This window comes from Leuciscus leuciscus (genome assembly GCF_965113295.1).
Source record: "Leuciscus leuciscus genome assembly, chromosome: 17".
Taxonomy (NCBI): Eukaryota; Metazoa; Chordata; class Actinopteri; order Cypriniformes; family Leuciscidae; genus Leuciscus; species Leuciscus leuciscus.
In genome coordinates this window covers 36,677,231-36,749,319 of record NC_138741.1, presented here as the reverse complement: position 1 = coordinate 36,749,319, position 72,089 = coordinate 36,677,231, and the positions used below count along the sequence as shown (strand labels likewise).

At 39.6% G+C, this 72,089-nt stretch overlaps 1 protein-coding gene and 2 long non-coding RNA genes across 5 annotated transcripts; 2 read left to right on the top strand and 1 right to left on the bottom strand.

Annotated features, from left to right (window-relative positions):
- Nucleotides 1-13,234: 13,234 nt before the first annotated feature.
- On the bottom strand, nucleotides 13,235-19,848 carry LOC309478873. Of its 2 annotated transcripts, XR_014199116.1 has the most exons (5): nucleotides 18,007-19,848; nucleotides 17,465-17,704; nucleotides 17,205-17,240; nucleotides 16,612-16,750; nucleotides 13,235-15,579 (listed from the first exon to the last, which is right to left on the bottom strand). It is a non-coding gene; the product is annotated as an uncharacterized lncRNA (long non-coding RNA). The 2 variants fall into 2 exon arrangements; XR_014199117.1 differs by lacking the exon at nucleotides 17,205-17,240 and having other exon boundaries at nucleotides 16,612-16,739.
- Nucleotides 19,849-38,022: 18,174 nt separating this feature from the next.
- LOC309479406 (uncharacterized protein) lies at nucleotides 38,023-69,203 on the top strand. Of its 2 annotated transcripts, none has more exons than XM_082143533.1 (8): nucleotides 38,023-38,468; nucleotides 40,044-40,251; nucleotides 41,182-41,289; nucleotides 41,369-41,502; nucleotides 42,885-43,058; nucleotides 44,287-44,456; nucleotides 47,594-47,812; nucleotides 68,731-69,203. In XM_082143533.1, exons 2-8 carry the CDS (start codon nucleotides 40,219-40,221, stop codon nucleotides 69,012-69,014), a joined length of 1,122 nt encoding a protein of 373 aa, XP_081999659.1. In that variant the 5' UTR covers nucleotides 38,023-38,468; nucleotides 40,044-40,218; the 3' UTR covers nucleotides 69,015-69,203. The 2 variants fall into 2 exon arrangements, with proteins under 2 accessions (XP_081999659.1, XP_081999658.1); XM_082143532.1 differs by having other exon boundaries at nucleotides 38,023-39,419.
- On the top strand, nucleotides 52,553-53,738 carry LOC309479558. Its single transcript, XR_014199303.1, has 2 exons — nucleotides 52,553-52,921; nucleotides 53,394-53,738. It is a non-coding gene; the product is annotated as an uncharacterized lncRNA (long non-coding RNA).
- Nucleotides 69,204-72,089: the final 2,886 nt, after the last annotated feature.

Here is a 72,089-nt window from a genome sequence, read left to right as displayed (position 1 = left end):
CTTTCGTAAATCACATTCCACTGACACCTGTTTATTGTATCTAACTGACCACATTAGGAGGGAGGTAGATAAAGGTCATTTTTGTGGTATGGTCATGTTAGACGTACAGAGGGCCTTTGATACCGTTGACCATGGTATTTTGGTAAGTAAATTAAAAGCCATTGGTTTTAATGACTTAGCAGTCAAGTCAAGTCAAGTCAAGTTTATTTGTATAGCGCTTTTCACAATACAGATTGTATCAAAGCAGCTTCACAGTATTACATTTAAATAATACAACAAAGTTTGTTTCAAGAGGAATTTATTGATTGATAAAATTAAATTAATTATCCCCAAAATATCCCCAACTGAGCAAGCCAAAGGCAACAGTGGCAAGGAACCGAAAAACTCCATCAAGTGACCTAATGGTGTCCCAAAACTCCATCAGGTGACCTAATGGAGAAAAAAAAAACCTTGGGAGAACCCAGGCTCAGTCGGGGGCCAGTTCTCCTCTGGCATTTATGAGCTAGAGGCCGGATTGTAGTTTGAACTGTGGGATTATATGAATGCCTGGCTGAAAAGATGCGACTTTAATCTAGTTTTAAACTGGGAGAGCGAGTCTGAGCAACGAACAGTATCAGGAAGACTATTCCAGAGTTTTGGAGCCAAATGTGAAAATGCTCTCCCTCCTTTGGTGGTTCTGGATATCCTAGGTATGACCAAAAGCCTTGAATTTAGTGATCTTAAAGAGCGCGATGGATTATAGGGTGATAGAAGATCCGTTAAATAGACTGGAGCTAAGCCGTTTAGGGCTTTATAAGCAGTCAAATGGGTGAGATCTTATCTGAAGGATAGGAAGTAGGTGGTGGATATTGGAGGAACAATGTCTCATCCACAGTGTATAGAATGTGGGGTTCCTCAAGGGAGTGTTTTGGGCCCACTTTTTTTATATGCAGATGATTCTGCGTTATTGTTTTCACATAAAGATAAGAACATAGTTGAAAGAACTCTAAGTGTAGAACTATCGAATGTCAGCAGGTGGATGTCAGATAATAAGCTATCACTTCACTTAGGGAAAACAGAAGCCATACTGTTTGGTTCAAAAATAAAATTGAAAAGATCCCCTGGTTTTAAGGTTTTAGTTGGTGATAATGAGATTAATGTAAAGGACTCGGTTAGTTACCTCGGCTGTGTGCTGGACTGCCACTTGTCTGGAGTGGGCCAAGCACAAAAGGTACTTATGAAGGTAAATCAAAGAGTAAGTTTTTTGTCCAGAATCTCAAAGTTTTTGGACAAAAAAGCTATGTTAATTCTGGCAAATGCTCTAATTCAGCCTTATTTTGATTATGCATGTTGTTCTTGGTACAATGGTGTCTTAAAGCACCTGAAACTCAGGCTTCAGACTGCTCAAAATAGGGTTATAAGGCTTGTTTTGAACCTCCCCATGAGAACTCATCTTGATATTTCTCACTTTGAGACTATTGGGTGGTTAAAAGTAGAAGATCGAGTCTCTCAGATTCACCTGTGCATGGTACATAGGACGGTACATGGGGCTGTCCCGAAATATTTGAATAATTATTTTAATAGAGCGAGAGATGTTCACAGCTACTCTACCAGAGGCAGCTCTACTGATTTTGTACCTCCAAGAGTTAAGAGTAATTTAGGTAAAGAGTCCTTCTTGTTTGTAGCAACAAGTTTGTGGAACAGGTTGCCAGGAAATTTAAAGATGACCAGAAGTTTAGTAGGTTTTAAGCTGGCACTGAAAAAATGGCTCAGATGCCAATTGTAGTATGACAATATTTTATAGCTTTGATGGATTTTATTTGGTGTTTATATGGATGTGATGCTTGATTTATTGCCACTAGCTCTGTCCCCCCTTCCTCAGGACCTCAATGGAAATAAGCCCTAGGGCTTTATTGTGTTATCCTGACTTTGTTTTGTTTCTTTTAATGTATGATGCAAAGATGTATCGTATTTTTAACAAAATGGTCAAATAAATCAATACAATACAATAATTCTGAGCAACCTTGCACAAGAATGAGGAGATTTAAAAAAGAATGGCTTTTTGATTGTTTGGATTTATTTACAATACAACATAATCCAAAGATACACAACTAATGACAAAAAAGCACATTAGTGAAAACAATGATCCAAAGACAGAGACCTTTGTGCCATTCCTTAAAACATTGTGCATACTTTTCATTTCCAAGGTGTTTGATTTTCCACTTTACCACTTTACCATTTTCATGTACAGAGACTCATGTGAATGTTGAAGTCAGCAGGACTCATCAGTGGGTCATCTGGTCCCTGTAAAAAAAAAACTAAAAAATTTTGGGAATACATTTAGAATCTTCTGGTTAAAATTGCTTTTTAAAATTCACAGAATACACACGCAAATATTTCCAACAATTTATAATGAACACCAGGTTTGTTGTGCGTTGTAGGCATAGGCTACGCATAGTGCTGCATAAAATAATAATAACAACGGCCTATTACAGGCGGCCTATATATCGTTAAAAAGGAACACTTCAGTAACAACTACGCTAGAGAAAAATAAATTGATTATCATATGTCACGTCAATTGTTTCCATTCGTTATGATGTTATGAAATGAGATTGGAGTAAAAAACATGAAGCCTAATGTTTAGTGCGTTTTGCTTTTCAAACGCACAACGCGTTTTGAATATGAAACATTCAAACGCACAGCATGCTCCAAATTATGAAACATTATGTTTACCATATTATACATATCTACGTTTGAGCAGATATCCACAAACACATTATTTAACAGTAAACACGGGTCTAAATATTATCATATTCACCATATATCTAGCAACAGTTCAACTGCAATATGAAGTTCATGCAACAATAACATTAGGCTACTAATATAATTCAGAATACATTTCTTACCTTGCATCTTTTTTGTCTTCAAATCGCGCTCTTCTTCTTCTGAGGTAAATCCAATGTAAGCTCACGCTGTGTCTTCCAAACTCTACGAAAAGCAGAGACTGATGAAGTTTGGTGTTTTGTTTTTGAGGTAACGAGCGCGTTCGCGTTCCATGTGAAGATTTGCCATCGCTTTTGCGTGAGTGGGCGTGGTCAAATAAAAAATTATGAGCAAGGGTTTGAGAAACTGGACATCTTGTTGGTTTTATACAAATTACTTAAACAGAGAATAGTAGTTTTCATTTTGAATCCGATCATTTAAAAGTACACACTTAAATGTTTAAAGATATATGGCTCATAAATTCGTGGCAAGTATTCGCTGAGTTTTGTTTCAGTTTATAGATGTACTCAAGAAAAAAAAGTTCACCGTGACGGAGAGGCAGAAAGCACACCCTGTTTATTTTCTTTATTTTACAAAATCACAATGTTTTGATTTGATTGTAAGTGGACACATACAGAAGTAGACATATCACAGATTCTTTTTTCATATTTCTTTTTTCTGTATGACCATAAATTACGGAATAATTTAAGTCTATTGTGCTACTATGTGAAGAAAATCCAGCAAAACGCGCCGGCGTTTGCCGACCCCAGAGGGTTAAGGCACCTCCCTTCGAGCCACTCCAGTCGGCTGATCTGAAGACCCTCTCTCAACCGCTCTGCTGTTAGCACTAGTGTCAGTTAAAAGAGTTGGGGACTTACAAGCTCTCTCTACGAGTGCTTCCTGTCTTGAGTTCGGGCCTAATGACTCCAAGACATGGATATCTACCTAAAGTGCTCTCAACTCCATTCAGAGCCCAGGTAATCTCCCTATCGGCTCTTTTCTCATCAGAAGACAATAGTGACGCATACATGCTCTGCCCCGTTAGGGCTTTGAGAAATTATCTGGAGCGTTCTGCCTCATTCAGGCAGTCAGAACAGCTCTTTGTCTGTTTCGGGGGCCGCACCAAAGGGTTTCTGGTCACGAAACATATAGATGGATAGTGGATGATATCGGCGAATTGCACGGCGTTTTAAAATGGGTTCCCATAGCGTTTGAAACGCAATATGAGAGAACCGTTCTCGAAAGGGAATGTACTCGGTTACTTGTGTAACTTCGGTTCCCTGAGAGATAAGGGAACGAGTATTGCTTTGCTAGCCGTGTTATTTCACTTATGTCAGGTGCTTTGCTTCAGTCGATTTAACCTGGCCTATGGCGATATTTGCTGGATTTATACCCTTCAGCCACGCCCCTTTTGGCGTGCTCAAGGCTAGCAAGGCGACAAGCGCTCTGATTGGACCGCGCGTCCTTGCTGAATCGCCATAGGTTCGTGCAGTTGCCGCAGGCACAGCCAATCAGCACGTTTCAGCCAGCTATGATGTGCTCGCTGTGCAGCTGCACTGCGGTTTGACTTCAATATTCTCAAGAAAAGGAGTTTTCCCATAGCGTTTGCAACGCAATACTCGTTCCCTTATCTCTCAGGGAACCGAGGTTAGGTAAGTAACCGAGTATGATAATTTTATCTGACGTTACATGTAGAGTTTAAGACGAACCAATTTTGATCAAAATCAAATGAACAACCTAGGTTAACAATGTTTTAAATAAAAGCAATTGAGTTTAAAAAGTTTTAAAAGTCATAACCATGGTTTTTTTGGGGTTTTAACTGTATTAACCATGTTTTTTTTGTTTTTTGAGAATTGCGTATTTTAAGTATTGAGATTATGATATTGCAGTTTTTTTAACACTAGACAATCAGGAAAAGTTAAATCATACACTTACACAGACTGTATATGATGTATAAGATGAGTCATATTTACAAAAACAAATCATCACATCTTTCTGACTTTTATTTCAGAAGCATCATACAGGACTACATTTTCTTGAATAAATGATTAAATAAAAAATAAATATTTTAACATTCACTTGTCGCCACTTAGTGGCGAAACAATGTAATCAATAAATGCGTTATTTTAAGCGCCAAGTTTCTATCAAAAGCTGATTTGAATCGCTATCGTAGACATCAGTGTTCATATTTGAACTTTAAACTTTTATCCAAATACTTCTATGATCATTTTAACTATTGCATCACAGAAATTATGATACTATGAGGTTGGAAAGAGTGTTTGTGAAGCTGTTTCATTACGACTCTCAGGGTCAGCGCCAAAACAGACCTGAATGTTGCGATATGAATTTGTCAAAGTTTAATAGACAGATGAATAGCAAGATCGCATGGGTGTTTAAATGGAGATCATAGTCTTTTAAAGATGAAACGTGCTGCTCTATCGTCTTATCTCCCTCTCAGTATGAGCATCGCGAGGGCTTTTCAGAGCATTCAGTCTCACGTCTCTTCCATGCGTCCACTTGGGATATTACGTCACTCAACACTCTTAGATAACGACACAATTTATCCTCTGTTGGAACGAAAGTGTAGCCTGGATGCCAGCCGAACTTAGCCCCGCCCACAAAATGTTTAGGTCGGGAAGTTCGGTCTGTATGGAAGGCCAGAGGGGCCAAAACGTGTGAAACTGTCAGGTAAACACTAAGGGTGTCACGATTTTGATTTGAAATCGAAATCGGTCGAAATTAATGCTCAATCTCGATTATCGAATCAATAAATGGAATCGTCGATGCTGCCACGCCCCATATGTCACGTCAGCTCGGCTTGCCTGTAATAGGTAAAACTCCTTTTCTCGAGAATATTGAAGCCTTTATTTTAAAACGCATTGCAGCTGCACAGCGAGAGCATCATAGCTCGTCTGAGCGAGCTGATTGGCTGTGCTGCGGCAACTGCACGAACCTATGGCGAGTAGGAGCGCTTGGCGCCCTGCCAACCTCGAGCGCGCCAATTTGGACGCGGCTGAAGTGTATAAATTCAGAGAAAACTCGCCAAAGGACTTTAGGTTTAAATTGACTGAAGCGAAGTACCTGATATGAGCGAAATAGCACGGCAAGGCAACGCAGAACTCGTTCCCTTATCTCTAACGGAACTGAGGTTACACAAGTAACCAAGTACGTTCCCTTACGAGAGCGTTCTCTCAGTCAAACAAAGGTCAGATATTATTATATTGCATAAAAGTCTAAAAATGGCATAGCTTGTGCTTTAAAAAAAAACTGTTTTTTTAATCGAGAATCGAATTGAACCTTGACTTTAGAATCGAAAATGTAATCGAATCGAGGATTTGGAGAATCGTGACACCCTTAGTAAACACGCATGTACGTATGTACGTGTTAACGCGTCATTTATGCGTTAACACGTAAATACGTGTTAACACGTAAATTACGTGTTAACGCATAAATGGCGTGTTAACACGTAAATGACGTAAATTGCATGCTGTCACAATGGAAACCCTGGAACTTTACTGGCTCGTGTGGCTATCTTGCAAGAGCACAAAGGACAAACAAATCCTGTAAATTGCAGGATTTAATCTAAAATAAAAATTGAACAATGTCTTTAAAAATGGACAAAGAGCATAAATAAACAGCATATATAATTATTTTATTATTTTTTGAAAATGTTGAGAATCACTCTGATTAGAAATTTGACTTGGGCTCAAAATTTTGCCGCTGCATCACATAAATCATAACAACACATAAAAAATCATAACAACACACAACATTTAAACAAATGTTCTCTAGATCTCATGCTTCTCCTTATACAAGACACTAAGAAACAAAAAACTCAAATTCTGAATGAAAAAATATCTACCAACTTTAAAAATCAACAATTCTGTTACTGACACACAAAAATCAAGGGACGTCACACACCCTACATGAGAGAAAGATGACAAGGTTAAAAAATACTGGTACAATACATTCAGTATGGCCTGTCTTGGTTAAAAGCCCACTCACCACGCCAAGGTGCAGGCCATGAGTGAGAACATATAACACGGGACAAACATACGAGACAATACAAAACGACAGGTACAAGACATGGAACAAATAGAAAACATACCACTGGTACAACACTGGAAAAGCAATATATCATTTTGTTAAAACTGAGGGATAAGAACAACCTTAAATATTAACATTTTGTCCAACTGTAATAGAAAACAGCAATCAGGAAAAAAAAAAATCACATGAGAATCAATATAAATAAAAATGAGATTTAAAGCAATTTTTTTATAACATAACTTAAAATACTGTATTAATGTATTACTGTAACACTTCAATAACGCTATATAATATAAAACCAAACTAACCATGGATGTTAACTTTTTGAAGCTAACATTGACTTTGAGGTCAATTTGAGACAATACATGTATGTACGTACTTCTTTTAAAGCAGACATTGGGTCTCATTCATGAAACATTCGTAAATATACGAGTAAATATGTGAGTGATTTGCGCGTAAAGAGACCTTCCCGAAAACTCTTCTCCTGATTCACAAATACTTCGTAAACGTCAGATGTGATAGTGAAATGTGTGTGTGTTAATGAATTCCAATCAGTCGTAAATGGGACGCGCGTGCACGCTCATTCTCAATTACCATAAATCCCGCCCATTAAATCCGACTGACAACTACTGTATATATGGGCATCATATTATGACACCAAACGAAGGATTTCAACATGTCTTCTCAAAAGCGAATGAAAAAGAGAAATTTCTCAGATGCAGAAATTGAAGTTTTCTTATCAGAAGTTCATTCAAAACGCCACATTTTATTTTCAAGCGTACATACTGGCGTATCAGGTCCAAAAAAAAGGAAGCTTGGCAGCATAGATGCAGTTAATGGAGTTTCATCTGTTAATCGAACAGTCCCAGAAGTGAAAAAATGGTTCGACATGAAGCTTGACTGCAACACTTGAGACTTGTGGACTTGTGTTCCGTTTGCAGATGCGGCTACTGGCTCTCATAATAAAAGTAAAAAGAAAAACCGTATGTAATTACTAATATTTTTTTCAAAATGCCGTGTAAATATATACCCGATTAAGGTGAATTAAAATGCAGCCTTATTAATGAGCAAAACGTTCGGATGTTAAACGCACTATTTACGCGTGGCTGGGAGCAGGTGGAGATTTCTTTCGTACCAACTAATATTTGGAAAATAAATGTTTAAATTCATTAATTTAAAGGAGATTAATGGTCTGGTGTCGGTCAATGAAAATCGGCCAGCTCGAGGGGCGGCACCAAGCATGCATTTGAAAATCTCACAGCACGCAATTGGATAACACTACGACCAATCACAACAATAAACCCCATACGCTTAGCTACCAGCGGAGCTAACTGGTAGATTAGACTCTTCCGGTCGGCAAAACAGCAAAAACACCCTTGCAAAGGAACGATTCAAGCGCCGTCTTCTGTTCCTCTTTTGGGAAAAAGCCAAGTCTAATTCGTTCATTGTAGCGGCCAAAGCCGTTTCAAACAACTGCTATTCATCCATAGCCATCTTGCAATGTTTACTGATGACTTCGACGTCACAGCGCTGTCGTCATCTCGCCTCTGGCCCGCCTATATCAGATAACCCGATGTGATTGGTGCAGCTCAGATCGAGGGGCATATTTAATGAGCTCCATTGCTCGACACCAGAGTAACTCACTGAGCAAATTCAGCTTGTGCTCTCGCGAGAACTCTGGTTTACCAGGGTATGTGTAAAGTGGTTCTGGCGTAAATTTTCGGATTCATTAAAGGAGAACCGGATCGGTGCTTGCAACGCGGAGCTGTTACAGTTAATGCCCAGAGCTCCCATTCAGCTAAAACGGCAGTTTTTCAACATGAACAGGGCCCTTACATGACAACAAGATGCGTTTAGCAACTTAGCCATTGTTTAAACTCACCTAAATAGTGTTTTAGACGGCTAGCTGTAGTCTCGCGCTGAAGTCCCGTGGGAACTCAGTAGTAGCCGGAACACGACGCTCCTCCCACCTGCACTATGTGCGCGATTTTTTCCCCCAAACCACTTCAGCGGAAATCCCGCCCTGCAGCTGATTTAATTGGTTTAGGTTACAGTGACGATTGACATGACCAATGAAAACCTTAGAATCAGCTGCAGGGTGGGATTTCCGCTGAAGTGGTTTAAAAAAAAAAAAAAAAAAAAAAAAAAAAATTCACGCACACTTTTTCCGGCTACAACTGAGTTCCCACGGGACTTCAGCGCGAGACTACAGCTAGCCGTCTAAAACACTATTTAGGTGAGTTTAAACAATGGCTAAGTTGCTAAACGCATCTTGTTGTCATGTAAGGGCCCTGTTCATGTTGAAAAACTGCCGTTTTAGCTGAATGGGAGCTCTGGGCATTAACTGTAACAGCTCCGCGTTGCAAGCACCGATCCGGTTCGTTTTTTTTTCTATAGACAGTACTCACAAAGGTAAAACGATCAAGATTAACTTAAAAATTCACCGAAGTTCTCCTTTAATGAATCCGAAAATTTACGCCAGAACCACTTTACACATACCCTGGTAAACCAGAGTTCTCGCGAGAGCACAAGCTGAATTTGCTCAGTGAGTTACTCTGGTGTCGAGCAATGGAGCTCATTAAATATGCCCCTCGATCTGAGCTGCACCAATCACATCGGGTTATCTGATATAGGCGGGCCAGAGGCGAGATGACGACAGCGCTGTGACGTCGAAGTCATCAGTAAACATTGCAAGATGGCTATGGATGAATAGCAGTTGTTTGAAACGGCTTTGGCCATTACAATGAACGAGTTAGACTTGGCTTTTTCCCAAAAGAGGAACAGAAGACGGCGCTTGAAATGAAAATGTCGGTCAATGAAAATCGGCCAGCTCGAGGGGCGGCACCAAGCATGCATTTGAAAATCTCACAGCACGCAATTGGATAACACTACGACCAATCACAACAATAAACCCTATACGCTTAGCTACCAGCGGAGCTAACTGGTAGATTAGACTCTTCCGGTCGGCAAAACAGCAAAAACACCCTTCTTGCAAAGGAACGATTCAAGCGCCGTCTTCTGTTCCTCTTTTGGGAAAAAGCCAAGTCTAACTCGTTCATTGTAGCGGCCAAAGCCGTTTCAAACAACTGCTATTCATCCATAGCCATCTTGCAATGTTTACTGATGACTTCGACGTCACAGCGCTGTCGTCATCTCGCCTCTGGCCCGCCTATATCAGATAACCCGATGTGATTGGTGCAGCTCAGATCGAGGGGCATATTTAATGAGCTCCATTGCTCGACACCAGAGTAACTCACTGAGCAAATTCAGCTTGTGCTCTCGCGAGAACTCTGGTTTACCAGGGTATGTGTAAAGTGGTTCTGGCGTAAATTTTCGGATTCATTAAAGGAGAACCGGATCGGTGCTTGCAACGCGGAGCTGTTACAGTTAATGCCCAGAGCTCCCATTCAGCTAAAACGGCAGTTTTTCAACATGAACAGGGCCCTTACATGACAACAAGATGCGTTTAGCAACTTAGCCATTGTTTAAACTCACCTAAATAGTGTTTTAGACGGCTAGCTGTAGTCTCGCGCTGAAGTCCCGTGGGAACTCAGTAGTAGCCGGAACACGACGCTCCTCCCACCTGCACTATGTGCGCGATTTTTTCCCCCAAACCACTTCAGCGGAAATCCCGCCCTGCAGCTGATTTAATTGGTTTAGGTTACAGTGACGATTGACATGACCAATGAAAACCTTAGAATCAGCTGCACGGCGGGATTTCCGCTGAAGTGGTTTAAAAAAATAAATAAATCACGCGCACTTTTTCCGGCTACAACGGAGTTCCCACGGGACTTCAGCGCGAGACTACAGCTAGCCGTCTAAAACACTATTTAGGTGAGTTTAAACAATGGCTAAGTTGCTAAACGCATCTTGTTGTCATGTAAGGGCCCTGTTCATGTTGTACAGACATTTTAATTGCATTTTGTGTCTGTTAAGAGGCACAAAGACACTCTTTAGGTTTATGCCCCCATAACTGCCGTTTTAGCTGAATGGGAGCTCTGGGCATTAACTGTAACAGCTCCGCGTTGCAAGCACCGATCCGGTTCGTTTTTTTTTCTATAGACAGTACTCACAAAGGTAAAACGATCAAGATTAACTTAAAAATTCACCGAAGTTCTCCTTTAATGAATCCGAAAATTTACGCCAGAACCACTTTACACATACCCTGGTAAACCAGAGTTCTCGCGAGAGCACAAGCTGAATTTGCTCAGTGAGTTACTCTGGTGTCGAGCAATGGAGCTCATTAAATATGCCCCTCGATCTGAGCTGCACCAATCACATAGGGTTATCTGATATAGGCGGGCCAGAGGCGAGATGACGACAGCGCTGTGACGTCGAAGTCATCAGTAAACATTGCAAGATGGCTATGGATGAATAGCAGTTGTTTGAAACGGCTTTGGCCGCTACAATGAACGAGTTAGACTTGGCTTTTTCCCAAAAGAGGAACAGAAGACGGCGCTTGAATCGTTCCTTTGCAAGAAGGGTGTTTTTGCTGTTTTGCCGACCGGAAGAGTCTAATCTACCAGTTAGCTCCGCTGGTAGCTAAGCGTATAGGGTTTATTGTTGTGATTGGTCGTAGTGTTATCCAATTGCGTGCTGTGAGATTTTCAAATGCATGCTTGGTGCCGCCCCTCGAGCTGGCCGATTTTCATTGACCGACATTTTCATTTCAAGCGCCGTCTTCTGTTCCTCTTTTGGGAAAAAGCCAAGTCTAACTCGTTCATTGTAATGGCCAAAGCCGTTTCAAACAACTGCTATTCATCCATAGCCATCTTGCAATGTTTACTGATGACTTCGACGTCACAGCGCTGTCGTCATCTCGCCTCTGGCCCGCCTATATCAGATAACCCGATGTGATTGGTGCAGCTCAGATCGAGGGGCATATTTAATGAGCTCCATTGCTCGACACCAGAGTAACTCACTGAGCAAATTCAGCTTGTGCTCTCGCGAGAACTCTGGTTTACCAGGGTATGTGTAAAGTGGTTCTGGCGTAAATTTTCGGATTCATTAAAGGAGAACTTCGGTGAATTTTTAAGTTAATCTTGATCGTTTTACCTTTGTGAGTACTGTCTATAGAAAAAAAAACGAACCGGATCGGTGCTTGCAACGCGGAGCTGTTACAGTTAATGCCCAGAGCTCCCATTCAGCTAAAACGGCAGTTATGGGGGCATAAACCTAAAGAGTGTCTTTGTGCCTCTTAACAGACACAAAATGCAATTAAAATGTCTGTACAACATGAACAGGGCCCTTACATGACAACAAGATGCGTTTAGCAACTTAGCCATTGTTTAAACTCACCTAAATAGTGTTTTAGACGGCTAGCTGTAGTCTCGCGCTGAAGTCCCGTGGGAACTCCGTTGTAGCCGGAAAAAGTGCGCGTGATTTATTTATTTTTTTAAACCACTTCAGCGGAAATCCCGCCCTGCAGCTGATTCTAAGGTTTTCATTGGTCATGTCAATCGTCACTGTAACCTAAACCAATTAAATCAGCTGCAGGGCGGGATTTCCGCTGAAGTGGTTTGGGGGAAAAAAATCGCGCACATAGTGCAGGTGGGAGGAGCGTCGTGTTCCGGCTACTACTGAGTTCCCACGGGACTTCAGCGCGAGACTACAGCTAGCCGTCTAAAACACTATTTAGGTGAGTTTAAACAATGGCTAAGTTGCTAAACGCATCTTGTTGTCATGTAAGGGCCCTGTTCATGTTGAAAAACTGCCGTTTTAGCTGAATGGGAGCTCTGGGCATTAACTGTAACAGCTCCGCGTTGCAAGCACCGATCCGGTTCTCCTTTAATGAATCCGAAAATTTACGCCAGAACCACTTTACACATACCCTGGTAAACCAGAGTTCTCGCGAGAGCACAAGCTGAATTTGCTCAGTGAGTTACTCTGGTGTCGAGCAATGGAGCTCATTAAATATGCCCCTCGATCTGAGCTGCACCAATCACATCGGGTTATCTGATATAGGCGGGCCAGAGGCGAGATGACGACAGCGCTGTGACGTCGAAGTCATCAGTAAACATTGCAAGATGGCTATGGATGAATAGCAGTTGTTTGAAACGGCTTTGGCCGCTACAATGAACGAGTTAGACTTGGCTTTTTCCCAAAAGAGGAACAGAAGACGGCGCTTGAATCGTTCCTTTGCAAGAAGGGTGTTTTTGCTGTTTTGCCGACCGGAAGAGTCTAATCTACCAGTTAGCTCCGCTGGTAGCTAAGCGTATAGGGTTTATTGTTGTGATTGGTCGTAGTGTTATCCAATTGCGTGCTGTGAGATTTTCAAATGCATGCTTGGTGCCGCCCCTCGAGCTGGCCGATTTTCATTGACCGACATTTTCATTTCAAGCGCCGTCTTCTGTTCCTCTTTTGGGAAAAAGCCAAGTCTAACTCGTTCATTGTAATGGCCAAAGCCGTTTCAAACAACTGCTATTCATCCATAGCCATCTTGCAATGTTTACTGATGACTTCGACGTCACAGCGCTGTCGTCATCTCGCCTCTGGCCCGCCTATATCAGATAACCCGATGTGATTGGTGCAGCTCAGATCGAGGGGCATATTTAATGAGCTCCATTGCTCGACACCAGAGTAACTCACTGAGCAAATTCAGCTTGTGCTCTCGCGAGAACTCTGGTTTACCAGGGTATGTGTAAAGTGGTTCTGGCGTAAATTTTCGGATTCATTAAAGGAGAACTTCGGTGAATTTTTAAGTTAATCTTGATCGTTTTACCTTTGTGAGTACTGTCTATAGAAAAAAAAACGAACCGGATCGGTGCTTGCAACGCGGAGCTGTTACAGTTAATGCCCAGAGCTCCCATTCAGCTAAAACGGCAGTTATGGGGGCATAAACCTAAAGAGTGTCTTTGTGCCTCTTAACAGACACAAAATGCAATTAAAATGTCTGTACAACATGAACAGGGCCCTTACATGACAACAAGATGCGTTTAGCAACTTAGCCATTGTTTAAACTCACCTAAATAGTGTTTTAGACGGCTAGCTGTAGTCTCGCGCTGAAGTCCCGTGGGAACTCCGTTGTAGCCGGAAAAAGTGCGCGTGATTTATTTATTTTTTTAAACCACTTCAGCGGAAATCCCGCCCTGCAGCTGATTCTAAGGTTTTCATTGGTCATGTCAATCGTCACTGTAACCTAAACCAATTAAATCAGCTGCAGGGCGGGATTTCCGCTGAAGTGGTTTGGGGGAAAAAATCGCGCACATAGTGCAGGTGGGAGGAGCGTCGTGTTCCGGCTACTACTGAGTTCCCACGGGACTTCAGCGCGAGACTACAGCTAGCCGTCTAAAACACTATTTAGGTGAGTTTAAACAATGGCTAAGTTGCTAAACGCATCTTGTTGTCATGTAAGGGCCCTGTTCATGTTGAAAAACTGCCGTTTTAGCTGAATGGGAGCTCTGGGCATTAACTGTAACAGCTCCGCGTTGCAAGCACCGATCCGGTTCTCCTTTAATGAATCCGAAAATTTACGCCAGAACCACTTTACACATACCCTGGTAAACCAGAGTTCTCGCGAGAGCACAAGCTGAATTTGCTCAGTGAGTTACTCTGGTGTCGAGCAATGGAGCTCATTAAATATGCCCCTCGATCTGAGCTGCACCAATCACATCGGGTTATCTGATATAGGCGGGCCAGAGGCGAGATGACGACAGCGCTGTGACGTCGAAGTCATCAGTAAACATTGCAAGATGGCTATGGATGAATAGCAGTTGTTTGAAACGGCTTTGGCCGCTACAATGAACGAGTTAGACTTGGCTTTTTCCCAAAAGAGGAACAGAAGACGGCGCTTGAATCGTTCCTTTGCAAGAAGGGTGTTTTTGCTGTTTTGCCGACCGGAAGAGTCTAATCTACCAGTTAGCTCCGCTGGTAGCTAAGCGTATAGGGTTTATTGTTGTGATTGGTCGTAGTGTTATCCAATTGCGTGCTGTGAGATTTTCAAATGCATGCTTGGTGCCGCCCCTCGAGCTGGCCGATTTTCATTGACCGACACCAGACCATTAATCTTTTAGATTTAGGTGTGGATTTCCAGGCTACTTTACACACGATTTACACAAAAGTTAGTTCTGCTCGTGTTTCATGAATGAGACCCATTGAACATTACTTAGTTCATGCAGGCTCCAAGTAACATTTACAATGTTGTCCAAAGAGAGATAGGCTCAGCACCATTTTCCATGTTCTATGTCTGATAACTACAAAGTAAGTTTTAATTAGCCACATTCTGACATACACATAGAAAAACATGCTATACAGCAACCACACACACACACACACACACACACACACACACATACGACCAACCACCTTTCCCTTAATCTCCATAAAAATTGATTAATTTTGAACGTTTTTTGTGGACTACCTTGCCTTCTTTCATTTTATCTGTCGTCCGTCTTGCTATATGATTTAATCTAACTTTGCAGTACCACGCAGAAGCCATCTTCACCAGAACATGGACATGGTTAGCTTCAACACACATGTCAAACATGTGAGTGTGCAGCTGTGGGAAGAGATTCTTCTCAGAACAATCAGAAAGAACCTGAGTGACAATGGCTGCTGTTGTTCCTCTTCCCTGTGGAGCCCTTCCCTCATTGGTTTTTAGCAGCCGCTGAAAGCATCTTTCTGTAGCTTGGCAAACTGCAGTGATGCCTGGAGATGGTTTCTGTAGGCCATAGAGATGCCACTTACCACCTCATCAATACTTACCAAGCGTGTTATTTTTGGCTGTTGTTCTTTGCCCTTGGAGAAAGAGAAAATGGTTGGCACAGCAGTGTCCTTCAGACATGTCCTTCCCTAATAAAAATGACAGGAAGCATACAAAATATAACATTATTGGTCATATTGGCTGTAAATGGCTGTTATTCATAACAGAGATGTATGCGTTTGTTTCATTATTCGGTCTAACACTAGTATGAATGTACAGATTACATTTAAAAATTATTATTGCTATTAAACGAATATGTAACTGTTCGCAATAACTGTCACAACGGAATCATTCTGTGTCCCACTGTCTCGCTTGGAGAATCATTTTTCAAACATGAATTTCACAGAGAATTTTTTTATTTTATCGTATTTGCATAAAAGGTAAGGCTGCACAATATATCGAAATTATCGAAATATCGCAAATGTATATATCGCGATATGCATACCACCACAGCTTGCAATAACTGGGGTCATGAAAAAAAGACAAAGAGAAAATAACTCTAAAAAATAAATGTTGTAGCTTTAACAAGAATCAGTGTATATCTAATTCATACAGTGAAAACTAAGCAGTGTTTTATTTTAACATTTGATTATTCCATTTCTGTTGTTAAATAAACCTAATGTAGGATAACCTAAAACTCTAAACCCAGTGGTTTACACTGATGTTAAAATAACACTTCTTATGCTACAGTAAAACACTGATGTTCACTTTCAGAAGTTGTAGGGATGTTTTCTTGTCAAAAAAAGAATGTGAAACGCAAGTAGGTTATATAATTTTAAATATATTTTAAAGATAATTGAAATTAGTTTTACACACTTTAAGCATTATCGTATCGCATATAGAATATCACATTATGTAATGAGTTATCGCATTTTTCTTCAATATCATGCAGCCCTAAAAGCACTGAAATGTAAAGGTTAGCAAAAAGTGGTCATGTTGCTTGATTTTTGCATCGGTGAAAACCCTAAATTTAACTGGTGTGTCACTAATTTCACCTTAACAGTGACCTAATCAAATATTTAGTAATGTAATGTAAATGAATGTATGATGGTCAATATTTCGCCAATTTCAACCAATATGTTGCTTGAATCTTTGTAAGGTATGAAACGAGGTGTCTGTACCCTGGAGTCAGTAGTGAAGTGATGACTCTCGAAATGTTCACTGTACAGACGAGAATACTTGTTAGGAGTCCAATTCTGTCGTTTCACATTGAGCATCCACTGGTCCAGCCTGAGATGTTCTGGATCACCTAGAGGAAAACTTTACATAAACAAATAGATAGTTACCTCCTTCACAGACTACTGTCAATTAATAGAACTTAAATTACTACAGTGTCCAAAAGGTTGTAACGTTAATAAATGTATTTTAGCTTAAGAATTTGTGGCGGACATCACAGCTAGTCCTCATTTTGTTTCGTTGTACTGTCTATTGAGTAATTACAGGCTAATTTCCTACACATATCTTTGAGAACATGTCAAAAAATACTTCCAATATAGTCAGTGTTAGTAAATGTTACGCTAAATTATGAAATGCAGGCGTAACATTATATGACAACGTTTCAGACGTTTTATACGTTACGTCCATGGTTTCAGCCTACAGCTAATCACAGTCTGTTGAATCTTGGAGTGTAATAAAGTTTTAAATGCAATTATAAATAATAAATAAATTTTCGAAATAAAATGAATAAATGAAATTATATTAGAATTTCACTCACCGGAAAAAATGTAGTCCAGGCTTCTTCTGGGACGATCTGTTAATATAATTAACCCCACAGCAAGTCATTATGACAGTGAAATAATCCCGACACGGCAAACACGGCAGAAATGCTAATCTGTAGTAGTTGTAGTAATAGTTGAAAATAAAGTGTTACCGTTACTTTAGTTGGTTCAACTTTTTATTTTCAATGACAAATCAGCCATTGAAAATAGAAATAGAAACTAAGCCATTACTTCTTTATTAAAAGCCTATTCTGACCTCTGCGAGAGTGTTCAGATGAAGTGGACGGACGTCCATCATCTGGGTTCTGCTTCGCCCTCGTCCCGTGAGCCTGACCTGTGGACACAGAAAACTCAGAAGACAGAGATGTTAAAGATCCGGGAAGATCCTGGCTCTATGTCTGGGTCGGGTGCGGATCCTGATCACGGTCATCAGACCTGGGTCTCGAAACCTCCACCGTCCTCTTAGAGAAAGCAGCTCTCCTGGTTCTGGAGCGGTCTGAGGATGGAAAATTTCACACATTGAATAACAATAGCTTTAAAAGCATGTTAGTGGGCAGTAGCATACATTATTTGTCAAGCAGATAACAGATTCTTAAACATGAGAATGAGGATAAATGTTGAAATGAATGATCCACACAACAAAATGGAAATGCAGAATGTTTCTGCTTATTGTTGACAATACACAATCACATATTCCAAACAGATTATTATAGCATTACAGATTGATTTCAGCAACTTGTTTCTTTCTTGAATTAATCAATGTTTTTGACACTAATCAGTTCATTTAGTGCATTTTACCCGAGACCCTAATTGTCTCCACACTCAGATGGGAGATCGAATTGAAGGTCTTGTCTGCCTTAGAAGGGGTAACACCTCCGCCCGATTGCCCACCGAATCGTTTGTTTGTGCCAGAGGAGTATCCTGCATCTGTTCCTTTACTTAATAAAGCATTTTACTTGCATTTGCATCCAGCCTCGTGATTGTCACAGTCTTGAGCTCAGAGCTCTCAGCAAGTATGTTATTTCCTATCCAATACAAAGATGATATGAACAAGTCACTCATGAATGATTTTTTAGAGCTAGAACAGAATTGAATTCTGCTTGGTTCACTGATTCTGTTATTCTCCTGTTTACTACAGTGAAGCCGCTTTAAAACAATCTGTATAGTATCAAGCGCTATATAAATGAAGGTGACTTGACTATAACAAGAACATTACAATGAACACACATTTGAAAATCTCACTACAAATAATCCAGAATTTAAAGCCACATTAAGTAGAAATTGTGTTTTTGTCAAACAGCGACCCCTAGAGTCGCTGTGGAATACTTGCACTGTTGTAAATATATTATAACGTTTTTACATGATTGCAGTTAAATCACAAGTAAATAGTCTATAGTCTAGGCCTACTGTATAATTTAATGTGTTGTTTTTATTGGAATGTAAACATTACAAAATGCCAGATAACATCAATTAAGTTAAATGTACGTCGCATTATTTCATAACATTGGCCGTTATGATGTCATTAGACATGATTATTGCAATTTATCATAATAGTTTGCAAATTGTGCTCGTTTACACTATTTACAACCTCTACGTTAGGCTTATTTATGTCCTGATAATTATGTGAGATATTGAAAGCTGTTCTCATGATAATCGCAGGAATCAACATCAAACGGCGTTGTCTGATATCCCTCAGGACTACGTGATAAATACACCTCACAACACCTGAGTTCAGCTGGCAAACTAATTCGTGAGGCATAGCTATCTGATTTATCAAAACGATTCCATTTACACCTGGTCACATAAATGTATTTTTGCGAAACGGATTTAAATTCGATCTTCAATTCTCGCGCTATATGCAGATTTAATGGAGTGCACGTCACCGTAATAAGAGAGAGCAGTAACAGCCCTGGTAAGATCATTTCATTTCTTTACTTTTAATGATGAAGATTGTGTGTTAAGCGTCTGCGACTTACTTTCACTTTGATTTGCGATAGTTTGCACGTTGGCTTGATGCAGTTGCTCATCTGCGGTGATGCGTGTTCCAGCGCGTCGTCATATCTGGATATAACATTTAGCTTATAACACACTCTCACACCTTTTTTTTTTTTAAGCATTTTTGGGAGGAGTACAATTTACATATGTGGTTTCAACAACCATATGCATTTACACTTGTCCAGTTTCGTCTGGAATGCGTCTCAGATCTCAGAAGTGGTTTGAGGGATCGGATTCAAATCCGTCTCAAATGCGTTTCGGAGGGCATTTAAACCTGGACTTTTCACGATCGGATAGCTATCCGATCTGAGAAAACGCATTAAGTGGCCAGGTGTAAACAGCCTCCATGACAAAAACATACGCACGAAAGCCGAAAACAAACGCTGGTTGGCCTCTCACGTCCAAATTTGACGAAGTGGTGGGGGAAGTGACGTATGCCGTAAAGCAGTCGAATTTTGTAGTTCTTTTTGTGCTCTGGTTACTACCCGAACCCCGAAGTTACATAGTGCCAGTAAAAGCGATACAGACCCTGTCAGGCTATGGCAGACGTGTCATTCAACCTATTGTAAGTCGATGTACCATCACAAGGATCTTGGAAATATATTATGAAGGTTGAAAAGTTACATAGTGTTGCTTTAAGACAACATATAATAATCCTACCTCTGTCTGTTACACTTCCTCACACCTGAAACTGATGGAGTGAATCTCCTGAACTTCTCCAATCTACTGTAGACCATTTCTAATCCATTGATGTTGTAACATGTGCTCTAACGTCGGGCGTTTAGTCGGATCCCTGGCTAGACACTGGCTAATCAGATCCCTGCATTCTGTACAATAAGGAGAGAGCTGGTTAGTCATGAGCATGTGACCTGGCATTTTTGAAAACAGCATCTAAAACATGATTAATATACTGTAAAATGTTCCTTATCGTTAGTTTAAAAGTGAAGTATGTCGTTTCTGCGAGACTAGTGGCAGCGAGTGGAATAAATGACAAAATAAAGCATATTTTCAAAAATATATTTTTTTTTTACATATATTACATATTTTCTTGCAAAGGCCCCTTCTTCCGTGCATCGCGTCTTCCCCGACTCAAACATCACAAACGCAGCTCTTACTGGTTCATGTGAAGGCATGTTTCAGGTCCAACATATTAGTAATAATTTCAGCTGTGTTGCGCTTGTCTTTATGAAAATGTGCCTTTGCGCATCACAATGCTCTGTTCACTTTGACGTGTTCATGAGCTGTTTAATCTTTGAAGGTATAAATGCAGTGAATTTTGGCTTTCACTTCTGTCACTAAAGCTGCATTTCTTTTCCCACGGCTCTCGCCCCAAACTCTCGCTATACGTTGAGCTATATATAAAACATCTTACATACTTCACCTTTAACTGTTTCTGTACATAGCCTTTGCTTTATGTGTGTGTTTATCAATGTTATCAATATTATTCACTCACCTTTGGATAATTTGAGGTTCTTAAATGTAACTCTGGCTCGTGTGATTTCCGTAAAATTGCGAAAAGGAGGACATCCGTTCACCATCTCGTAAAGCAACACTCCTAGAGACCAGACATTTGCTGGGACGGCGTGGAATCGAGGCTCTGTCAAGACTTCAGGTGGGCAGTAATCCGGAACTCCTGGAAGAAAGACATTTGCACATTGTTGAGCTTTTTTTTTAAAGCATCAAATAATTAGTAAGTCACTACATTCAGGTTTCCACACTCCCAGAATGCTCACCAATGTATATTTTGCTGTCGTAGCCATCGCTACTAAACAGCTGACCGCATCCAAAGTCTATCAGCTTGAGCTGTAGCGGGGGTTTCTTCAACAGAAAATTCTGCGCATGAATGTCATTATGAAAAACGCCACGATGGATGCAGTGTTGCACTGCCAGCACAGCCTGTCTCATGATGACCCGTGCTGTTGCTTCAGACAAATGATGAAAACGAGTGATGAGGTCCAGCAAGTTCTCGAAGGGTTTGGGATACTCCATAACCAGAGTGAAATCTCTAGGATCTTCAAACCACTCGTATAGCTGTATGATGAAGGGGCTTATGGGTTCTTGCTTCATCATCATCAGCAGCGCCACTTCAGTAACGAGAGGTTCGGGATTCCCAGGCTAGAGAGAAGTAGCAGATGGAAGGTTAGCTGGGTAAAAATCTGAAGAAAACATATCATTTTACATTGTAAATGTACTTTTCTTTGATCTTTTTAGAAGTGTTCAAAAGCTATTTTGGTGCCTCTAGGCTTATTTGTTGATCACATTTACACCTAATGCTTCCTACTGGGAAGTGCTGGGCTGGCAAGTTTCGATCCCATAGAAGCCTATGGATGAGTGAGCCAGCTCTCAGATTTCATCAAAAATATCTTAATTTGTGTTCCGAAGATGAATGAAAGTCTTACGGGGTTGGAACAACATGAGGGTGAGTGATTACTGACAGAATTTTCATTTTTGGGTGAACTAACCCTTTAATATGTAGTGGAAAAAACACCCAATCTGGCAACACCAGCCACCAGTGTCTACTGACTCTCTTGTTCGATCTCGTTCATCAAAATGAACAAATCTTTTTTCGAGTCATTTCATTCATTTAATGGGCTTTAAATGTTATACTATTAACTGGCAAATTCCCAGAACACATCCACCTACGCAATCTTGATCATATTCTGAATTAAGAAATCATTATAATGCAGTCAAAAATCGTTTACAGGGAACATAAATAATTACTTTACCTTCTGAGTCTTTCGTTCATTTGTCACGTGACAAACGCAATGAATGGATCGTTCATGAACGACTCATCACTTACGTTACAAATCAAAACGAAAATCAGCAAGGAGGCGTCGTATGATCATTTAAACAAGTTTTATGACAAGGTCGGTGAGGATGGGAAAAATCTGACGCATAGCTTCAGTGTTAAAACTGATAAAATAATTGTCTGTGGTTCTATATGGGCTGTGGCAATCATTTTGAAAAATTATATCTCGCAGCAACATGGAAAAAAAGAACTATGAACTAGTTCATTTTTGGAACTGTGAACTCAGAGTAAAATTTTGAGTATGAACTATGAACTGAACTAGTTCATTTTTAAATTTGTGAACTGAACTTTGAACTAGTTCATGTAGAAAGTGAACTTTCCCAACACTGCCTACGGGTGTATTAACTACAGTAATCTGCACTTAAACAACTCAATACACATTCAGATTTTGGCCAACTTACAATATTAAGAAAACGTTTGTTGTCTATCTTGCGCATCCGCTTGATGGCAACCTGCAAAACAAAAACCCAGTTTCAATAACAGTAACAGTATTCAAGCGCCTGACATTGCACTAAGTATTAAACCATCTGTACATTGTTTTAAATGTGTTTTGCAAGAGCAAAATGTTTGTACAATTAAGTAAGATTGACCTTTTTGCCATCAAATCTGCGTGTTCCCAGGTACACCTTGCCAAATCCTCCGGATCCAATCATCTTTCCCACATTATAGAGAGACTCAAAGGACTCTGAAAAACAAACAGAAAAATATGAGACAATTATTAGCTTGCTAGATCCATTGTTTGTTTTGTTTTTTTTAAATATCAGTGCTGGTCGAGAAAATAATATTATAATGGGGGAAATCATTTTAATATTCTCTAAAAACAAGCCTTACTTTGAGTGGAAAACAAGATAATACTGGTTAAAATAATAGAAGAATAAGAAATAATTATTTGAAAAGAATTGAAAAGAAAAAACAATTGAAAACAACTATTAGACACACACATGTCAAATTAAGCAATGATATAATGACATAACTTACATTTTACTGTTAAATTCTTATCTGTAATGTTACAAATCTAAAGTAATGGGATTTTTCACACTATCCCCCTGACTTCTGCTTAATGCCTGCATAAATGTCCCAACATCTTATTTCAATTCACAATTTTAATAATTATAGTCATTTTATTTCACAATTATCTCGATTACGAGGGCGGAGCCTGGTGATTCCGTGTCAACGATAAAGTTATTTTTCTTATTTTATCTGATCTTTTATTAAAAAGAAAACATACATTTCCAGGCTTCATTTGGCCAACTCTGGCACATGTGTGGCTCAGTTCTGGTAATGGCAAAGATCATATGGGCCATATCTTAAAATATATTTAAATTATATGAAGCATTGACTTTTATTAAATGCATAGCAATGTCTTATTTATGACATAATCGACTCTGTAATGCTCGGCACGACAGCCATTTTGACGATTTTGCGTGTATTTGACAATTCAAGAGAAATAAGTGGTGAAATTGAATTATTTTCTGGATCGTATGCTGTCTGAGAAGCGGCTTTCTGTGTGTGTGTTTCTGGTGTGTGTCAGACAGCGCAAGTGCCATCAAGTTCATGCCTTATTGAAAGCGTTTAGCTGACATTCCCATTAAATTAAGAAAACTTTATTTCTAAATGTTCCCTAAACATTCAAAACGTCCAGTTTTTTCAACGTTTCAAAAATGTTTTTTCTTGGTTAAAGGAACATTCTATTTTATAATTTTGCATTATGGGAACGTTACTTTTGAACGTGCTCGGTATGTTCTGAAAATTTTAGATGAACGTCCAATTAAAACATTTCTAAAAAAAAATAGGTTTCACTTTATTTTGATGGTCCCTTTAACACATTCTGTTGACTATAAGTGACACTGCACCTACAAGTCTACTAACTCTCATTAGAGTATTAGTAGAGTATTAGTAGACTGGTAGGGTTAGGGTTAGAATAAGTTGACATGTAGTTGTAAAGTTACTTGTTGTCAGTAGAGTGTCTGTTGGAGGAGCATCACAATAAAGAGTTTGCAGATATTAAGCAGAGAGTCTACTAATGCTCTAATGAGAGTTAGTTGACATGTAGTTGCAAAGTTACTTATAGTCGACAGAATGTTCAAAAGGGACCATCAAAATAAAGTGTTACTGTTACTTTAGTTGGTTCAACTTTCTATTTTCAATGACAAATCAGCCATTGAAAATAGAAATAGAAACTAAGCCATTACTTCTTTATTAAAAGCCTATTCTGACCTCTGCAAGATGAAGTGGACGGACGTCTATCATCTGGGTTCTGCTTCGCCCTCGTCCCGTGAGCCAGGTGCGGATCCTGATCACGGTCACGGTCATCCACCGTCCTCTTAGAGAAAGCAGCTCTCCTGGATCTGGAGTGGTCTGAGGATGGAAAATTTCACACATTGAATAACAATAGCTTTAAAAGCATGTTAGTGAGCAGTAGCATAAATTATTTGTCAAGCAGATAACAGATTCTTAAACATGAGAATGAGGATAAATGTTGAAATGAATGATCCACACTACAAAATGGAAATGCAGAATGTTTCTGCTTATTGTTGACAATACACAATCACATGTTCCAAACAGGAATGGCCTTAAATGAGAAATCTTTCAAGGATTATTTTGCATAGATGTTACATTTCAATCAAACACAAGTGCAATCTTTTTGTGTCCAGAGGCAAATGAGCAATTTATATATTAGCATTAAAGATTGGTTTCAGCAACTTGTTTCTTTCTTGAATTAATCAATGTTTTGGCACTAATCAGTTCAATTAAATTTCAATAGTTCACTCATAAAGACAGTCACTTGTCGCCACCTACTGGCTTAATGATACAAGTTGCGCAAACACAGACAAGCGGAGTGATACAAACAGTGAAAAGGCTGATACTGGTGAAATATTCCAACACATTCGAGGACCATACAAATATATATATTTATACATTTTAGAAATATATATTTATACTAAATATACCATCTGAAGTCTCTGTTGGCTCGACAGGAACTTGACCCAGCAGCGGAGGACACAGAAACCCTTTGAGGTTGTTGGACCTGGACAAACCTAAGGATGACGTGAAGCCCAGAGAAGAATCTGTGGAACCAGTTCTCCAGGATCCTGAGGATGGAACATTTCACACATCAAAAACTGTTTTTGTTTTATATATTTTTTATAATATTAATAATCAGTCAGTGGTCACATCCAATTGTTACTTTGGTTTCACTTTATTTTGGTCCCTTTAAGATATTCGGTTGTCTATAAGTAACATTGCACCTACAAGTCTACTAACTCTCATTAGAGTATTAGTAGAGTATTAGTAGACTGGTAGGGTTAGGGTTAGAATAAGTTGACATGTAGTTGCAAAGTTACTTATAGTCGACAGAATGTTCAAAAGGGACCATCAAAATAAAGTGTTACCGTTACTTTAGTTGGTTCAACTTTCTATTTTCAATGACAAATCAGCCATTGAAAATAGAAATAGAAACAAAGCCATTACTTCTTTATTAAAAGCCTTTTCTGACCTGTGAGAGAGTGTTCAGATGAAGTGGACGGACGTCTATCATCTGGGTTCTGCTTCGCCCTCGTCCCGTGAGCCTGACCTGTGGACACAGAAAACTCAGAAAACAGAGATGTTAATGATCCGGGAAGATCCTGGCTCTGTGTCTGGGTCGGGTGCGGATTGAGGTTGTTGAACCTGGACAAACCCTGTTGGTTTGGGCTCTCCAATCCATCGACGCTGTTCGAGTCTCGGCTGCTCAGACTCAACGAATCTCTACATCTCCTCTTGACATGGACCTCAGAGAGGAACGAACCTGAGGATGACGTGATGCCAGGAGAAGAATGACTGGTGAAATACTCCAACACATTCGAGGACCATACAAATATATATATATTTATACATTTTTGAAATATATATTTATACTAAATATACCATCTGAAGTCTCTGTTGGCTCGACAGGAACTTGACCCGGCAGCGGAGGACACAGAAACCCTTCGAGGTTGTCAGACCTGGACAAACCCTGTTGGTTTGGGCTCTCCAATCCATCAACGCTGTTCGAGTCTCGGCTGCTCAGACTCAACGAATCTCTACATCTCCTCTTGACATGGACCTCAGAGAGGAACAAACCTGAGGATGACGTGATGCCAGGAGAAGAATGACTGGTGAAATACTCCAACACATTCGAGGACCATACAAATATATATATATATACACATTTTAAAAATATATATTTATACTAAAGAATTTTGCTTATAGTTTCTGTAATTAGCAAAGAACATCTGTGTTATATAGGGATAAATTGTAATAATGTTAATCAAGCTGACTAAATTACACGACTGTGCAGCAGTTCACACTCACAATAAAAATATAAGATAATTGAAAACAAAGACAAGCTCATTATACAAAGGAAATAATATTACAGATCTAGACAAATTGAGTTGCTTATAGTTAAAAGAATCTCATGAACGATCATTTAGGCTACATGTATTTTTCACATTTTTGGTCACAAAATTATTATTTTTATGACATGAGTCAGTTTTGATGACTTTTCAATATTGATAAAATGTTAGAATATTAATAATGAAAAATGAGAAGGGCTACGCCAAAATGTGTAACATTTATGTAGTCTACAAATGAATACAAAAGCCCCGACATAGAGTTTTGACGCAGCTTTAATCTCCCTTTTGGTTATCTCAATACTTAATTGACGGCAGAACACGACGTTACATGCTCGTAGTTTCTTTTGCGTGATACAGGGTGCGCCACATTTGCGTGTGAAATTGAAGAGTGCGCGCCGCAAGCACACGGCTGACACGACAAGAAGTTCGTTTTTCTGAGTTTTACTGACATATAGCCTGACAACATCTCTTCTGACAGAGGACTGTGCGGCGGTGCTGACTGCGTTATTTATTTAAAAAAATGTTTTGCTGTGAGACTGTTTGCTTTTACGCGCAAATCCTGGAGATATTCTAAGACAGGCTGAAATCACTCACGAGGTGCGTCTCTGTGTGAGACAGATTTCAACAATCACCAGTCAGAGACAGCAGCAAAGCCGAAGCACGATGAAATATGGCAACTTATGATTTCGGGGGTTTACATAGGCTATTGTCCGGTTTCATATTTGTCAGTCAACTTTTCAAAACACATTCAGGGCTGAAGCCCCGGCAAAATCGGCTGACGCCGTGTCTGGGGGGGGGGGGGGGGGGGGGGGTTATGGTGTGGGGTTGTTTTACAGGGGTTGGGCTTGGCCCCTTAGTTCCAGTGGAAGGAACTCCTAATACTTCATTATAAGAAAACATTTTGGACAATAAGTGTCAAACAATGAAGTTAAATCTTTCTCATGCTATTATTAAGAGATTTTTTTTTTCCATCATTTTTGTTATGTCACACCATAAGACACATTTACAGTACAGTTCAGTAAAAATGTAACAAAAAGAAAAACAGAAAGAATTCTCAACCACTACATAAATATATGGGTTTTTAAAATGGTGTTTAACAAAACAAACAAACAAAACATTTAAATGCATATTTGAGGAGCCAACAGGAGTAGAGAAGGAAAAATGAAGACTAACACCAGAAACATCAGGCTGAAATGGCCATGAATCAGGGTGGTAATAACTGGAGACTCACCATCTGTCGGCTCGGACTCGAGCGCATCTGTGCCGGCTAGCGGCTCTACGCTGGGTGTGTATAGATGAGCCCGTGATTTGAGGGTTTGGAAGGAACGTTTCACAGCCTTACATCCTCTCCAGAGGAAGTTCTTCCCTTTTGTCTTTTTTTCTGCAAACAACAAATATTGATTAGAAACATCTGTTTTATTAGCACAGATTACAGCTCAATGATTCACTAGTTCATGTTCCAAGAACACTAGAGAAATGGGCTCGTTGCAAATGGGCGCCATGTTGGATTTCTGATCTAGCGAGTTTGTGCAGATGCAAAAAATCTGCGAACTTGCCCTTAAAAAATGTTGAAGGACAGCTTAATTTTGTCTATTTAACTGAACATGACTTTAAAGTCCTGACTTGTATTATCGCTATTTCCATATGGACATTTCTTTGTTGTGTCACAGTCACTTCTGGCAGATTAAAGGATATTTTATGATTGTAACCTTAAAGTGGCTTTGAAACTATATGTATTGTGAAAAGTACTAGATCTATGGTATTACTATGGTAAAACTGTATCCATGTTGTTATTTTTTTTGTTCAAACCATGGTTCAACTTAGTTTTATATTGCAGTAAACCTAAAGTAAAAGTATGGTAATCATAACTATAGTAATCATAAGTTTTTAACCCATGGTTAAATTTGTAGTTACGGTTTTATTACAACAATCATAGATAAACCTAACATAATTGTTGTAGTAAAACCATGGTTCATTGTGTTAGTTTCTATGGTTTTACAGCAAATACTGTGGTAAAAAGATGGCTAACCAGCGCCGCTGGTCGTATGCTGCTGGGACAATATAACAATGATGTTTTCTAGAGCACCATCTTCTCTATATTGTAAAAAACATTCTTCATCTCTAGCAAAGTTTCAAATATAAGCATCCTGTGCACCGAGAGCCCATTACAAGCCCAGTAATGCTGATATGCTGTGCTACATATAAGTCCTACCATTTGAGTCATTCCACGAAACCGGTATGATTTGAGTCCCTCTGACCTTTTTAAGTGTATTTTACCTATTGGGTCACCAAAATATATTCTTAAAAGCTTTTTGTATCAATTGAAATGTCTCCTTTAATAAAGTTTAAAAAATAATGACATACATATTATCTTTATATTAGAAATTATCTTGTTTTTTCAGTTGACACTGTTTTGTCATGTCCCTCATGGCCTTCTATGAAAGTGTACTTGGGATATGAATAATACAATTAGAAAAAAGTCCATACATTTTGCCATTCCCATGAATATCTATCTGTGCTTTTTTGCTGGTAATGTTTTTTCTCTAAGTAAATTGAAATTCATGATTATTCATTAAAATCACATTATTTAGTTCCGTCCCTCAGTAATTCCTCAACCCTGTTACACAAATCATTCTCCCCCATAAAACTAATGAACAGATCCTTATATGTGACATCAATAACAGGAATTAACATCATAGAAGTCTTCTGAACAACATTGTGTGTAGACACAGGCAAGTTACCACCTTCTTTTATAACTATAACTTATTTAGAATGTGATATTGTGGTTGTCAAGCTCAACGACTCAACCCTGTTACATCAAATAAAGATAGAATTCCATTTCAGGCTTTAGTATAGCATAAGTGTAAAATTATATGTAAATTTTACATTTACAATTACTGAATTAGTGTGAGGGACATATGATTAATAGGAAAATGTTGATTTCATTACAAATATATTTTATAATCATATTCAGAGAGCTCCCATAGTGTCCATAACGGGGTTGAAGACTAATAGTGCCCATATCTTAAAATAATTACCAATAATAATAGGTATTTAATGCCTGAGGTGGGAAAATATGTTTTTCTGGAAGTTAAATATGTGATTAATGTTGTGGGATGTTCAGAAAAGTAATACATATAAGTAAAAAATCCAAAAATGTGTAAGTCCAAATCGTACCGGTTTCGTGGAATGACTCATTTAAGTCGGATTCATTATGTGTTAGTTCTGATGTGTATTTACTCGGTACCTTTTGTGTGGTTCTGCCAAGCGGCTGTCCGGTCCTTCGCCTCCACGGACAAGCTGTCCAGCTTCACTGAGAACTTTGAAGACATAATATTTATATATAACTTTACTGAACTACAGTTATGATCACCTGAGCTGAAGATTCCGTCAAAGTAACTCAATTTATATCGTAAATATATTAAATGACACCGTATTCTGTCAGATTCTGAATCTCAACGAGCTGTGTAGACACTATTTTACTGTTGTTTAAAGCGGTAGATTGCGTTTGTAACACTTTCATCTGTTAGTGAGTCTGAGTCTGATAATCCCTGCTGAACTGAACAACTCAGCCTGTGACGTCCTATGGAACTCGACTGTGACGTCACATCTGCTGCTCTGCAGCGGTCAAACACGCATATTTAACCCTTGTGCATTGTTCAAATTCACTACCCTTTCATTATGTTCGTGGCTGAAAACAGCCACTACTTTAAACTGCTGTAAAAATGTATCAGATAAATATATATATGCATAAATCTATTAATCAACCTCAGTCCTGATCAAAACTACTAAATGTTTTAAAAAAATCAGGATTTTAACTCTTTAATTGCCAAATTCATAAATGATGTCACTGATTTGGGGGGAAAAAACACACAAAATGACTTATTTTCAATATAAAATGTGATTGTGGACTGGATTTTTTTTAACCTTTTATCACAGTCTTGGACATGTCAAAGATTAGAAACAACATTGGTTTTGATGCATTGTTAGTTTTTGTGCAGCATTCGATTTTAACTCATTTACTGTTCATGGCTGTTTTTGCCCCATTGACTTCCATTATAACCACATTTTTTGATTGCAAAGCCATGACACCATATAATCATGCATTTTTGATTGTTGGTGGTTTTCCCTGTTGGGAAGAGGTAAAATTTGTCATTTTTACTGTTGATAACCAGGTGGCACTATTAACCCTTTAGATAGGTCTGTGCAAAAAAAAGCTTAGTTTCTGGCTTTTACATGGCATGTATTCTGAATTTCGTTTCTGCAATCTGAAGGTCCGTTCTCCCACGTTTCTCTCAGGACACCCAACACCCCATGGGGCTGACGTCCATAAAGAAGTTCGAAGGGGAGAACCCTGTGGGGGCTTGCGGTACCTCGTGCAGAGCAAACAAGAGGTGTTTTTTTGGCGTCTTCGTGAACGAACTTCCAAATCATGGTTTTTAATGTGCGATTAAATCGTTCCACCTGTTTGTTTTTCTGTTTGTGGGTGATAGACACTGGTGCGAATCATTTATACAGTTCGCGTAAGGTTCGTAACATAAATGCCTTGCCTTGGTCAGTGAGAATCTCCTTCGGGATTCCCACTCGGGAGATTAAACGAGACATGTGCCTCTGCTTTTTATGGAAATGCTGCGGAGAGCCACTGCCTTGGTGGTCAGCCTCTCAATAACGCTCTGTTCCCCTGGTTCAGGCTCCAGTGGTCCCGGTTCCACCTCTCCCACCTGTGCGACGGCCCGCTCCCATACATTCTCTTTCCACAAGAGACATCCGTACATAAATACCCCAATAATTTACTAAAAGCAGTCCAATTTGTTCCCAAAATTACTGGATGTCCCCCATGCACACACCGTACCTGAACCATGCGGCTCTCATCCAATGCCTCGGGCTGAGTCAGGCTTTGATGGATCAAGGCTTGGTTGCATCCTGAATCCACCAACACCTGATAAGTACAAGCCAGCTTGATCTGAGGCAGCTTGCGGGACGTCTGGGACCTGGATCACCTCCATCACTGGACACCTAACAATAAAATGTCCCAAAACCCTGCAGTGCCAACAGACCGCCCCACCCCCCTAGTGGCAGGAAGTGGGTCAAGGGATTGGCATGGAGAGAGCGTCGGAAAAGGAGCTGATGCGGGCGCAGCTGCTATGAGCTGAGGCCGACCCGCTGAAGAAGGGCTCGTTTTAGGTCCTCGTAGACCCTGAGGTTCTGGACCGGTAGTTGCTGTGCTGCTATTTGCGCCTCTCTCCTGAGGCATATCGGCCAGTGGGATTGGGGCCACTCACATGCTCCTACAGTCCTCTCGAAGAGGTCCAGGAGCGCCTCCAGTTCGTCCCGAGGACCCTTCTTCACGAGAGGCACGGGAGTGGGCAGGGCTGATGTAGAGGGATTCCCCACAGCCCGAACCTCCCGGTCCATCTAGCTCCGGAACAGCTCGCGGTCCTCCTACTGCGCGTGGACAAGGGCCTGGAAACGGCGTTCCTGATCCTCCCTCATGTCCACCAGCGCCTGATGTTGCTCTTGATGGGGTCCCGCGAGCAAATGGATGACATCCGCAAATGGCGAACCTGACGGGGTTTGCATGACGGCATTCTTCTTCCTTCCCGGCTTCCGGCACCAGTGTAACAATGTACAGAGGAAGGAAGGAAGACAGGGTCGGCTTACTGAGACTCATCCTGATTATTTTAAACAAAAAGGAACATAACCAAACTCGTGCTCTCTGCGCTCTCAACAGCTTCTCAGTGACAGTCCTCAATAGTTTCCAGCTCTCATCGGCGGTCACAGTACAAGCTCTCAGATTGATCTCTCTCCTCTCGCTCACTGTTTCCCAGCAGTGTATTCATGGATTTCATCCGGTCCCTTTCCACAGGTGTATTAATCAAGCACAATGCAGTCTGCATTCATAATCTAGGTGCTTGATTTTATACACCTGTGGAAAGGGACCGGATGAAACCCATGAATATCTGGTCTCTCCACGCCAATTACTGCAACAAGACACAGGTGTTACTCATTTGCACTTGACCTACTTACTCACCGCTTGTTTCCCAACTCTCTCTCCCGTCGCAGACCTCGCTGAACCACACCCCCCACGCCACAACCATTTTCTCAAGACCGTGCAACAGTTAACCTGTTAAGCTGCAACGCCACTTTTGAAAAATCCCCAGAAATGACATACCCAAACTGAAACAGATACAGTTCATGAACCCTTTGCACTAAAAGCACAAGTATGATCTCATTTGAAAGCTGACACCTGGTAGTTTATTGTAAATGTAGAATTAATTATTGTCATAATGAAAAAAACATTTTTTAAATAGCTTCAAAGTTTTGTAAAGTTATTAGAAATTTATTTTTATTAAACATATTCATGAAAATAAAATTGAAGTGGGCCCTGGAGCAATCTAGAAATGCACTGCAGCTAAAGCCATATGTGTGACCATGTTATATTTAAAATCTGAAAATGATAAGTCTAAAACTCTGTATTTGGTTAAATGTTTTTCAAGATCATGTCAAATTACTTTATTTTGATTAGACTCTAAAAATGCTACTGATGTTTAGTCATCATCTAAGTCATCTATTCAGTCTATTGTCTCTATTGTTTTGTGGTGCAAACGAGCCCCATTCAGTCTCAGTCTCCCCAGTACACATTCACACACCTCTCCAGCCTGGTTATGGATCTAAATATGCATATCTTTTGTCTGCATTATAGTTACTAACGACTGGCTATTCACAGGCTATTCATAGGGTTTCAATCCCTAATTTATTTTATCAAAGTTCTCACTTATATTTGAAACTGTATCAAATGCACTAAAACATTTCAGAAAAGCATTACTATTTAGAAAAAAACCCCATAAAAGAATAACTTCTAGGTGACAGGTGCACCTGAGCTAGCTAGCATGTTAGCTTAGCACACCATCAATACACGACCATTTATGAGATTAAAACTATGTTTGTGCTTCAAACTTATTTTATAACGCAAGTCGATTGTTTTAAATAATCTTCTGTGATCTAATTTGGCTTCAGATAAAAAAAAAAATCAGAAAGAAAATATATTATTTATAGTATGCACGATGATAAAGTCTATATCGATTAGCATTACATTATAAATATAATCTATTATTATAAAAATACCTGGCATTGCTTGAAGAACAGTCAAATATCAAATATCATTTGCAATCATGTTTATTGTCTTCAAAACGTCTGTATCTGCATATTACAGCGATCTCTGTGTTAGCTTTGTGTGTAGCTGCTATCAGTGACGTCCTTGAAGGTCACATGATTATGGCTCTTCTTCATGTTCCATATATGGAGTATTATTGTGCATATAGCGCCCTCAGGCTATTGGTATGAATTGAAAACACAGAACATCTCAGTAAGAAGCGCTCATAATGATTACATCGACGCATTTGGGTATAAATTCAATAAATATTATTCCTGTCTATAGAAATATGATGTGAATCTATGAGAATATATCAATATTTCTCCAAGTCTGCACATTTTTGAGCTAAAAGCCCTGAGGGACGTTGTTTTGTGAATCGCTGTCATGACAACAGCACGGAGTTTTTTTTTCTGAATGGACCAGCTGACGCTCATAAATCATATTAAAGGTATCAACGCATTTTTCCATTTCATAACTCCTGACACAAAATAAGACATAACTGTCACTATAAGTTTCTCAGAATACAATAGTTGTCAAATACTGAAACTTGAGTCTTATATCTTTTTAATGATGTATAGTTTGTCAAGGTAAAACATTTAATCTGATAGTAACTTTGAACTAAATAAATAAAAAAACGCTTCAGTGCGCCGACGCACTGGTGAGGGTTAACAGGTTTTAACATCTTATAAATCTTGCAACTTTTATATATAAAAATGTAAGTACTTCAGTGTTCAGTTCATCTTTTTCCCTTAAAGGCTTGGCACTCATCTAGACAAACCGAATTGTAACATCTGTAATAAGCAGCATCTGATGGACAAGTGAGGATGAACAAACAAAAGACCCGGAAGGACTTACAGAACTATACTGAACTTTTATTCAAACATACAGACTAATAATACAAATAATAATGAAAAAGTAGGCCTATACTAATAGGGGAAAACCAACTATAAATTTTTTTAACAATGAGTACATTTTTTTATTAAAACATGAAAAACATTGTGATGAACAAAGTATAGCTAAATTTTTTTTCATAAATTTCATGTTTTGCAATAATATATCTTACTATATATTTAATAATTGCCTATATAAAGAAATACGGAAAATAAAGTTAAACAGAGTCACAATCTGTCTGCAATATTTAGGTGAACAAATAAATTGTAAAATATTGTTAAAATATATACAACAAAAAACTCAAGCTTTAAATGTATACTTTTTGTTCATTGTTGAACTACACACCTTTGTTCTGCACCAGCATCTCATTGTCTCATTAAATCACTGTATAGTGATAATTTACAGCAATCAAAACTCCTCTTTAAACGACAGTGATCTGTGGCTCGTTGTGTTGTGTTATGGGAGCCATACATTTCAGCATTAGCAAACTCACAAACGTTTTTGTCATTTAAAATCAGTACAACTGACCAACCATAACTCAAAATGATACAAAACTACTTAGTCAGACTAAATGGACATGCAAAATATATGAAAAAGAAATACTGACAAAGCCTTGTGATAAAGTATTTAATGCAACCATCAAACTATATACAATAAACACATAACAGAATAATGTGTACACTTGATTACCAATTTGTTGTAATTTGTCATTCAGTAGGATTTTTAAATGTCTCTCGGAATATTGTGAAATATTATTAGAATTTAAATAAACTGTTTTCTATGTGAATAATATAGTAAACTGTCATTTATATCCTGTGATCAAAGCTGAATTTTCAGATCCTGATCCTTCAGAAATCATTCTAATATGATGATTTGAGTATTATCAATGTTGAACACAGTTATGCTGCTTCATATTTCCGTGGAAACTGTGATACTTTTTCCAGGATTCTTTGATGAATAGAAAGTTCAGTGAACAGCCTTTATTTGCATTTATTAAATGTATGTACTTTTGTAACATTATAAATGTCTTTACTGTCCATTTTGATCAATTTAATGCGTCCTCCTTGATGAATTAAAGTCTTAATGATTAATTTCTAATAATCTTACCACATATGTTTGAATGCATTGCATTATTTCTACAAATAAGCATCAAAAACTCTTTAAACATTGATTTTAAAAAAATCATAAATTTTTCTTGATCATTAAATCATCATATTAGAGTGATTTCTGAAGGATCATGTGACACACTGAAGACTGGAGTAATGATGCTGAAAATTCAGCTTTGATCATAGGAATAAATTACATTTTAATATATATTCACATAGAAAACAGTTTATTTTAAATTGTAATAATGTTTCACAATATATTCTTTGGTGAGCACAAAATAACATTAAAATACCCTACTGATCCAAAACAGCTTTTTTTTCTTTTCTTTTTTTTTCTTTTTTTTTCTTTTTATTTCTTTTTTAAAAAAAATTTTATTATTATTTTTTTTATTGAGGAAATATCAAAACAAACAATAGAAATACAGTACATTTCAAATGCTAGGGGGAGGTACAGTCAGCATTATAGGAATACCTTAAAGAGTGTACATGCTTGCAGAATTCTAATAGCTTTTTGTTTCTTCGAGGGCAATATTGACTCAATATAAAGCTTCACTTCATTTTTAAATGCAAAAAAACACGGCTTTTTCCCTGAAAATTTGCATTTAGGAATGTGGAATTTAGCCATTAAAATAAAAAAAATAAAAAAATAAGTGCGGGGTTGTTTATCTTTTGAGTTTACAATACCTAGTAGAACAACTTTCCACAGTAATGTAAAATTTTCATCAACATTTCCAACAATGAAATAAAGTACATTTTGCCAAAAAAAAAAGACACAAAAGGGCAGTGCCAAAATAAATGAACAGCTGTCTCTGGCTTCTTTTTGCAAAAACTACAACTTTCATCAATATCTTTTTTTAAATTTGGTTAAATAGTGTTTAGCAGGGTATATTCTGTGAAGGAGTTTAAAAGATACTTCTTTAACCTTGTTTGTTAAGAGATAGCGATTGGGAAGAAGCCAGACTTTTTTCCAGTCAACATCACTCACAAACTGATTCCAGTAAGCAATAACATTTGGTCTCGAAACAACATCTTTCTGGAAAAGGGCTCTTATTGACCTGTTATAAATATAAGGACATGAGAAACATATTTTACCTACAAGGGACTGATTTGGTGAGAGGGGTGGAAGTTGCTGGTAATCTAATCTTTTTTGTTGTTTAAATAACATACATATTTTAGAAGAAATTGCTCCAAAAACAGTTGCAAATTCCCTTGGTTGATCCAATACAGCTTAATGTTAGTAAGAGTGACACTTGTCTGGCCACGCCTTTGGTTCTTCTTATTGGCTCAGCTTCAGTGACATCACTACAGGTTAACTAAGCCCCGCCCACATTGGCACAACTGACAGAAATGCAAGAGGTGAGATCACAGGTTTACACATTCCGGAGCAGAAGGAGGCGGTAATGCACATACAAACTGGATGACAACTGATGGAAGAAGAAGAAGAAGAAGAAGAAGAAGAAGGAGGAAATATGGCTCTAAACGTGTTCTTTCGTCAACAAACTCTTCTCCTGCATAGAGACAGAGCGCATTTAGGCCACGCCCACACCCAGGGGGAAAACAAACGAACTGTCTCCATTGACTTTGCATTGCGAGAGGCTGCCTCCTTGTCATTCCTTGCTTCTAACAAAAGACAGACAAATGCCTAAAAGCTGCTGTGTGACAAGGTGTACAGCAAACAAGCTAAAAAACCCAGAAATAAGTTTTTATTAGCTCTCGACCCCAAAAACCGTAATCGACAACACAGGATAGTTTATCTTACAGAAATATAATATATAAAACTGACATTTGGATATTTGACTCACCAGTGACCAAATGTTTAACTTACTGCACACGTAGTGTATTTTTAGTGCATACTGAGTGTCAGGATCCCACAATTGACCCATTCGTTCCAGCCTGTATCCACTTTTATGACCTCAAACGCTCGTTTTTTGGGGTCGACAGCTTATGAAAACTTATTTCTGGGTTTCTTAGCTTGTTTGCTGTACACCTTGTCACACATCAGCTTTTAGGCATTATTCTGTCTTTTGTTAGAAACAAGAAATGACAAGGAGGCAGCCTCTCGCAATGCAAAGTCAATCTTCTTCTTCTTCTTCTCAAGTTTAATGGCAGTTGGCAAACCAAACTTAAATGGTGAATGCAAAGTCAATGGAGACAGTTTGTTTGTTTTCCCCCTTGGTGGGCGTGGTCTTCAGATTATGACGCGTTGCGCTCTGTCTCAATACTTGAGCGGCACATGAGGAGTTTCTGGGTGTTTCTCCCTCATTTCTGCTAGTGGTCGACCGATATTGTTTTTTTGATGGCCGATATCTTAGAGAGCAGGGTGGCCGATGTAAAGCCGGTATTTTTATATAGCCTATACTTTATATTTATTTTAATCAATATTTAATAAAATATAAATCAATTACAAAACAAATCCTTAAAATAAACCTGCTTATACTGTAGATGGCAACTTCTTGAATCTGCCATTACAGTCATCTATTACAGTATTTCACAAATAAAGTAATTGTTTAAAAATATATGAATATGTGAATAAAAAGGAAGTAAACACTGTAACATTGCACTCAGTAATCTGGTAATATTGTGCGCACTGGTAATCATATTTTTTCAAATAAAGACAAGGTAACACTAATATTACATACAGCACACAGTGAAAACGATATGAATATGACACAGTGGGCAACTGGATATAGCACAGCATATTTTAAAATGAAGGATTTAAATTTTTTCGATCGTGTCTCCTGTGAAGCTGATCTTCTGTTCACATTCACTCACTTCACACGGACCGACCGTCCCTAACACGTTTATGCACACTTCACAAGATATCACAGCTGGATTCCATTAAATCTGCAATGAAATTAAATGTTTATTAGATATTCAGAGATTTGATTAAATGATGTAGATGCACATTTGCTGAATGTTGACGGTAAATGAAAGTATTTTAGCCTGATTGTTTGCCTTTTCTGTTACAAATAATATAAAAGCAACGCTTTACTTTTTACCAGTTCTGTCTAACAAAGTATTAGATATGACTGACAGAGATCGTAAACTAATGAAGACGGAGAATGTGAGTGAGCGCTGTGTGAGCAGGCGCTGGTGTTCTCAGCGCCACCCGTCAAAATAAAAGTCCCGCTTCCAACACATCGGCCTTGGCGATATATCGGTTGACCACTAATTTCTGCTTCAATCTCTTGATAAACTGTGGCATTTCTTTGTTGTTTAGAATCCAGTATTCCTGTAATTCTTTTGTCTTTTATGAGTTTAATGAAGAAATCTGTCTCGTCTTCTGTCCAAACACACCGCATCATCTACGTCAGCTGACCTGTAAATGCGCAAAAACTGTTTCCATTGCAGTTTTACGAAATATTCCTTTTTCGAACTGCCTGAAAAACCACCTCATGCAAGCGTTAACCTTTTTTTTTATATATATGGGAGTTTTTTCGAAATTGACACGTTTCCATTGGGCGTATTTTCAATTCACAATTTCAGTTTGTGCGATTTGAAGGGTAATGGAAATGTGGCTTATGTTCCGTAGCTCTTCTTTCTTTTAATGATCTTAATGCTGACACTTCTTTCTCACGTCCTTCTTCACAGGTTGACAACGTGTCCCGTTTCCTCCGGTACGTGCAGCCCACGGCGAGTGAGCCGTCCCTGGACTTCTTGTCTAAGAGCACAGAGACCCGGGACTTTCTGACGGCCCTGCAGCGCACCGACATGGGCACAACCACCTTCTATAGTTACATCAGGAGCATTATACGGTTCCTGGAATACCTGATGACAAGGCTGGATCTGTGCAGAACCGACCCAGAGCTCCGGTCCAAATGCCAGAGTTACACTGACACGCTGAAGACTGTATCCAAGACACATGACAAGACCTGGGATACGAGGTTACATGTTCATTTTGCATTGAGCTTTTTTTTTTTTTTTACTAATGTTATAAATACATGCATGCGTATATACGTACATAGATAGATAGATAGATAGATAGATAGATAGATAGATACTTTATTAATCCTCAGGAAACTAGGTTTGTTACAATAGCAGTAACCACATTTAATCCTCGCACACAGACAACATCAATCTCTCTACCTTACTACATTCATAAAACAAAAACGTTCACTAAAGCATTCTATACCCTATAATATTATAATGTTTCTTCTATTCTATATCTATTTAAAAAAATAAACTGCGTTAGACTTAACTGGGAAGGGTCACAGCACTTGCATATTGTTGTCCTATTGTTAGTTTAACTGCTTCTATTGTTCTCCTCATTTGTAAGTCGCTTTGGATAAAAGCATCTGCTAAATGATTAAATGTAATTTAAATAATATATTAACTAAAACATGCTATATCCTGTAATGATAATACTAAATCTGATACACAAACAAAATGATCTAAAGCATACAACCCCTATTTTAATAATACTAAGAACATAGGTTATGGTTGCTTCCTCACATAATCACAAGGGTGGTGTCTTTAATAACCTGTCTTGTTTGTTATGTTTAATCCAGTCACAGAAGGTTCAGTGAGAGAGCTCCCAGCATTAAAGATTGCCAGAGGATTTTAACAGTTGCGAAGTCAGACTTTCTCAGGATCCACGGGGATCTGCTGACGGGCACAGCGGTCTCATGCCCCGACAAGACCCTGTACTGCTATTACCTCCAGGCGCTCTTGGTCTTCCGGCACATGCAGCGTCCAGGAACCGTGACAGGATTGACCGTAAGTTCATCTACTTTAACCCTTGTGCGTCAATTAAAAAAAGTTACACATAGGTCCATAGAGGACAAAAAACCATAGAGGTCCATAGTTTCTGTGTCAAAAAACTGTCATAAAAAATTTAAGCTTGGTTGCACACACTTAAGTTTGGCCTCATTTTAAAGAAGACCCTCGGCAGATTATTGTTAAAGTAAAAGTTTAAAAAGTGAAAAGTTATAGAGGTTTAAGTTTATGAGCAATATTTTATATAAAATATATATTTTATGAAACATGTTGAACTCAAAAATCAAAGCCATGAATCTAAACAAGTTGTGCTCCAAATTTGAGGTTGAGATCCCAAAAAAAGAGCTTTCAGTGAGATATTGTTTGGGCGCAGTAACACATTTTCTCCATTAGATGCAGCAAAACTCCACTGATACACACAGTGGTTGGATTTGTGATTTGCAGTATAGTTTCTTTCTCTCAAATATTAAAAGCACATAAACGCACACACACACATTTTTTTATTACACACATACAAACCACACTCTGACATCCATACCAACACACCCACACAATTATAGCTGAATAATTTATCCAGTTGGCTCTATAGTATGCCGAAGCAGAAAAACAGAATAAAGCGAGTATTTGTTTTATAAGCCAAACCTGAGAAATGGCACCATCTGGGAACATTTTTACGTTTGAAGCCTTGCTAACAGAATGAAAGATTAAAAATTGCAGTTTTAATAGGTTTAAATTTTTGTCCAAAAGGTCCTGAGGAACTATTTTGTGTACCTCGGGGAATAGTAAAATTTCAAAAAAAATACACACCTGTGCCAAAATGTATACAGTTGGCATTTGCACAGACAAAATTATCAATTTAATGAGTTTGTTAACTCAGGATATGCTGGACACGTATGCAATATTAAACTAAACCTTTTCGATGTTTCCCAGGATGAGGACTGGGTGGAGCGGATCGCTCACGGTGGCAGGGTGGTGATCGGCGTAAGGAAGGAGAAAACTGCAAGCATACAAATAGCCTTGACACAAGAGGAGGAAGCTGTAAGTTTGAGCGTGATACAAACAGCAGATTGCACAGCGCCTGTGTTTTACATTCAGTAACTGTGGTGTTTCTCCGCAGTGTTTTCAGCTGTACTACAAGCAGATCAGGCCTGGGAACATCAGGCTCGAAACATTCTGCCAGGGTTTTTTCGTGTCGTCGTCCGGCGAGGCTGTTTCCAATGTGTCACATGACGTGTTCCACCTCCATGAAATGTACGTACTGTACCTACACAGATCCATGTGTAAATGGAGACACTTTACTATATCCTGTCAGTCACGGTTAGAGTTGGGTATCGTTTGAATTTCAACTATTCCGATTCCAATTGATCCTTTGCAGGGAGTTTGATTGACAGGCGATCTGACCAATCATAATCCGCCATTTATGTCCGACAAATCAGTCAGGAGAGTTACTAGATTAATGTTGGAGGATTTGAACCTGAAAAACGGAGTATACTGACGTCTTTCCGCGGTTAAAACAACATTCCTTCTTATGTTCATTCATGTTTATTTGATGCTATAAATTAACTAGAAGGAAGAGATGATCGGTTCACGAGAAGCTTTAACTGAGGCGCCACAGCGATCTGTCACGACACATTAAAGAGCCACAAAACGGTATTTATTGTTTAAATTTCTTTACAAAATGACCAAATTTGAAAGTTGAGACTTTGTTTCATATCAAAAGTAACCTGGTCTGTCCTGTTTGTCAGTGTGTTGTCAGTGTCCTCTCTGCTCTGCAATCATGCGCGATGTATTTTTCACTGTGTGAGAACATGGTGGGGCGTGAGAGCGGCATGGTTTGTCGGACATAGCAACAGTAATGTTGCGATCTTGCGAACGGTCAATTCTGCTTATCGATTCCTAATTTTGAATCCAGTAAGGTAAAAAAAAAAAAAAACTGGGATATCATTCACATTTAGTCTTACTGCAAAACATTTAGTTGTAGTTGAATATCTTGAACAAAAATCAACAGGCTAAAAATACCATAGCAAAAACTTGCCTAACTAATATAAATTTCAAGCATTATTAAAGACTAGTAAACACACACAGTAATTAAAAAAGAACTAATAAAATACTAGCAATCGCAACAAATAGATACAACTGAACAAAGATACGATTGAAACGGTGTTTTAAGATTTTCAGGTATTCAGGTACAAAAACTGTAATCAAAAGTAAAATAGCACTGCACTTTATAAATAAAATATACATTAGAAATATAGTTACAAAAGTTATCCAGTCAAGAATGAGCGAGTTTTCTCTATCTTTTGTTGTTTGATTAGTGTTATTATAGATTGCTGTCACTTTAAGAGTTGCCTAATCTACAGTAGAGAAACAACGATCTCCTATATCTTGAATGTGGACTGCAGTACCTATTTCCACCACTAGCTGTCATTCTTACAGACTGCACCTTCAATGTTTTAAAGTCATATTGAAATGCTCTCAAAGGAATCGATAAGAGGAATCGAAATTTACATTTTATAACAAGTATCCGATTCCTGACCAAGTATTCGATTCCATTCTATTCCAATCGATTTTCGATTCCCAACCCTAGTCACAGTCATATCACAGTTAACATTTGATGTGATGTTTTCTTCCAGGTATAAACTGGCCTGTGTGAAGAGTCAGGACGTGCGGAGGGCTTTTAGATCGGCTCCACAAAGCCTCCCGGTGCACAAACAGAGGGCCGTAAACCTGTACCTGTCCAATAACACTGGAAATCCAACGCCTCAGGACATCGTGGACGCCGCTGAGCTCCTCGACTCCTTGTCCGGGTCAGTCTCCACTCAACACATCACCTGGGGCCGGTTGCATAAGACGATAAGACTAGTCTTACAAGTTAGACATACATTTTTTTTTCTTTAAAGGGATAGTTCACCCATAGATCAAATTTACCCCATGATTTACTCATCCTCATGTCATCCTAGATGTATATAACATTCTTCTTTCAGACGAATACAATCAGAGTTACATTAAAACATGTCCCGGCTTTTTCAAGCTTTATAATGGCAGTGAATGGCTGTTTCTGTTTTGAGGTCAATAAAAAAAGCATCTATCCATCATAAAAGTGTCCCACACGGCTCTACGGGGGTTAATAAAGACCTTCTGAAGTGAAGCCATGTGTCAGTGTAAGAAAAATATCAATATTTAAAACTTTATCGACTAAAATAACTAGTTTCCGGCAGACGGCCGTACGCAAGTCGACTTACGCCACAAGAGTAACACTTGACGATGTATGACGTATGATGTAGGAGTAGCGTAAGCTTTGACGCCTCGCGCGGTTCAAACAAACAGGGCTGGGCAACAAACTCAAGCTCCTCCCACATTTAAAAAACTAATAATGTCGTTTTAGATGTCTAATTCGTGACTGGTGTTTTGCTCTCTCCTCTGCGCTTCAGCGTTCGTCATTTCATCATGCGTCGGGTCAGAGGTCACTCTTCTACCGTAAATCGATGCGTACGGCTGTCTGTCAGAAACTAGTTATTTTAGTCGATAAAGTTTTAAATATGGATATTTTTCTTAACACTAACACATCGCTTCACTTCAGAAGGCCTTTATTAACCCCCGCAGAGTCGTGTGGAGTTCGTTTATGATGGATAAATGCTTTTTTTTATGTGCTTCAAAACATAAACAGCCATTCACTGCCATTATAAGGCTTGGAAGAGCCAGGACATTTTTAATATAACTCAGATTGTATTCGTCTGAAAGAAGAAAGTCATATACTCCTAGGATGACTTCATGGTGAGTAAATCATGGGCTAATTTTCATTTTGGGGTGAACTATCCCATTAAGACTGTTCATAGGTTTTTTTTTTTTTTTTTTGGTTACATCAAAACGTAGATTAGCCTAATTTGATACAGAAAATTAAAACGGACTGCCACTGACTAACTGCTAGTGGTCACACTAGAACTTAAGATAATGTCTTAACATAATGGCTATGTTTATACAACTGGTCCTTTTTATACAAGTGTTTTTTCTTATATTTATTCATCACTAATACAGTGCTTCCTCGGACGACGACACCTCATTGGCTGAACTGAGTTCTGCTGGATCCAGGATAGAGGAACACGCTTCACGAAAAGATTTCGTCGACTCGGGTTTTCCAGAAGACCGTGTGCTTTATGATAAGTGGCGAGCCTCCCAGTACAAACAGAGAGAGCAAGATCTGCTGTGTGAGTCTCAAAATACACCAATACAGCATTGACACGACACAAACTAGGCCATTAAAGGGATAGTTCACCCCAAAAAATGAAAATTACCCCATGATTTACTCACCCTCAAGTCATCCTAGGTATATGACTATCTTCTTTCAGACGAACACAATCAGAGTTATATAAAAAAATATCCTGGCTAATCCAAGATTTATAATGGCATCATTATAAAAATCATTAAATATCATTTATAATGAATGGGAGCCTAAAATTTGAAGCCCAAAAAAGCGCATCCATCCATTATAGAAGTAATCCATACGACTACGGGGGTTATTAAAGGCTTTCTGAAGCAAAGCCATGCGACTACGGGGGTTATTAAAGGCTTTCTGAAGCAAAGCCATGCGTATGTGTAAGGAAAATATCTAAGTCAGAGTCCAACGGGGACCAGAGAGAGTCGGAGCCCGCAAAGGGATATCTAGTGGTTTGGACCCTTCAGGGGCCGAGGCCTCTCAGATGGAAAGCACTCGTGCCTGCAGTGCTGGCACTTCCAAGTTATAATATCTTACAAAAGTGGATGGCGAAGACCAGCCGGCCGCTGCACAAATGTCTTCAGTTGGTCCAAGCCCATGAAGAGGCCATACCCCTTGTGGAATGAGCCCTGACGCCTATTGGGACATTGCATGCCCTTTGAGGCGTAGGCTAAAGAGGTAGCATCCACTATCCATCTTGATAATCTCTGTTTCGTGACTGGAAGCCCTTTGGTCCGGCCGCCGAAGCATACAAAGAGCTGTTCTGACTGTCTGAATGAGGCAGAACACTCCAGATAAAAGCTGAGAGCCCTAACAGGGCAGAGTAGACTCAATTCTATATCGTCTTCCAGTGAGGGAAGCGCCGATAGCGAAATGACCTGGGCTCTGAACGGGGCTGAGAGCACCTTAGGTACATAACCATGTCTTGGCCTGAGGACGACCTTGGAGTCGTTAGGCCCGAATTTGAGACCAGAAGCGTTCATAGAGAGCGCTTGCAAGTCGCCCACTCGCTTGACCGATGCTAGTGCTAGCAGGAGTGCAGTCTTAAGTGAGAGAGGCTTTAATTCAGCCAACTGAAGCGGCTCGAAAGGGGGTCCCTTAAGGGCCCTGAGAACCGTGGATAGGTCCCAGGCAGGTATAGAGGGGGGTCGAGGCGCGTTAAGCCTCCTGGTCCCTTTAAGGAAGCGCATGACCAGGTCGGTTCCTTCCCAAGGACTGGCCGGCCACAGGAGCATGGAAGGCTGCTATGGCCGCCACGTATACTTTGAGCATGGAGGGGGTCCGGCCCGTGTCCATCAGCTCTTGCAGAAAGGAAAGTACTGATGGTACATCACATGAATAAGGGTCAAGGTCCCGAGCTGCACACCAGCCGGAGAACGCTGACCATTTAAGAGCGTAGATAGTACTCGGTAGCCTCGGTGATAGTGTTTAGGACCTTTTCCGGGAGGTTCCCGGATACCGGTTGAGGGGCCATACATGAAGGGCCCACAAGTCGGGATGAGGGTGCCAAATTGTTCTGTTCGCCTGTGTGAGGAGATCCTGTGATATGACTGTGACTATGGTTGGGAATCGAAAAATCGATTCCAATTCTGGAATCGAATACTTGGTCAGGAATCGGATACTTGTTATAAAATTTAAATTTCGATTCCTCTTATCGATTCCTTTGTGAAACCATTCAAGTGCAAGATGACTTGCTTTTATGTGCTGCATGCATGTGTAACTATATTGGTCAACTGTGCATAGTGACAGCAGCTAATAACACTACTCAAACAACAAAGACAAAGAGAAAATTCACTTGTTTTTGACTGAATAACTTTTATTTGTAATGTATATTTTACTTCTAAAGTGCAGTGCTATTTTACATTTGATTACAGTCAGTGTTGCCAGATGTACGATAATTATCGTATTTGTACGATAATTTTGACCTCTGTACGATCAATAATGAAAAAAATCCCATAATGTACGATAATTTCAGAGTTTTCAGTCGTTCGTCCAAACACACATCCTACCGCTTCTCTCTCTGACCCCGAATCATTTCGCAGGCACGCCTGCCTGCACGCAAGCACGTATACACACACACACAGGCACCACACACACACACAGGCACCACACGGTGTCGCCCGCACGTCAACACTACAGTTTTGCCGAAGAACTGTCTATGGTTTAGATCAGTTTCACAAAACGAAGCAGTAAAGTGCTAAAAAAAAAATGAGTTCAGAAAGGGAAGGTGAGGACAGTGTATCAGTTTCTCTCTGTATCATAGTTTAATTATGGTCTAGTTCAAAATGTGGACTTTCGGCATATCTTTTGCACTTTGGCAAAAAAAAGTTAAGTAGCCAGACTTCCTCCAGTTAGTGTGAGCGTATACACAGCTTGTTTAAATTGGCTGTAAAATTATTTGGAAAATAAAATTGTTGGAAAATAGCTATATTTTATTCGTTTGGTTCGTGTACGATAATTTTGAGGTTTTGGTACGATACTTCGACATTTCTAATCTGGCAACACTGATTACAGTTTCTGTTCCTGAATACCTGAAAATCTTAAAACACTGTTTATTTCAATCGTATCTTTGTTCAGTTGTAACTTTTTTTTGCGATTTGCTCATTTTTTACTTGTTCTTTTTTTAATTACTGAGTGTTTACTTGCCTTTTAATAATGCTTACAATTTATATTAGTTAGGCTAGTTGTTTTTCTATGGTATTTTTAAACCACAGGCAAAATTCCTTGTGTAAGTGTTCTTTAGCCTGTTGATTTTTGTTCATGATATTCAGCTACAATTAAATGTTTTGCAATAAGACTAAACGTGAATTATATTAAAAAAAATGTTGTGTGTTTTTTTTACCTTATTGGAATCGAAATTGGGAAACGGAATCGTTAAAATTAAAACGATACCCAACCCTACGGATGGATGCACTTTTTTGGGGCTCCCATTCACTGCTATTATAAAGCTTGGAAGAGCCAGGATATTGTTTATATAACTCAGATTGTATTCGTCTGAAAGAAGAATGTCATATACACCTAGGATGACTAGATGGTGAATAAATCATGAGGTTATTACCACTTTTGGGTGAACTAACCCATTAATTCACCGTGACTCGAATGAGTTAAGTTATGTAACTCTTTCTTCAGCACACTTCACACACAGCAAGGCTTCAGCTGGAAAGGTGGCGAGGCTGATTGCGCAGGAGGGGTGGAAGACCAACTCCCCGAAGCCAGAAGAGGTCGAGAGGTTGTGGAAACCAGCTCCTCCAGACAGCATTGAGGCAAATCAGGTTATAATAAAGTGTGTGTCTGAGCAGACCTGGACCGGGCTGGCCGTCAAGAACTTCGGTGACGAGCACGGTCTAGGTAAGAAGAGCTTTCATTTTCCTTCTAAGGAGAGAAAATATACATTTTAGCAACTGTTACAGGGTGGCCACGGGTCCTTAATGGCCCCCGAAATCAAAATGTACGTTTTTCTTTTTTTTAGCTTTTATAAATGTTAGCCTTAAGGTTATGAATAAGCTGGTGTGTTCCAAAACAATGACAAAATTCGCATTTAGGAGATGAGTACAATTTATTCACACCTCTACTATTGAATCATCAGCGCTCGGATTCGCTGTCAAGTACAACTCGCAGTCTGTGAGGTCAACTAAACACTATTGGCTATTTGAAAAGGGGGAGGAGCCGTTCAATATGTCCCGCCATAACTTCCTGTTTCAGTGGAAATCACGTCAACGCATCAAACAAAGCTGCGCGATCTTAGGCACTTCAGTGGGCCTTTAAAAAGTTTAAAAAAAAATTTTATTGCAGTTGTAATTTTGCAGTACACAGTATTTTGTTTAATTGGTAACAGCTCTATAGTGCAAATGTAAGAATTTGACATGAAAGATACATTTAAAGGGGTCATATAATGGTACATGCACAAATTTACAAGTTGATTGCACTGAAATGTGTGTTGGCAGTGCCTGTACACAACCATCATAAAATGATAAAAATCCATCCAGTGTTTTTTTATTTTTATCTTCTTATATGTTTTCCCCTGTCTCATATCAAGCCGTTCGACCGTGTGACGTCACACGGTCGGACGCCCCTCCCACGATTGTTGATTGACAGCAGCGTTTCAAATCAGACCCGCCCTCGCTCGTGAGCGAGCTGTCAGTCATCATAGTCTGCGCGTCATTGTTGATACTCACTGGAGCACTGTCTATGAGCAGAATGGCATTTAAGCGATTGTGGTGTTCTGTTCTTGGGTGTAATAAGGAACACATCAGTCATTTTGATGTTCATAAATCCGAACCGCTGAAGACGCAGTGGCTGAGGCTGCGTTCGAAACCGCATACTCAATGAGAAGGTACTTAATTTCAATAAGTACTTACTTAACGAGCGCTAAAAGAGTATGTACTTTATAGCCAGATCTCGTTGAGTATGAATGCGAACCGGACATCTGCCATGTTGACGTTATCATGTGACCTACGACGCGTTATCACACGCGCAACAACTTAAAAGATTTGAACGACACGTTTAATTCATCTATCTGTAAATATCTTGATATTGATTCAACTTACTCATTTTGTGGTCTTTTTGAAGAAACTGCTGCCCATTTATTTTATGAATACATTTAGGGTTGATTTAAGTTCTTAACCCTACTAATGTGACCCACCGTTTTATCCCTAACGATATTATTTATTTTTATTACGAAATACCAAAATTGTCATCTCTTGAATATGTTGTTAATTTTTAAAAATTTTATATCCAAACATTTTCATCCACACGCAAAAGTGGCTGCTTTATGTTTTCCTCTTTTTCTTGTTGAATTTAACTCTCGTTTCATCCTTCAGGCCTAGGCCTATAAATAACAAAAAGATGGTTTTTAAAAAATTTATTATAATGAATTATTTAAGAAAATGTATATTAAGATATTCAACCTTGTAGGTTCTTTTTTCCTGTGTAAAAAATCTCATATTATGTATGCAAACCCATAATATATACCTCATAACATCAGTAACTCGACAGCCCTACCTATAATGGTTTTCCTCAGCTTTTGTAATGTCTGCACAGAGGGCAGCTGTGCGAAGATTCGCCTTTGGAGAAAACGGTTGATTTTGTACTCGAAAAATTTAAGTATCATTAATATTAAAATTAATATTACCTCAGAATGAATTGCATTGATATCCCACCCCAAAACATACAATAATAACAATGATAAATGCTGACCAATACTTAATTATATGACTTTTTACTGAAAATGATATAATTCAATAAAACAAACATAGCTATGCATGATTGAATACACTCTAGATGTGTATATAATGAACATATCTACATTTTCTTTCAAACAATTAAATAAAACATTAATTAAATAATTATATTTTATTTACTGACAACAATGAGAAATATTAATAAATTAGTAAAAGAATGAATGAAAGTCACCATCACACAATAAACAAATACATATACAAGTCAACACATGAAACAAAGCTTTATTCAAACTACAATCATGTATGTAGGCTACAGGCGCTGAACCCCAAATCCTTCTGCCATCTCAACACAGCGGTTCCCAGTGGAGTGATGGAGGGTCTCGTAAGGGCAGGTGGAGTGATGGAGGGTCTCGTAAGGACAGGTGGAGTGATGGAGGGTCTCGTAAGGACAGGTGGAGTGATGGAGGGACTCGTAAGGGCAGGTGGAGTGATGGAGGGTCTCGTAAGGGCAGGTGGAGTGATGGAGGGTCTCGTAAGGACAGGTGGAGTGATGGAGGGTCTCGTAAGGGCGGGTGGAGTGATGGAGGGTCTCGTAAGGGCGGGTGGAGTGATGGAGGGTCTCGTAAGGGCGGGTGGAGTGATGGAGGGACTCGTAAGGGCAGGTGGAGTGATGGAGGGTCTCGTAAGGACAGGTGGAGTGATGGAGGGTCTCGTAAGGACAGGTGGAGTGATGGAGGGTCTCGTAAGGAGTGATGGAGGGTCTCGTAAGGGCAGGTGGAGTGATGGAGGGACTCGTAAGGAGTGATGGAGGGTCTCGTAAGGGCAGGTGGAGTGATGGAGGGACTCGTAAGGGCAGGTGGAGTGATGGAGGGACTCGTAAGGAGTGATGGAGGGACTCGTAAGGGCAGGTGGAGTGATGGAGGGTCTCGTAAGGAGTGATGGAGGGTCTCGTAAGGGCAGGTGGAGTGATGGAGGGTCTCGTAAGGACAGGTGGAGTGATGGAGGGTCTCGTAAGGGCAGGTGGAGTGATGGAGGGTCTCGTAAGGGCAGGTGGAGTGATGGAGGGACTCGTAAGGAGTGATGGAGGGACTCGTAAGGGCAGGTGGAGTGATGGAGGGTCTCGTAAGGAGTGATGGAGGGTCTCGTAAGGAGTGATGGAGTGATGGAGGGTCTCGTAAGGACAGGTGGAGTGATGGAGGGTCTCGTAAGGGCAGGTGGAGTGATGGAGGGTCTCGTAAGGACAGGTGGAGTGATGGAGGGTCTCGTAAGGACAGGTGGAGTGATGGAGGGTCTCGTAAGGGCAGGTGGAGTGATGGAGGGTCTCGTAAGGAGTGATGGAGGGTCTCGTAAGGGCAGGTGGAGTGATGGAGGGTCTCGTAAGGAGTGATGGAGGGTCTCGTAAGGGCAGGTGGAGTGATGGAGGGTCTCGTAAGGAGTGATGGAGGGTCTCGTAAGGGCAGGTGGAGTGATGGAGGGTCTCGTAAGGAGTGATGGAGGGTCTCGTAAGGGCAGGTGGAGTGATGGAGGGTCTCGTAAGGACAGGTGGAGTGATGGAGGGTCTCGTAAGGGCAGGTGGAGTGATGGAGGGTCTCGTAAGGACAGGTGGAGTGATGGAGGGTCTCGTAAGGACAGGTGGAGTGATGGAGGGTCTCGTAAGGACAGGTGGAGTGATGGAGGGTCTCGTAAGGGCAGGTGGAGTGATGGAGGGACTCATCCATGGCACCATCTCCAGGATTCAGCTCTGGGCTCCTCATCCTCAGTGCTCACACCAGTCTGCTGACATTGCAGATCCTACAAAAAATGCACAAACATAACACAAAAGCAGTAATTCCAACCGCACAATGTCATTTGATTTCAGTATTATTTAGAAGACAAAAACGCTTTTTTTCACAAATGCCGCCATCATCTTTCCTTGTAGGTCCTGCTCCACCACAAAAGATCTGCAGCAAATGCACAGAAATAAAGAATCAGAAAAGTGCTGTAATAGCTCTGTTTGAAATTACAATAATTCAAATAAACTACAACTTAATATTTAAATAGTTGTTATTCATTTCTGTAGTATACTCAAAGCCTTTGATGGCAGCATTCAGCTTCATGAGCCACTCTCCACTGGATAAACACATCTGTTCATCCGACCCTGTAACATCCAGACAAGATTCACATTACCTCTGTGATTTATGAGCTCAACACTACATTTACATGTTGAGGTTGTTTTAACTTTTTATCCAACATAAATGTTCCTCAATTTATCAACTACTAATGGACAAATAAAATAGATAACTTATGTTTAGTTACTTTATAGATTTGTTCTACATAATAGCACACATTCATCACTCAGATGTCTATTTCATGTTGTGATATTTCAAGATTTTCCTGTAAGATGTAAATGGACATTTAAAATAATCGTCTTTAAGGTGTATGGTTTATGTAAATCCACTTTAGAGACCCAACTTACGTGTCCTTACTGGAGCTCCCCTGTTAGCTAACGTTATACATAATAAAACGTGTTTTTACAGCAAAATCACAACTATACTATACTGTGTAACGTCTTTACACCTTCAACAATTCAACAGTTTACTCTAAAGTAGTTCAACACATGCAATTTTAACACAAGCAACCGTGTTTACTCACATTTGAAAGCACCTGCGTCGCCGATCTCTGCGATGTTTGATAATGACACGTCCTCTCGCGTGGCCTCCTGGGATAGAAGAGTATCCATCGGTCGAGCACTCGAAAATCTGGCCGAAAGCAGTAAGCCATCCGGGAACTTCTTGCCTATGTAACCCAGGTTGCTAAAGATGTTTTTATTTTTGAAATAGGAAAGAAAGAGACTGACACTTATGTGAATGAACAGTTATTTTATTAAATATCTGTAAAGAAAAGAGAAAATAAGAATGCATAAATTAGACAAGAGTGATTTGATTTAATGAGACGATGATTGGTCCTAATAAACGAATCAGAGTTGGCCGCCTTAGTGGGTGGAGTCATCGGAGTCGAGAGATGATGCAATGATCATTTTTTCCGAGAGAAGCACCGAAAAAGAAGCATGAGCGGGATCTGAGAAGAGAAAGAATTAGACTGAGCAAGCTAGTAGTTTGTTTAGAGAGATTTAGAGATATAGAACATAACGATTTTGAGAAATAGAAACAGAACTTGATACTGTGATGATTGATTTTGAGTAAAAGTGAAACTAGCTTTTTGTACGTGCATTGAAGTACGGGCCTAAAGCTGAAAGAGCTGCCGCAGACTTTTTCTAATTGATATTAGAGTACTCTTGGTAAGTGAAGTTTTCGTTTTATTGTTATTACTAAGGTTCTTATGTATAAATATCCGATAAAATGTGTTCAAATGCCAGATGTGTGTTATATTTAGCTAAATGTATTTAAGAGTCAACCTTCTGAAAAAAGGGAAAAAATATAGAAGATTTCTTCATAAATGTGTTAAATAAGTGATATTATAAAGGGAGAAGTTATTTTTGATGATTTGTGAAATGTGAATTTATAGGTTTTGTCGAATAACTGAGTTTGAGCAAACGGATGAGTGTGACGCACGTGTAAATTGAGCAGATGAGACCTAGCGCGTCATTTGAAATCCTGTTTTATATATATATATAGAGAAGTTAATGTGTTAATATTATATGAAAAGTGAAGTTTGAAACGTTAATAGTTGAATATATTGATATTAAGTGTGGTAATATGTGTATTTTTGAGAAAAGGGCCTAATTGTACTTTTGGCCTTGTTTTTTCAAGGTTGGTTTATTTTTTTCCTTTACTTTTTTTAAATTTTTTGATCCTTTCGGGATTTTCTTTTGGTTTTGTCTGCCATTTTCTATTTGCTGAGTTTGGATGCTGCTTTCTGGAACGAGGATCGGGGAAGCTGCACGTGAGATGTCCCTGCTTTACTGCGAAAGTTCGAGAGTTGGTGCAAGCAGGAACTGGCGAGCCATGCCCAAATAAGGATCGAACTGAGAATCGCACTGTGAACTGTGTGGTAGGGTCGAGTACATGGTTTCTCCTCCTATCCTACTGAACCGTGAGTTAATTTGAGTTGCGGAAGAAGGATCTCGTGAAGGAACATTGAACTGGAGCTGAGAACTAGTACAATCTCATATCACATTGAGATTTCTGTGAACCCTGAGATAATTTGACTGTGATTTATTTTCCTTATTGTTGTTGTTTTGTTTCAATTTATATTGTGATTATTTCTTTTCAATTATTGATTAAGAGTTCATAATTTCTATTTTTGGGTAATAAGAGTGAACTGAAAGGTAATTTGAAAGGTTGAAGTTGAAAAGAGTTACATTTAAATCAGACCAAAAGAGAAAAGTATTCTTAATATAAATAAGCCAAATTAGGAATAACTAAAATAACTAAAGAAACCATATATCTTAATTATACCAAAATAAGTTAATTAGGTAAAATTAGATTTAAACTAAATGGACCGTATAAATTATAGTAGATAAAAAGAAAGACTAAAAAAGGGGTTATAATTAGGATATAAATAAGAGTTTATTTATTTCTGGTTTATTTTCTTTTGTTGACGTGTTGAGTTTAATTTTATTGTCTTTTTGAACATTTTCTTTCGTTTTAATTGCTTGTTATTCCTTTTAAATACAAATTGACTGTTTTTCCAACTTAAACAGTGTGTCCCTGTGCTTCTTTGCTGCTAACACAGTCTCTTGAGCGAATTCTGGTCTTCTGATCGCTGTTCCATAGATTGAAGCAGTGTCTTCTTTCACGCCCCTCTGTGTCTTTTACTGAGGAGGGTGAGGGTAACACACTTGCCACGACACGGGTTACAGAAAGTTGGCGAGCCAGCCAGGAGACTGTTGCTTAGCAACAAGGATAGTAGTAGGAAACAAGCTAAGTAGTAACCGAATTTTTCTCAGAAGCGTTGATCTTGCGTTGTGACAATGGAAATCATTGAGAGAGAGAGTGTGGACGTAGCAAATGCGCTTCTTGTCAAAGGTCTCACGTTGACCGAAACACAAGATGAGCTGATTGATAACTGACGATCAAACGTCTGAGTTCCATCAGCATGCCATTGTAGAATATGCTCACAGCTCTGCAATGCTGGACTTAGCGCCAATGTTACCCATAACTTTGGGAAGTCTTTCGAATCCAAGTGTCATGTTTCAAGTACGAGCTTTAGCTAGCGTCTGTAACCAGACGGCCAGTGAGAAACCTCTTTCAAATGTGTTTCAGGAGGAGTTGAATGAACTCCAGGAAGTTCACTCTACCAACTGTACTCCAGAGAGAGCGCGAAATGTGAGCTGTGATGATTCCAGTAAAGCAGAAACAGTAGGAATGCGAGATTTAGAATTCAAAAACCCAATCAAGAGACAGACGGGCCCTATGGCCTTTCCAGAAACCACCGTTGATGGTGTTACAGTGACTACTCGTTCTGGTTTCCCCATGAACGTTGTAGACCCACCAGGTATTCAGAAGATGGTTGTAGAGCACATAGTGAAGTCAGCTGATGCTGCGATGTTACAGCAAACTTCAGTCCGTCTTAGGAATTTCTCAGGGAGGTGCCCGCGTCCTCCAAATGAACCTGACTTTGACACTTGGCGAGTAAGTGTAGAACTCCTGCTAAGTGATCCGGCTATTTCCGATTTGCAAAGAGTACGTAGGATCCTAGATAGCCTGTTGTCTCCTGCCGCAGACGTAGTGAAGCACGTGCAACCTCCAGCTTTGCCTGCGGTGTACCTTGAGTTGCTAGAATCAGTGTATGGTTCCGTAGAGGATGGTGACGAACTGTTGGCCAAGTTTATGGGCACTTTATGGTCTCATTGACAGCCTTCAGTTAGGGAAGAGCGGAACCCAGCCACTCACTTTCTCTGAGTTGGTTGTGTTAATTCGAACAGAAGAGAATAAACGTACTTCCAAAGAAGAGAGAATGAAAAAGCACCTTGGGTTGCCAAAAACTCCTGTTGGTTACCCGAAACCTCGAGCTGCCACCCAGCAAGTGTCAGTGTATTCTCATGAAACATCAAATGCTAGTAGTTCTGAAACAGATTATCTAAGAAAGCAACTTGCAGAAGCTCAGGCTCAACTTGCTACTTTAGGTAGAAGTTCAGCTTAGAAACGCCAGAACGAATGTTCTGAGAAAACAGAATTTGATGCTTTGCGAAAAGTAGTGGAAGAGTTGCGCGCTCAGATAGCCGCTATGCGAGTTTCCATGACTCGTGAAAATTCAAATAGCTTAGGAGTCGCTAACCTACGTCGACAGGTAGCTGAACTGCAAGCTCAGAATGTTGCTCCGAGAAATTTTAGAGATCACTCCCGTGTGACTGCTGGTCCTCGAGTTTTTCCGCCTCAGAATTTGATAGAGACAGATACTGGTCGAGATGTTAGAAGGGCCCAACCAATGGCCAATCGGCCTCGCCCCGGATATTGTTTCCGATGCGGAGAGAACGGTCATTTGGCTGTTGCCTGTGATAGTCCAGCAAACCCCTTGAGAGTTGAAAAGCGTCGTAAGCTGAGAGAGCAGCAGGCTCAGTGGGACTCTCTGCACGGGAATTCTTCCTTGTCTTTAAACTAGGGGACGTCTCTGTAGCGGGGCATGCAGAGACGAGGTGTAACTTTAACCGCCCTAAGTGTTTTAGACAAGCGGCCGTCGCGAGTAATCAGAATAGATCACCCTTAAAGACAGTGGCGTATCCAGGACATTTTTACTGGGGTGGCCAAGATGGGACACAAAACTAGAGTGGGGTGGCCATATATACTATAAAGTAATGTTATGTAAACCTTTAAACTCTTATGAACAATAGAGGATTTTAATAATAGTAACAAAGTGCAAACTTTATTTTTAAATAATGGTACTATTTCATAAAATGTAAGATACAGTCACAGGCCTATTTAGGAAATGTGTTTACTATAGTCTGTTATTAATTGCCATAGTGGGGGATATGATTTACTCCATTAACTTGGCCATTAACTTGTCCGAAAATGCATTTGTGTTTATCTGCAAAAAGGTTCACATACACTAGATTGCAGCCTAGGCTACTGTTAATGTAAATATAATGTTAGTGGTTTGTTTTTAAAGTCTACATTAGAGACCTGCGCGGGACGGATTTCTCACTTAATTCCTAAAAAGCTGACATCTCAGTTCATCGCCATCTCACAAATCTCTGTTATTATCAATGAAACTGGCTGCATAATTAATCTTTCATATTATCTACACTTTGTTTGATATAATAGATGATTTGCCAGTATGCAGAATTCAGCACTGAACAAAAAGTCAATTTTGAGTGGTGAGGGGATTCTATCTTAAATGCATCTGATTGGCCATTGCGTTCAAGAAATCAACACACATGTCTGTGATTGGTTACATTGTTCAACGCTGCAAACATGTTATAAATAGAAACTCTGGCCTGTAAATCGTTTCTATTTTGTTTTAGTTGTTCTTGTTGCTTTTGTGCAACAGATGAATGACAATTTATTCGTTTTTATTTGTTCAATTTATAGATAATTCTATTTTGCGGGAGTCCCGACTCCCGCGAATCGACACACGAGTGCATTACTGCCCGCGCCCGCACTCGGCCATCAGATCTATATTCCCGTGCCGCACTCTGTTGCGTTGGGTCCCGACCATACCTCTCAATCGACTGATTCCAGCGTTTTTATCGTTGTTGTATTGTTGCAACTGTGTGACCATCCTCTTGTTTCACGGACCAGCAGCAGCAGGTGCACCGTGCAGCGCGCGTGCTCTTATCTCATGGGTCATCTGACCTGCATGGCCAAACGTCCGCTGAGCAGAAATCAGCTCTCACAGTCTCAGTACGACCGTTAGTGTGTTAGTTAAAAATGTGAAACTGGGGGGGGCGCTGTTGAGCTGACGATGGAGTGAGACGTGTTTGTTTGAGCTCCCGTCGAACTTCTTTTTCATTTTAAATTAATAAGCGCACAGTACATTAAAACATCGACTAATCTGCTCTAAAAGCATTTTCGAAGCCGAGAGAAAGTCTACATTTGAGTGAATGGCGACGAATCTGCGTAAATTTCAATATACTGGAGCAGCGAACACGAGGCCTAGCACTGCAGGAAGTCATACTGCTACTAACACAGCGGCAAGAGCATCTCCACCACAGCTACGATCAGCTAACGCTAAACCAGAGATGGACGTCAAGTCCCTGAAGTCGGAGATTCTTCTCTCGCTGAAAACTGAAATTTCGGCGGTGATAAAATCAGAAATGAAAAACGCACTTGCCGACGACTTCGACTTCCTTAAAAATGAGCTGCAGGCATTAAAAGCAGAAGTTAAAAATAGCACGGCGGCAATTCACTCTGAGATCGACCAAGTAAAAACCACAGTCCGAGACATGGAGACCGGATTGTCAGCATGGTCAGACGAGGTGGTGACCTTGCAGACCACGGTGAACACCCTGAAGACGGAGGTGGCGGAGCTCCGAGACAAATGAGAGGATCTGGAGGGAAGAGCGCGGCGGTGTAACATCAGAATACTGGGGGTGCCTGAGACGCCTGGTTCAAACTCCACGACATCGGTCTCAAAGTTGCTGCGAGAGGCGCTGCAGTTGGATAAGGATGTGCTCATCGATCGCTCACACAGAAGTCTGGCTCCGAGAAAACCCGGCGGGAAACCACGAGCGATAGTAGCCAAACTCCACTATTTCCAAGACTGTGTTGAGGTACTGAACCGGGCGCGCACCCGTGCTCCACTTCGGTACAACGGAGAGTCAATTGCTATCTTCCCCGATTATACTACAAGAGTCGCCAAAGCCAGAGCCGCGTTCACCGAGGTCAGAAAGCTGCTCCACAATCGCCAGAATGTCCGGTTTGGTATACTATTCCCAGCCCGTCTCCGTGTCACACACAATGGGGAAGAAAAAGAATTCACCGACGCAGAGAAAGCGATGACCTACGTGAGAAACCACATCATTCCCGCAGAGGAGCGTGAGTGGGACTGTTTTTGCGTTTTCAACTATTCTGACAGTACTTTATCCGTTTTCATCCGTGGAAAGGCAGCTAAATTAGCTGCACCCAGTGGACTTATGTCACTGTTGTTAGACTGTTACAGTTTCACCAGCTTATGCTGTTAACATTCTTCTCTCTTTCCTTTCTTTGCCAGTGCTGATTACCCTTATTTATAAGTTTACCGTAGCCTAATAGTTCTTTGTTTTTGTTCTTTCTTATAACTTAATGGTTGCCTTACAGTGAAAGGGTATGTCTGACTGAATATGTTTCTGTTGATTATATATGTTTATGTATACTACAATAACAATGCGCTGAATTGGTTTTTTTTCACGAACCGTTCGACGGGGGCCTGAATAGTTGGCTTTATAGAGTTCCCCAACATAAACACATATGTGTGGATTTGTTCTTGAGGGGTACCATGTTTGTCTTGTTTCTCTAGGCACTAAGGGGGGTGGGGGATGGTGGGATTATACCAGACTTGTTTATTTCTTGGATTTATTTTATGTACGTCTTTCTTCCTTTCTATTTGCTCAGCCAGATGTAAATTTCAAATGCACTAAATCTTTTAGTAGGTTATGACGGATCCTAAGTCTACTAGAGCGCTGGATGCACTCTCATCAGTGAACTTTGTGAGTTGGAACGTGAAGTCACTTAACCATCCAATTAAGAGAAAAAAGGTATTTACTCAGTTAAAACAACTTAAGACCGATATTGCGTTTCTTCAGGAGACACATTTGCGCACAACGGACCTGATCCGAATAAAAAGAGGATGGTCAGGACAAGTTTATCATTCCAATTTCCACACAAAGACTAGGGGGGCAGCCATCCTCATCGATAAAAATATCCCATTTACAATGACTAATGTTGATTCTGATTCAGCAGGGCGCTATATTATTGTGACAGGGCAACTTTTTTCACTTCCGGTCATTCTGGCCAATATTTATGCGCCAAACTGGGACAATCCAGAATTCTTTTCAAATTTTTTTTCTCGTCTACCAAACATGGCATCACACCATCTTGTCCTTGGTGGCGATATAAATTGTGTACTTTCCCCTACCTTAGATCGCAGCTCCTCCAAAAAGACGCTTTTGTCTAAATCGGCACACACAATCCAGCTTTTTCTTAAAACGTATGGTGTAGTGGATGTATGGCGATTTCGTAATCCTAATGCTAGAACATACTCCTTTTTCTCCCCAGTGCATAAGAGCTATTCACGCATAGATACTTTCTTCCTGGATAAAAGACTTTTATCTTCTGTAACTAAGTGTGATTATGATGCCATAGTCATTTCAGACCATGGTCCGCTAACCGCGAAAATCAGCATTCCTAACACACAAAATAGTTACCGCCCTTGGAGACTCAATCCACTTCTCTGATCAGAAGAATCTTTTACCAACTTTATTTAATCTGAAATACAATTTTTTCTTGACACTAATCAAACTCCAGGAATGTCATATTCAACTATATGGGAATCCTTAAAAGCCTATCTACGAGGCCAAATCATCTCTTATTGCGCAAATAAGAGGAAAAAAAATACAGTGCGTTTTAAAGAACTAACAGATCAAATACTGGAACTAGATATGTTATATAGCCATCAACCATCTCCTGACATAATGAAAAAACGTCTGTCTTTGCAGACCGAATTTGATATCCTATCAACGCAGCAGGCGGAATATCTCCTCTCTAAATCTAGACACGGATGCTATGAACATGGGGAAAAAATTGGACGCATTCTCGCACATCAGCTACGACAAAGAACTGCCAATCAGGCTATACCTGCAATCAATGATGAACAAGGTTCAAAGTGTACAGATAGCCTCAAAATTAACTTTTGTTTTCAAAATTTCTATCAAGTATTATACACATCAGAATGTCCAGCTGCACCCGCCGTGCTGGAGAATTTTTTAAGATCCCTACATGTTCCATCCGTAGACCCAAACATAGCTCATTCATTGGAGGACGACTTCTCGGCCCTGGAAATAGTATCTGCAATCGGATCTATGCAAAGCGGCAAGTCCCCAGGGCCGGACGGATATCCGACAGAGTTCTTCAAAAAATTTTCTGACCAACTTGCCCCTTTACTAATGTCAGTTTTTGAAGAATCACTTTCACTTAAGACCTTACCTTTGACCATGCGTCAAGCAGTCATCTCTGTAATTCTCAAAAAAGGAAAAAACCCTCTGGAGTGCAATTCATATCGCCCAATTTCTCTCCTTAACACGGATGCAAAGATCCTTGCCAAGGTTCTGGCACGCCGACTGGAAGGTGTTCTTCCTTCCATTATATCACCTGACCAAACAGGCTTTATTAAGAATCGTTACTCTTTTTTCAATGTCAGACGCCTTTTTAACATCCTTTATAGCCCCTCTCCACCAGGTGTGCCAGAGATCGTCCTCTCACTTGACGCTTTTTATTATTATTATTAGTACGAACAGCAGCCACTGGAGAAGTATATAAGTCTGATCCATGATATGAATTTATTGCCAAATCCAAACCTCCCCAGCGCGCTGAAAAGATAGCCCCACTCCACCCGGTCGAACGCCTTTTCAGCGCGCTGGGGAGGTTTGGATTTGGCAATAAATTCATATCATGGATCAGACTTATATACTTCTCCAGTGGCTGCTGTTCGTACTAATAATAATTTGTCCCCTTTCTTCGAGCTTAAACGTGGTACAAGACAGGGATGCCCCATGTCGCCGCTCCTTTTTGCGGTTGCAATGGAACTGCTAGCTTTAGCTCTGAGGCAAAATACTGATATCAGAGGAATTCACCGAGCAGGGGAGGAGCACAAAGTCTCGCTCTATGCGGACGACATGCTACTATTTATATCACAACCCCTTTTGAGTCTTCCTAAGCTAATGGTCCTACTAAAAGAATTTGGCAAACTATCCGGCTACAGGGTCAATGTTCAAAAAAGTGAGCTGATGCCTGTTGGCACTAGTAATGATGAGACTTCCTTAAATTCACTCCCCTTTAAAATAAGCCCCAAAAAATGTAAATACCTCGGCATATGGATTACAGATAAACATAAAGATCTTTATGCTGAGCATAACTACCAGCCTCTGTTGTCAAACTTAAATCAGGATATCGAACGATGGGACCCCCTGCCTCTCTCTCTGGGTGGAAGAATTAATACAGTAAAAATGAATATACTGGCCAAATTTTTATATATACTTCAGTGCCTTCCCATCTTTTTAACTAAGTCCTTTTTTACGAAATTAAATAATCAGATATCAAGTTTCATTTGGAACAAAAAAACGCCCCGAATAAAAAGAAGTGTACTTCAGAGACCTCGCTCAATGGGAGGAATGGCACTTCCTAATTTCTTATATTACTATTGGGCGGTTAACATTCGAGTACTGTTATATTGGATGGATAATAATAATGACAACACTGACACTGGATGGCTAAATCTGGAGGGGGCATCTGTAAATTCCACTTCTTTAAAAGCCTTACTGTGTTCCAAGTTGCCATTTACACGGCCCATTTCTAACTTTACCTCTAACCCTGTGATTTTGCACTCAATCAAGATCTGGAACCAATTCAGAAGATCCTTTGCACTTACAGATCTTTCTCAGGTTGCCCCAATTGCACTGAATCATATGTTTGCTCCATCATTAATAGATGGGGTCTTCGATATGTGGTCCAGAAGAGGTATGGTATCACTGTCTGATCTATATATCGACGGCAGTTTTGCCTCCTTTGAACAGTTGGTACAAAAATATCACATTACCAAATCACATTTTTATCGTTACCTGCAACTTCGGAATTTTGTATTTTCAAACTTTATATGTTCTCCCTTACGTCCTCCAACTGGCTTGTTGGATTCAATTTTTGATTGTAAATTAGTCAGAAAACGAGCTATTAGCACAATATACGAAACACTATATTCTCATAACTTGATGCCTTTGGACCTCCTCAAAAATAAATGGGAGACAGATTTAAATGAGCAAATCACAGATGACACTTGGCACAAAATAATACAGGGAATTTTTTCTTCTTCCATCTGTCTTAGACATGCTGTCATTCAGTTTAAAATTGTGCATCGTCTGCACTGGTCTAAATTTAAACTTTCTAAGATTAATGCTGATATAGACCCACTTGTGATAGATGCGGGCAAGATCCAGCCACTCTCCTACACATGTTCTGGACATGTCCAAAGCTTTACGCTTTCTGGCAGTCCATCTTTGAGACCTTTTCTAAGATCTTTTCAAAAAGGCTTACACCGTGTCCATTCATTGCACTTTTTGGTGTAACTCGGACAGACTCTCATCTAGAGATGTGGGAAAGAATAATGGTGGCTTTTTGCTCTCTCCTAGCTAGGAGACTGATATTACTGAAATGGAAAGACCCAGCACCTCCAACATATAGTCACTGGGTTAGAGAAATCATGTATCACATCAAGTTGGAGAAGATCAGATACACAATAAGGGGGTCTACTAGGAAATTTTACAACATATGGCAGCCTTTCTTTATGTTTGTTGAAGATATGGAAGCAGACAATATAGCAATGTGAACCCCTGTTTTCTTTCTTTTTTTTTTTTTCTTTCTTTTTTTTTTATCTGGCTATGTGAGCTCTGTATTTTGAACTATGCATTTCATACTGTAAACACTGTTTGTCTGGTATTTGTGGGGGGTGGATGGGTTTTAGTTCTGTGGGATTTATGCTGTACTGTAAACTACAATTTGTAAAACTAAATAAAAACACCTTGATCAAAAAAAAAAAAAGAACAAATGTATATACAGTATATTTATTTTTATAATAAAAATGATATTTGGTGTTTCTCTAAAAAAAAAAAAAAAAAAAAAAAAAAGTGAAACTGGCCCTAAATCAGTTGATCAGCTGTCATCACTGATTGACAACATTTCTCGTTTCTTGTGTTGACGAACTTGACCTACCTATCAGATCTGGGGTGGCCACAGGGGTGGCCAATGAGCTTTCAGGGGTGGCCCCGGCCACCCCAGGCCACCCCCTAGAATCGCCATTGCTTAAAGAACCTGCCAGAGGGGTTAGTAGGAGTAAAGTGCACAGCGCATATTGTCATTGGGGGTAAGGAAATTAGTTGTCTCCTAGACACAGGATCTCAGGTTACTACCATTCCCCAGTCGTTTTACGAGTCGCACCTGTCTGATCATCCGTTGAAGTCATTGGGAAACCTACTAGAGGTAGAAGGAGCTAGAGTTGGTCTTGAAGTTTCCGAACGAGTTTGTGGGTGCAGAAGTTGAAATCCCTACCTTAGCTTTGGTAGTTCCGGACCTCAATAGTCTGTCGCAAGTTCTAGTAGGTACCAACTCCTTGGATGTGCTTTATGGTCACTGTATCAACGAGAAACAGAATAATCCTTGTTCGAATCTTCATGGGTATCAGGCAGTGCTTAAAGTCCTTGAAGCGAGATGGAGGCAAGCTAGCAGTGAACCATTAGGACATGTGAACCATTAGATTCTCCTTTGCCTTCACATTGGAAAGAGCGAATTTCGAACCGGTTAAATTCCTGAAGTTTTCTCTTTGCATGATCTTGACTTTGGTTGTACTAGTCAAGTGCATACCTGCAAACTTGTCGCTTTTCGGCGACAATCGCCGTTTTCTTGGTCAATTGGGTCATTTACGTGAATCGCGTAGAACCGGAGAGTTTTTTTTGGGGGGGGGGGGGGTATTGTTTCTCACAGTAAACTGCCATGCAGGCTAGAATTGCGAAACATTATTGGATAATTCTTATAATTTACATTTTTTTTAATAGGAATCTCGCATTCCTACTGTTTCTGCTTTACTGGAATCATCACAGCTCACATTTTTTTTAATTTACATCCGGCCAATCGGAATCTTAGCACTTTTTCTCTTGGCCAATCGGAATCTTAGCACTTGCGTCATAATCTTGAAGCACACACACCATGACACACACAGCGTCAACAACAGCTGAGCTCGCCATTTGCCTGGCTACCGTGCGAGTCTAATGGAAACTCACGCATGAATTTTCCTGCATTGAACTTGAAGCGAAATATCCGGCACATAAGTTGGAATTTCTTGCATTGAAGTGGGCTGTCACAGCTAAGTTAAGTGATTATTTGTATGGTACAGACTTCACTGTTGTAACCGACAGTAATCCCTTGACGTACGTTTTAACATCTGCGAAATTTGATGCTACCAGCTACCGTTGGCTGTCTAGTTTGTCAACCTACACTTTCAAGCTCCAATATAGGGCTGGGAGTCAGAATCAGGATGCGGGTCCGATAATGACACTGATAATGATTCACAAGAGCCAGAATCTGAGTGTGAATATGAGTCTGACACTGATCGATTCATTAATCCTGCATTTAGGGATACATTGGATTTTGAAACCCGAGTTTTGGTGAACCCCGAGCACTTACCTTGTCGAAATCCTTGGAATGTCCCTGTTGACTTACCTGTGGATGAACCTTTGAGAGAGATCTTACCTGAATCTGGAGAAGCGGAAGCTCCTCCTGTTGGGATGGAATCTGTTCGTGTTGATTTAGAGATTCCAGTGAGAGGAGAACAAGAAATTGATCCCCGCTCTGAGTTTCCTTCTCAGGAAGCTGAAACAGAAATTGGTTGTGAAGGTGAAAACAGAAATGAAGAGAATCCAGTTCTGAATGAAGCTAAAGATACTGAAATTGATCGAAGTGAACGAGAGAATGACACAGAGTCTGAAGAGGGAGCTATTCCCTGACGTTCGCAAAGAGAGCGAAGACCTGCAAAAAGGCTTGAATATCCCCAGTTAGGGAATCCACTTACCGTAGTGATTCAATCTCTGTTGCAAGGTCTAAGTGTGGCGTTCAGTACTGCCTTAGAGGAAGTAAATGCTTTTTCTGTTGATGTACCTGTGGTTTCGATTCAATCCCAAAACGTGTAGATGCAGCGGGACGTGCATGTATTCAAGAGGGGAGGGTGTAACCCAGGTTGCTAAAGATGTTTTTATTTTTGAAATAGGAAAGAAAGAGACTGACACTTATGTGAATGAACAGTTATTTTATTAAATATCTGTAAAGAAAAGAGAAAATAAGAATACATAAATTAGAGAAGAGTGATTTGATTTAATGAGACGATGATTGGTCCTAATAAACGAATCAGAGTTGGCCGCCTTAGTGGGTGGAGTCATCGGAGTCGAGAGATGATGCAATGATCATTTTTTCCGAGAGAAGCACCAAAAAAGCAGCATGAGCGGGATCTGAGAAGAGAAAGAATTAGACTGAGCAAGCTAGTAGTTTGTTTAGAGAGATTTAGAGATATAGAACAAAGATTTTGAGAAATAGAAACAGAACTTGATACTGTGATGATTGATTTTGAGTAAAAGTGAAACTAGCTTTTTGTACGTGCATTGAAGTACGGGCCTAAAGGTGAAAGAGCTGCCGCAAACTTTTTCTAATTGATATTAGAGTACTCTTGGTAAGTGAAGTTTTCGTTTTATTGTTATTACTAAGGTTCTTATGTATAAATATCCGATAAAATGTGTTCAAATGCCAGATGTGTGTTATATTTAGCTAAATGTATGTAAGAGTCAACCTTCTGAAAAAAAGGGAAAAAATATAGAAGATTTCTTCATAAATGTGTTAAATAAGTGATATTATAAAGGGAGAAGTTATTTTTGATGATTTGTGAAATGTGCATTTATAGGTTTTGTCGAATAACTGAGTTTGAGCAAACGGATGAGTGTGACGCACGTGTAAATTGAGCAGATGAGACCTAGCGCGTCATTTGAAATCCTGTTTTATATATAAATGAGAAGTTAATGTGTTAATATTATATGAAAAGTGAAGTTTGAAACGTTAATAGTTGAATATATTGATATATTAAGTGTGGTAATGTGTATTTTTGAGAAAAGGGCCTAATTGTACTTTTGGCCTTGTTTTTTCAAGGTTGGGTTTTTTTTATTTTATTTTATTTTTTTATTAATTTTTTTATCCTTTCGGGATTTTCTTTTGGTTTTGTCTGCCATTTTCTATTTGCTGAGTTTGGATGCTGCTTTCTGGAACGAGGATCGGGGAAGCTGCACGTGAGATGTCCCTGCTTTACTGCGAAAGTTCGAGAGTTGGTGCAAGCAGGAACTGGCGAGCCATGCCCAAATAAGGATCGAACTGAGAATCGCACTGTGAACTGTGTGGTAGGGTCGAGTACATGGTTTCTCCTCCTATCCTACTGAACCGTGAGTTAATTTGAGTTGCGGAAGAAGGATCTCGTGAAGGAACATTGAACTGGAGCTGAGAACTAGTACAATCTCATATCACATTGAGATTTCTGTGAACCCTGAGATAATTTGACTGTGATTTATTTTCCTTATTGTTGTTATTTTGTTTCAATTTATATTGTGATTATTTCTTTTGAATTATTGATTAAGAGTTCATAATTTCAATTTTTGGGTAATAAGAGTGAACTGAAAGGTAATTTGAAAGGTTGAAGTTGAAAAGAGTTACATTTAAATCAGACCAAAAGAGAAAAGTATTCTTAATATAAATAAGCCAAATTAGGAATAACTAAAATAACTAAAGAAACCATATATCTTAATTATACCAAAATAAGTTAATTAGGTAAAATTAGATTTAAACTAAATAGACCATATAAATTATAGTAGATAAAAAGAAAGACTAAAAAAGGGGTTATAATTAGGATATAAATAAGAGTTTATTTATTTCTGGTTTATTTTCTTTTGTTGACGTGTTGAGTTTAATTTTATTGTCTTTTTGAACATTTTCTTTCGTTTTAATTGCTTGTTATTCCTTTTAAATACAAATTGCCTGTTTTTCCAACTTAAACAGTGTGTCCCTGTGCTTCTTTGCTGCTAACACAGTCTCTTGAGCGAATTCTGGTCTTCTGATCGCTGGTCCATAGATTGAAGCAGTGTCTTCTTTCACGCCCCTCTGTGTCTTTTACTGAGGAGGGTGAGGGTAACACACTTGCCACGACACGGGTTACACCTACTCTTATGAATACTGATGTTTTGAACGTACTGCTTCCTTCACGTACTGTTTTCGCCTACTATATAGTAGGAGAGTAGGCATATTCGAACGCACTTGAGTCCGAATCTCGCGATAATTAGCACGTCACCCAGGTAATTCTCGCTTACTCTTTTGGATTCGTACATACTTTTTCGCTCGCCTACTCTTTTTCCCATACTAAATAGTAGGGAAGTATGCGGTTTCTAACGCAGCCTGAGTTTTGTTTTCGAAGGGAATATTCCCCACGATCAATGTCAATGCTTTCATGTTTGCGTGAATCATTTCACACACCAGACTGCTTTATAAACGAGGTCAGTATAAAGCTGGTTTTGCTAAGAAGCTGCTCCTGAAAAAAGGATCGGTACCAACTATTCGTGTTCCTGCTGCACCTCCAGAAGAAGTGAGTGTAACGTTTTATTAACCTTTATATTAATATTTATATTAATCTTTGCAAATCGCTTGCACGCTTCAAGATGAATGCAGCTGTTTACACTCAGGGTACATTACGGCATGTTTTCTATGTACGACGTTCTCTATATAATTCATAATCCCACGTTATTGTGTTATTGTGTTATTGTGTTACGGTGTACGCACAGAACAGAGGGGCGGGGTGAGCAAAGCTCATTATCATTTAAAGACACATGCACTTAAACAGCGTGCTGAAAACAGAGCTGTTTTTGACCAGGTAAAATTAGTGTTTTCTTACAATACTAATGAGAATTTTTAATTAAAGTATATTACAAACTTTTAATTTAGACCGTAAAGAATCATATTAGCTTGTACAAAAATGGCATTATATGACCCCTTTAATAAAGTAAAAAACAATATGTCAAAAATATAAAAAATATGCAGATTTAAGTATACAAAAGCTTATAGATCGCTGATGAAAATATTTCTTCGGAATAAACTGTTTACACAACCAAAAATCTTGGTGATACGATGCTTTTCTGGGATCTTTTTATAAATCGGATATTGTCTGCTTATATGAAAAGTTCACTGTATATACGTATGTAATTATGTGTATTTCCATCACAGGTTTGGTTTTAAGTTTCATTAAAAGGTCTTAAAGTCTTGAATTGAACTAGTTTATATCAGTAAACACTGTGTCCGCTGCGCCGGGAACTAAAACACTGAATAGCTTTCCTGCATGTGCACTCAGTTGTTGTTTTGATCTTAAAATGTAACGTCCTCTTGATTTCAGGAGTGGTTGCGACCCGTCCGTTCTCTAAAGGAGACGTTGTGTGTGATTTCCACGGGAAGGTGATCCCGGCAGCCGAAGGGAGAGCGATGATGATGAAGGGTCTTCGGGACCTGTTGTTCTTCAGGGTGGGACACCGAGACCTGTGTGTGGACGCCCAGACCCCCTGCGAGTGCCACCCCGACACACACACCGTCGGCAGGAGGATCACACACTCTCAGAGCCCCAACCTCAGGACATCATCCTCTTTAAAGCACACGTGGACATCAGCATCGACACACAGCTGAAGTTTTACCTTGGAGAGATTGTGAAGTCTTTCCTCGGCCTGGAGCTGGACTGGCCCGATGAGTAGAAGAGTCCGCTTCACTATTGAGGAACTGTTGCACAGTTTTTCACGATGTCCCTGTAAGAACAGATCAAACAAAACTCGTCTCTTTTTCCACTCCCACAAATGGGTTGAAAATCTACCAGTTGCATAGAAACATGTGGTAAGGCTTGTTTGTGGAATTAGTCCGCAGAATATAACCAGAAAACACTGGATCCTCTTCTTTTGATGCCGTCATCAACTCCCCTGATATCAGCCAAACTTTTTTTCAAGGCGATATCCAGGACTTGTTCATTAAAGAAATGCCAGATTGATGAGCCAGTCCTGCTGTTTCTGTGCAAAAACTCGATGATGGTAATAATCTCATTTCTGCTTTATTTACATGGCGATTTTTTTATTTAATGATCTTTTATGTTTAGGGTCAGTATGACCCTTTTTTTTTTTTATCAATAAATTCTAGCCTGGGAAAACCCAGACAACTTCCGGCAAATTTAGATTTGCTCTGCAAGTAAGTCTGGCAAAGAGCCCATTCAAGGCCATTTCCATGCCGTGGAAATCGCGGCACCAATCAGAAACGTTGAGGCGGGCTTTACACGATGATAATCGCTCTGATTGGTTTTAGGTCTAGCCTATCCAATTGTGCCCAGAGGCATTTGAGCGACGTCCACTCCGTTGGTGAAGCGCACCAACTTTTAAATGCAGCATTATTATATTCAAATTGCAAACACATGAGGACAGTCTCCATGAAAGACCCACTGGCAGATGAACGTGCTACTACATTTCTCTCCGAAACGGAAGGAAATTAAATTAGATTTAATAGAGGATTTTAACTGTGACAAGATGATTGACAGGGCAGTTTACATGACGGGATGCACACGACAGATCCGTACGATAAAGATGATGAAGTAGTATGTCCAAAAGTTGCCTACTTTTTTGCTACACATTCAAAAGTAAATACATTTTCTTCACAAAAAGAGTATACTTTTATGGCGTAGTGTAACATAGGCGAATTGGGACGCAGCATATGGCTTTACACGATGACGATCGCTCTGATTGGTTTTTGGAGTTTTAGGTCTATCCAATTGCGCCGAGAGGCATTTGAGCGACGTCCGTTGGTGACGCCCCTTTGGAAATGATTTGTCTATGGAGCTTTGCCAGACCATAACTCAGTTACTACTGAGAATGGTCTGGTTTTAACCAGGCTAAATAAATTCAGCATAAATCTGAAAATTTCCACACAGGAGGCATAGTACTGGAGTATAAATGCTATGTAAAACAGGCACACACACACACACACACACACACACACACACACACACACACACACACACACACACACACACACACACACACACACACACACACACACACACACACACACACACACACACACACACACACACACACACACACACACACACACACACACACACACACACACACACACACACACACACACACACACACACACACACACACACACACACACACACACACACACACACACACACACACACACACACACACACACACACACACACACACACACACACACACACACACACACACACACACACACACACACACACACACACACACACACACACACACACACACACACACACACACACACACACACACACACACACACACACTCTCACTCACACTCACTCACATTCGCACCAAGGTTATTTTCGTAAACGAAAACTGAAACTAAGACTAAAACTATTGGTCAAAAAACATTTTCGTAAACTGAAAAAATTAAATACAAATCATAATAAATGAAAAACTAAACCTAAACGAAACTAACAACGGTTACTGAAAAACTAACTGAAATAAAATAATTAGCAAAAATAAATAAACGTTTTCGTATTTGTTTATCACACACTACGCGCAGAAAGACGCGCAACAATATCGTGTGCACAGACAACACACCGGAATCGAATTCTCTTTCGCGCTTGAACGAACAATAACACACACCATTATGCCAAAATGTCCGTTTGGGTCGGTTTATGTTCACACCTTAAACGAACCGTACCGGAGTTTGTTTGGAACCGTACCGAGACCACCTCTTCAGCTGGGTCTCGGCTCGGTTGTTTGGTCCGCACCGGAGTGTGATTGCTGTATTCACACCTGTCCAAAAGATTCGCACCAAGGGGGAAAACGAACTTGAGTTTGATCCAATCGAACCAAACAAGGCAGGTGTGAATACACCCTTAATCACACTGGCTTCACAGCAGGTTGTGTTGGCTGTAGTCTGATGAATTGAGTTTTTTTATTTTTTTATTTAATGTACCAGTGGTCACTCTGCTACATTTACAGCTGAAAAAAGTAAACTAGGCATGTTTAAGATTTCATCTTTAATTTGAATTAGTTTGTCTGAATTTTTCATCGTTTTTTTCTTGTATACTTTTAAGTTCCATTTATTTGGTGTTTTGTTCAATCTCAAACCATTATTTTATTTTTATTATTAAGATATCTGCACAAGAGTTAACTGTAATCTGGGCAAACATTAAACTTTGCTGAAATGAAGCGTCTCGCTTTGGTCTACACTGGAAGTGTTCTGTTTGCTCTGCTAAACTATAATTACTAAAACTCAAACTCAAACTAAATAAAATAAAAACTAAATAGAAATGTGTTTGCAAAATAAAAACTAAACTAAAACTAACAAAACCATTAATGAAACTAACTAAAACTAAACTGAAATTTAAAGCAAAACTGAAAACGACATTAAAATAAAAACTAATTTAAAAAAGCAAAACTATAATAACCTTGATTCGCACTCACACTCAATCACACACTCCCACTATCTCACACACTCTCACTCTCACTCACTCTCACTCACTCTCACTCACTCTCACTCACTCTCACTCACTCTCACTCACTCTCACTCACTCTCACTCTCACTCACTCTCTCTCACTCTCTCTCACTCTCTCTCACACACACACTCTCACACTCACTCACACTCACCCACACTCACTCTTTAACTCACTCACTCACTCTTTAACTCACTCACTCACTCACTCTTTAACTCAC

Excerpts from the sequence above, each read along its gene's own strand:
- LOC309479406 (XM_082143532.1), top strand. The coding sequence starts at position 39,247 with ATGGGCACAACCACCTTCTATAGTTACATCAGGAGCATTATACGGTTC. Across the intron at positions 40,252-41,181 it reads GAACCGTGACAGGATTGACC|GATGAGGACTGGGTGGAGCG; the intron begins GTAAGTTCATCT and ends GATGTTTCCCAG. Across the intron at positions 43,059-44,286 it reads CTCCTCGACTCCTTGTCCGG|TGCTTCCTCGGACGACGACA; the intron begins GTCAGTCTCCAC and ends TCACTAATACAG.